We start from the raw sequence: 72,089 nt of genomic DNA on the forward strand, positions 1-72,089 counted from the left end.
ACACTGCACAGCGTCAAATAAGTACTCCATGCCCCATAGCTAATATTCATCCCTCTGAAGATAATTGAACATTTCCTGCTCACAGCAGCACAATGTTCAAAAGTGTGTTAGATGCCATCTCTTTCAACCTCCAGGTCAGTAGTGCTCACATTGACTACACAGTAGAACCACCTGGGAAGCATTTGCAAACTTAATGCCCAGGGGCATTTAAAGAGAACCTCTGGGTTGGGAGCTAGGCATCAGCATTTCTTAAATGTCCCAGAACATTCCAACACGTAGCCAAGTTTGAAAAGCAGTGCTCTAAGCAGATGCAAGAATTGCTTCTGTCAAACTAAGGACTCGAGTTTGAAAATGTGTATTTATGTTGTATATGCACTCATGAAAGCTCAGTAAGTTGAGCTGGAAAAGGAGTTCAGTGAAGTTCAATCTCCTTGCCCTGAGCCAGGAAAAGGCAAGTCCCATTTTACTGCTGAACACGTGAGACCCTGAGCAATTAGGTGGCTGCCTAAGACCCACATGACTGGAAAGTACAGTCCATGGGCTTTCTTTGTCCATAGCCTCACACGACAGGACCACAGGGTTTCAAAGAAGGCCTCCCCATCCTAGGCAGGCCCTCTCTTCTCAAGCAGTTGTTGAACAAGAATGAGAAAACTGGAGTGTTGCTAAATATTTCATAAAGTTGAAAATTATATTAATTTCATGATCATCATTAATTGGCCAACTATGGTTTGGTTGGCTCAAAGTGAAAAATTGATGGACATCCTTACTTTATGGGCACATAAACTTTAGAAATAAGTCAGAGGGAAAAATACCTTTACTTTGAAAAAATTTAAAAGCAACACTTTACAAGACTTCTAATGATGTGAATTAAGTGTTCAGATATTTAGCTAACAGTTGTAGATGACCTTGATTCTTTTTGTTTCTCACAATAGAGCAGTTTTGCAGCTTTGAACTTAAAGAGAGATTTCAAAATCTATGACTCAGGAACTTTCTGGGTATAGAGGGAGACAAAGCTGGCATTTTTCTTTGGTAAATACAGAGAGAAGGAAGTGAAGTTCCACCTTGAAAATCATCTGCTCTTTTACCAATTAATGTGTGTGCTTAGTGGACGTGTATCACTTATTCCGCCTCCTTCTGTGCTTGGGAATCCCTGTGTGTCTTCTGGATCCTACTTTTCCTTATCAACAAAACCACCGAATTGATAAATACACTTGGTAAGAAATAAAGGTGCTTACTAGGCTTCTTAAGTAAGCAAAGGTGGTAACAGAATAGAAATGTTAAGCAGCACTCCACAAACCTAAATTATTTCTTTTTGTAACTTTGCCTGAATTTATGCAGGTGATAGAGTTCCCAAAATTGTATATATATTACAGGTTTTCCTTATCTTTAACTGCATTTTTATCTGCCTCAAACTAGTTGGCCATTTTGTGGAACCCTAGAGTAAATCCAGAGGTCTGTTAATGAGAATTTTGAGACTCTAGTTTATCTTCCTGGTGAACCTCTGCCCTGTGAAAGCTGTCTGAAAGCAAAGGCACATCCATACACAATAATTTGATAATAACTATTCCCTGTTCTTAGGTGCCTCCTTGGGCACTACGCCAAAGAAATGCCAAGGCTCAGAGTATGACAGCAAGACAACCAGCTAATTCAGAGAACATCAGTCAGGCCTCCCTTCCGTCATCACAAAGACCTTTCCCTAACACAAGTGACAACAAGAAAAAACAGTTGTTACTTCATTTTCTAATGGGTGGGATTGAGTTCATTACATACAATTTCATTGATTTTAAAGAGGAAGTCAACCAAATCTGATTTAGGCATGGTGCAAATCACCTACTCAACTGACTGCAAGCTTTACCTGCATTGGTGTTGGCATTGTGTGATCCCAGGATACTGAGTGACCTACGGAAATGAATACCAAAGCAACTACCCATGTCAGTGTAGACCCCAGGTCAGCAGACCATTCCTGTAAAGGGGCAGATAGTAAATATTTTAGGCTTTGCAGGGTCTCTGTGGCAACTTCTCTCCTGTTGTAGCAAAAACAACCCCAGACAATATGTAACCTGTAAAATTGTATTTACACAACCAGGTGTCAAGACTGATTTGGCACCCTGGCCATTGTGTGCCAACCCCTGATTTAGATAAACCCTTGGAAACAGTTTGTAAGAGCCTATCATTCAATATTCTGACTATGAATTTCTGACTATGACTTTTTAACTATTCTAATCAAAGTATGGAAAAGGAGAGACATGAGGGAATTTGTCATAACCCTGATAACTCCAGGTGGGCCCGAGGGAGGTGTCCGGGAGGATGTAGGCTCTCTCATTACTGTTATTACTTATCAGGAGATTGACAACACATCCTGCATTCTCTAATTTAGCTCTGAGAAAAAAACGTGTAAGGCAGGGATTAGGTCCCCCCGCCATATTCTAGGTTTTTACGAATGTAAGGTTAAATAATTCAGGTGCAGAGCCAACTTTCAAATCCAGACTTGTCCCTCTCCATCACTCCTGCTGTCTCTGATGCAGTTAGTAGATGGCCTTAACAAGGGCTTCTTGTTGGGGTGGATGTTAAAGCTTCACATCCACGAGAGACCTGCAGGACCAAGTGCAGAAGCCTGGGGCAGAATTGCAAGTAGAGTGACTTCTTTAACTAATTGATCAGCCAAGCAAATCTTGAGCCCAAGGATGAGGCTTTAAGATTTCCACTTCTGCGTGCCAGCAGTTCTGAGCTGATCTGAACCAAAAGCCCCTGTTCACATTTAGTCCACAAACAAGGGTCATGGGTCAGGTAGGGAGGAGGCAACAATTACAAAGTGAATGTTTTCTTAACCCTTTCCAGAACCTGCAGTACAGTCATTTCAGCTCATGCCTTGAGGGTGTTTTCTGAAAAAAGAAAGTGCCCTTTCAGCACTCTTGGTGTCTGATTTCAAACCCTGCCCTTCCATCAGGTGATTCTAAGCTGACAAATGTTGCCCTGTTTTTACTGGTTTTCACACAGGGTTTAGTCACCCAGGTGCCCTTTGTGCCCTTGGTACCCTAGACAAGGGCCTTACTTGGATTCAGAGTAAGAGGAGGGGTCCAGCACCCAGGGCCCTTCCTAAGTTCCTTTAAGGTGCCAAAGAACAGTTAAGGAGCATTTTAATTGTGTGCATCTAACACTGAGAATGTTCACACAGTTATTCCACTGACAAGCTTTCGGTGCGGTCTTCCTAAGGATGGAGTTTTGTGGCCCCTGATTTGACTTCAGGTATGAGCAGGGAACATTCCTCCAGCATCCCTTTTTATAAAATTTCTAGTCGCTTAGGTGGAATTAAAGAAGGAAAATGTAGTGTGTAACCAAGAGGGGAGAATATGAACAGAGGGAAGCAACTCCTGCCTCAGACACTGAAGCACAACCAGAGCAACCAACACTATTTCAGTGGTATCTCAGCTTACTGAGGACAGCTCTGCAGAATGGGTATTATCTTTACCCCATTTTACATGTGAGAAACACAAAAATTAAGACTAAAAGGAGAGTGACTTGCTCTGAGTAGATTGGAACCAAAGCAGAAGTCCCTCCAGGGGATCACACAAAACCCACTGATTCAGAGCTAAGTGAATGGCCCAGGGACACATAGCAGCTCCCAGTAAAGATATTTATGCCCACCTGCCCTCAGCCGCACGGCACTCCCACAGGGCTGGGTGCCAGTGTCCCCAAAACTAGGGTCCTGCTTAATGCTCCTTCAGGTAGCAGTTGCACACCACCCACACTAGAATATCCCCAATTATCTTGGAAGGATTGCATAACTCTCAGATCTAAATTAGAATTCATTTCTTTTTAAAAAGTTGCATCTTGCCAATATGATGCGACTCCACGATCTGAGAAATTTTGAAATCACTCCTCATATTACATATTAACCAGCTCAATTCCAGAGAGTTTACACAAGAAATAAAGAAACAATGAACTGGTGATAAAGTGACTGTAAGTTATGTTTTAATCAATGAAAGTGTATTTTCAGAACTTTAAGGGCTCCAATAAAATATCTTTTTATAAAATAAATACTTTCTGTAATTTATCTTTTTCTGTAAATCTAGATCCTCTTATATTAAGTTTGCTTGAGGTAGGGCATACCTGAATTCATTAAAGGACATTTTGAACCCCTAAGTACCTTTAAAAAAACCAATAGAGCAATTTTTTGGTAATATTTCTTTCTTGAGGAAGTACAGAACTGAGCCCCAATAAGATTCAACAATCATGAAGCCATTGAGTTGACTTTGTTATTTCAAGAAAGGAATGTTGTAGATAATCTCTGTGTGATTTCAGTTATTAATAACACGAGTCTCCGTTCAGTCCCACATAATGGAAAATAAAGTTCACAGTTGTTCCATCCAACTCCAGGAATAAACATTAAGATTCAAGATAAACCTGCTGCCCTTTTGCACTGGTACACACAAGTCCTGCCACAGAATGAGAAGATTGACAAGAGGCAAGACAGTGAAGTGGGTAAAGACATGCTTGACAAAGCCAACTTTCCAAATTGTCCCCTCTGAAACAAATCACATCTTTAGTAGGCAGAAAGCTCAGTAACTCAGCCCTGGCCAGCATGGCTCAGGCGGTTGGAGCATCATCCCGTAAACCAAAAGGTTGCAGCCCCATACCCAAACAAGGCACATGCCTAAGTTGCAGGTTCAGTCCCTGATCAGGTTGTGTGCAAGAGGCAGCCGATCACTATTTCTCTCTCACATTGATGTTTCTTTCCCTCTCTCCCTCCCTTCTCCTCCTTCTGTCTAAAATCAATGACCATGTCCTCGGGTGAGAATTAAAAAAAGAAGAAAAAGAAGAAAGAAAGGAAGGAAAGAAAGGAAGAAAGAGAAGAAAAGAAGAAAGAGAAGGAAAGAAGGAAAGAAAGAAAGAAAAGAAAAGAAAAGAAAAGAAAAGAAAAGAAAAGAAAAGAAAAGAAAAGAAAAGAAAAGAAAAGAAAAAAGAAAAGAAAAGAAAAGAAAGAGAGAAAAGGAAAGCTCAGTAACTCAGAGAGAAATAGGCCCATGGAATTGAACCATGGGCCAAAAAGTAGCTGTTTATAAAATAAAGTGAAGTAAAGAACTCCACGGCTTTCCCCTCCCAACCCCAAACCAATATCACATTTGGCTGTTGTTTGTGAATCATAAATTGCCCTTTCTTCACCACAGTGATTCATGCACAGCTGTGAAGTTACAATGAGCTGTCCCTCCTTGGAACAGTAGTTCATTCCCCTTCAACCTGGAAAATCAGCATCACCTCTGACAGGCCGGTTTCTCCACCAGGCTCTGTCTCGCCCACCTCACTCCTCCCTGCTCTCCTGCCTGGGAACACAGACTCCTGTGGCCCCCTTCACCACCACCACCTCTTCAAAGACAGGCTCACTGGTGAGCCCCAAGCCCCTACCCATGCTGATACGGCTCTGACAGCCACGGCCAAACCACTTACATTTTTGCCAGAGCATGGCCTGTGACAGGATGTTGCCTTTTTTCTTTGAAGCAGACAGTTTGGCTTCTTTAATGTGAGACCTGAGTGTGCTTGCCTCCAGTGTAGCCACTGCTTGCTCAGAGGCAGTTTCCTCAGCTTTTTAAACGCCCAGGTTCCCGCTGCGCAGGGGCACAACGTCATCACATCCTCCCACCTCAGGCACCCATGCACTTGGTCTTCAGCAGGCTGCCTATCAGCCAGCGTGCGCACCCTCGGAGGCCCAGTGGCTACAGACCACTTCACTCCAAGAGCCAGTCAGCTGGATCTGAACAACAACACAGCACACGAAGCCGTGGTCCTTCAGACGTGGCCACAGACTGTGATGTGATGTAGGGTGAGTGTGAGAGTGTGTCTGAGTGGGAACTGTGTGACCATGTGTGTCAAGTGTTTTATCTCCCCACACAAACGATGAGCCCAAAAGGCCCCGTGGAAAACCAGGTTTTCTGTAGTCCCCGTTCATGCTCTGCACCACCAGGATGTCAGCAGGACTCAGTCCACCATGGGCCCTTCTCAACGGGAAATGCTATTCCCAGGGGTCACTTGTTCTCATTTGCAGGAGGAAACACCTGTAGTCTCTTCAAGCCTCACTAAGCAACCTCCTCATTTTTTTAAATATTGCTTTTCTGTTTATTCCATTTTAAAACACAATAACCCCTCCCCTTGCCCCCAGCCACCACCCAAACGGCAAGGTTTAATCATGCTTAAATATGGGGGGACACTGCTTCTGACGGTCCATCTGCCCACGGAGAAAGACCAACTCACTGAGGAGAGAAAGGACAAGACACCCACGCTCTTTAACTGGAGCTGGTTACTCAGAAGGAACTTGCAGGCACATATGAACAGGGTCTCTCTCCCAGTGCCCACCCACCTGTTAGCATGAAGCTTCTCAAGGGAAAGTAATGGGGTTCATCATCAGATAGTGTTTAGGGTGTTAAGCTATGGGCTTCTTCCCAGTTTGGAAGCTTTCTGCCACTGTGTATGTAAATTCCACATGCTCAGGCCCCAGTGCCCCACCATTTGGGATCAAGACCACATGGCGAGGACCCCCTAGGGAGGGCCTTGCCCCTCTGTCCCACAGCTGCCTCAGAGCCATCTTACACAACCTGGATTGAATAAAGCCATTCTCCACTTTAAAAAGCTTTCACCTACTCCCTTCAGCCACACAGCTGGAGGCACATGGGGCCCCTCACAATCTAGCCCTTGTCTATCTTTCCAACCCCATCCCCCGACACCATCACCCCCATCCCTGCCACTGGTCCCCAATGACTTCTAAGCTCCACTCTGCACACCCCCCATGCAATTCCCCACCTTTGACTTTGCTATCCTCTCTTGTCAGGTACCTTCGTTCCCCGATTCCTCACCTGAAAATCACCTCTTCATTTTTCAAGATCCAGCTCAGATAGCAACTTTTTTGGTGAAAAATGTTCTGGCCCACCAAACCACCTGGCCCAGAAAAGATTAGTCCCTCTTTTCTTAGCTCTTGGGGCCCTCTGTTCATTATTTAACAGCAAATTGTTGCATGACTCTGTACGTTCCTCAAGGAGGTTGCACCTGTCTCCCCAGTGCCCCACACAGGACCTGGAGCATATGTGTCCCTCAATAAATGTTCATTTAATGAAGTAATGGATTTAATAAATTGCTGTTGCTAATGGGTTGGTTTGGGGGCAGGTCTTGAGAAATGTTGACCAAATATATGACTCACTCAAAAACAGAGAAGTCTATCTCCTGGCTGAGTTCTGAGCCCTCACCCTAAAGCCTCTCGACTTGAGGACATGGAGGGCCCTGTGCTGACAGCAGCCCAGCAGGTAGCAGTGTGATCAGGCCTAGGGCCATACTGAGAAGGGTCCCCTGGAAGCAGACACAGCCTTCAGGCCTGGTTCAGTCATAAAGATGTTAGTCCCAATCAAGGCTCTGCCACTCACTTGCTGTGGCCCCTTAACCAAGCCAGGTGACTCTTCTGAGTCTCAGTCTCCTTGTTTATGAAATGAAGAAGCAGTTCTCAGAATGTTTCACTAGTTTCTCAGAAGGATATGTGACTTCATGGGTCCCCTCACATTGCTCTGTATTTTTGGCATCTGTCTTATTCTCCCCAAATTCCATAAAGTTAAGAACTTTTAAAAGTTCATCTTTGTTTCTCTTCACAGGCCTAGCTAGCATACTGATTCCCGTGAAGTAATAATAACTACTTGCTACACGCCAAACTCCCCGTTAAGCCTTAACTGTATTATCTAGTCACACAACTCTGAGGAAACTTCTGTCCTTATAGTTCAGAGAAAAAAACATATGTTTAGGAAATTTGATTTACCCGGTGACACAGTCCAGCTGAGTGTCTGACCCAAGTTCATACGACTAAAGCCAGACCTTTAAGTAACTACACTAATTGATATTCATTAAGTTGAAACAGTGAATGCCAAATGTCAGCCATGTTTATTAGTAGTAGTATAGGATCACTAATATTAAAACCTGGAGCAGATCAATAGGAGTTTATAGCCCCCGGGATAAATCCTTGTTCTCTGGGAAAATGGGAGGAGAACAAACCCAGTGGTGCTCTGACAAATCAAATCTTGTAGAGTGGTGGAGAAAAAAATGTCAGTTGGCAAGTCCACCATCATGGCCATCTATAAAACCTGCCACTTCTGACAACCTCAAAGCTCAGGAAGCAGATTTCAGCTCCGTGCTTCCAACAAAGACCCTGGATTTCAATGACCACATATGGACAGATATTTGGGAAACAAGACTTGATCAAAATGGCAAATACTTGCTGAGAAAACATTTTCTGTGACTCAGAATCAAAAGTCAAACTACATAGCATAGTTCAAAATAGGACAAGGTGTCCATGTTTATGCAATAGCTCAAGAAGCAGAGGAAGAGAAAAAGGATTGTTAATGCCATCCAGATGTCTCCAAGTATAGTTGTGCTCACATTTTTAAAACATTTGACATACCAAAATTAAAGCTCCTAAAATAATTCAGTAAAGAGCACTGATCCATATTCCAAAAAGAACTCTTAGCTTTGCAAAAAGGATTCAATCACAGATTGTCTTTCTTCCTTCACTCAACAAATGTTTACTAAGTACTCATTATGTGTTATCAGCTATATTAGGCCTTATTTTTCCCTTTTCATTTGGGTATTAATTCTTTCTTCATGGCACTTTATCATCATTGGTCCACAAAAAGTCCCTCTCTTACCTATTTATTCATTCATTCTTTTGTTCATTCATCATTTATTCATTCATTCACTTTCCTCCCCACCTCCCATGCATACTCTTTTTCCTGTCTCCACTCACCTCCAGCAGTCCCTAGTTCCAATTAAAGCAACTGTTCTCATCTGGTTGATGTTGATCCCCTTCTTTGTAAAAAAAACACATCTGTAGCCTGTTCTCATAAAATGTGTATTGTTTTGCACACACGGATTTTTAATTGTTGTAAGTGGTATAGTATTAGAGAGCTCATACTGTTTATCTCTTCACTGTGTTGCAAAATCCATCCACATTGTTATTATACATTTCATCTGTCACTTCTAAAGGCTTGAAAGTATTTTTTTTCTTTTTTTATTGTATTTTTTTTACATTACCTTTTAGTCTCCTTACACCCCCTCGCCCCAGCAATCACCTCCCTGTTGTCCATGTCCATGAGTCATTTTCCCTTTTTGCTCAATCCCCTCCCCCTAACCTCCCCACAACTGCTGTCATCCTGCTCTCCATCTATGAGTTTGTCCCCATTTTCCTTGTTAGTTTAGTTTGTTCATTAGATTCCACATATGAGTGAAATCATATGGTATTTGTCTTTCTCTGACTGGTTTATTTCACTTAGCATAAATTTTCTCTAGGTCCATCCATACTCTTGCAAAGGGTAAAATTTTCTTCTCTGTTATGGCCAAGTAGCATTCCATTTTGTAAATGTCCCATAGTTGTTTTATCTATTCATCTACTGATGGACACTTGGGCTGCATAAGCATCCCTATATTCATTACAATCACCAAGATATGGAAGGCTTGAAAGTATTTCATGGAACGCAAGCACTGCATTTTACTTAACCAGATTGTTTCCAACTCTCCCTTCACAAAACAAGCATCTAAACATTCTGCTATGTATCCTTGTACAGAGGCATGTGAAAATTTCTTGGGGTTGTATGCAGAGAGGTATATATTTGAGTTGACTAAATACAACCAGGTTGCTCTCCAGGCTCCCTGCAGCAGTTCATGAGGCTGCCCTCACCACCAGACTTTGCATCATTCAGCTTTCTAATTTTTGCCAACCTAACAGATGTAGTGATAGTTCACTGTGGCTTTATTTTACATTACTAGTAGTAATAAATTTGAGCATCTCTTCATATGCTTACTAACCTTCTAGATTTCCTCTTTTCTAAAATTCCTGTTCATTCCTTTGCCAATCTCTCTACTGGGGTTGCTGTGTTTTTCTTATTGGTTAGCAGGAATTTTTGTATATTCTACGTGTAAAATTCTAGATAGTATCAGTTTTACTCAATGCAAATTTCTTCTCCTAATCTGCCATCTGTTAACTGACTCACGGTATCTTTTTTTAATAGACATACGTACGTTATATATATATGGGCCTGCCTTTGAACCCTATTTTATTTCATTGATCTCATTGTCTGTTCTTGTACTAACACCTTAGAAGTTTCATTATTATTTATCACAGTGCATCTTAAAATCTTAGAATAAATTTATTAGGTCCCTCGAAAATATCCAACTGAAATTTTGATTGATTTTTATTTAATTTATTGATTGCTTTAAGGAGGGTTGATATCATCATAAGAGTAATTTGGCCCATCTAAGCATGGGATAGCTCTCCATCTGTTGAGATGATATTCTATTTCTTTATTATGAGTTTTAAAATTTTCTCCACAGAAGTCTAGTGTATTCCTAGATAAATTAAGTCTTATTTACTTTATAGTTTCTTTTGACATTCTGAATAGTACCTCAATTTTTATTGTATTTTCTAGTTGGTTATTGTTAGCATAGAACATTTCTAATATTTGTGAGTTTATCTAATTTTTGGAAAACTTGTTGAACTCTCTTATTAGTTCTAGTGGTTCATCTGTTGGTTATGATGGTCTTTCTAGGTAGATGATCATCTCTTCAGAAAACAATGGCAGTTTTATTTTTTCCCTTCCAAGCTTACATTTCTATTTCTTTGTTTCCTTACAGTCTTGGCCAGTCACCTGCAATGGTGATAGTGGTTATTTTATCTTGTCCTTGTGTTGAAGATATGATGAAGATAAATACCTAAATTTTTTAAAATATGAAATATGAAATATGTAAGACTGCTCACGAACAGTCAAACAATAGAAGTAAAGAAAAACTAACACCTGGACACATTATTATGCAATTTAATAACAACTAATACAAAAAGGAAACTCTAAAACTTTACTGAGAAAAAAAGTATATTAATAGCTGAGGAACAGAATCATTGATAATACACTTCTCAATAGCAAAAGTAGGTGCAAACAATGAAATATTTTTAAGTATTGAAGTAAAGAGCATTGAACCTATAATTTTAAGTAAAGCCAAACTGTCATTTAAATATTGTAACATAACAAAGGTACTCTCAAGTATACACCGTCTCACAGTAGAATTGCTCTTGGAGGAAGCACTCAATTTAAAAAGGCAATCTGGGAGGATGTTACAAAAATGTGGGAACAAAAGGCGATCGAATACCTGGATAAAGTTTATTATAGGAATTTTCTTAAAGCTGAAAAAAAGAGAAAATATATCCATAAGAACTGATTACAAAATGTATAGAAAATATCAATATTGATTGCACGAGTCCAGGGGACACCATTCATATTTTATTTTGTTTTGTTTTATTTTATTTGTGCAGACATGTAATGTGTGGCCCCCAAAGAAATCAAAAGAAAATTAAAATATAGCAATGTTTTTGTTTTATAAAGGGGGAAAATAGCTGTTGATAAATTTAAGAACTCAATAGGAAAAAATGAATGTAAGAATGAGGTAAGGGGCAGCTGCCACTTTGTTCTTAGAATAAGAACTGAAATAGAATGTTCAATTTTTAAACCAGCTGAAGAAAACTGGATCTTTCTATGGAGAAACAGGAAAGGTATAGTAAAAAATATATAGTGAATGGAAAACAGAAATGAGTAACTGGATAAGTTTTAATAGTACAGTAACTATAATGAATATAAAAAGATTAAATTTACAAATTAAGAGATACTGATTCCTGGATTGAATTTAAATTTTTAAAAACATCCAGCAATATGTGGACTCTTAGATATAGTTAAAGGAAACAAAAAAACCTCAGGTAGTTTTCAAATAAACGACTAATATAGTTCTTGATTTCAAAACTAGATAAGCTCAATACCAGAAAAGAAAAATTTAGGCCCATTTAATTTGTGAACATAGATTCAAAAATCCTAAAGAAAATATTAGTTTGCTGAATTATATCATCAGACATTAAAAATAATATATGATAATAATAATGATATAATAATAATAACAATGACAATACATTACAATAAAGTAAAATTTAACCCAGAAATAAAAGTATGAATTATTCTTAAAAGTTTTATCAATTCACTGCATTAAACTGTAGGAGGGAAGTTATGAAAGTATCTTAAGCAGTGTCTAAACACTTGGTAAAGTCCAACATCTATTTGTAATTTTAAAAAATACCCCTTAGAAAATCAGAGGACTAGAAGAAAACTTTCTAGCTTGGTAAAATTTATATACCAAAAATCTATAGTGATGAAGATAATGATAGAAATTATAGATAAGTTCCCTGTAAGAACAAGTTGTTCTATTGCATTTATGTGATTAATTTCTAAAAATTTTTCACACAATAATTTTCAGAAACATATATTAAACAAAAAAATAAAACATATAGATTATATCACATAGTTGTGCCAAGTTCTGTTCTAGGCTTTAGGGACACAGCAGTAAACAAACCCCCAAACTGTTAGCATTAGATAGCCAAATATTTGATGTTGGGTGGACACAAAATCTATACGACCTTTCAATGAATGATTTATCATAAATGTAGATATGGACAGACTAGAGCATAGAAAAATTGATGGCCTACAGGTTGAACAACCACTACACTATAAAGATTACCTGTGGCTCAGAAATTTAGAGCAATTTGTAAAGTCAAGTATCTAGAGAAAGATTCTTGGCCTGAGAGTCAGGGTAGGAGGAAGGGAAAACCTGGGTCATTTTAAAGGGGTGTCCTGTGTGCACATACACATTTTCCTGGCAGACCGTCCTCAGAGTTCATGAGATTTTCAAGGTTAAGAACCACTGTTTATTTTGGAGAAATATTATGATATCAAATTTTTATATAGATTATATAAGATGTTTACAAATGCTTACAGCTAGAACAATAATGGGCCTCCAATGATGTGGGTAGAATATCAAACTTCATTGCTGCCTACAGGCAGCCTCCCATGTCTCCTTCACACACTATGTCAGCTAAGCCCATTTCTCATCTCTCTGGAAAATGCATATCATTTCATTCTTCTATAGAATTGGCCTCTGGACAAGGCAGCAGGGCATAGTGAAGAGATCACTTAGAGTCAGAGAACCTAGTTTGGAATCTGGCTGCACTGCTACCACTGTGATCTTGGGTAAGTTGTTTAAACTCTCCTAGTTTTAGTTTCCTCCTTTTCCAAATCCAAATCAAAATAATAATAATAATAATAATAACAACAACAATAGTTGCTGCAATAGTCTAGTGCAGAGTCCTCTACATACACTAATTTTCATTGTTTCATTCCAATCAAGAACATAACTAAATTCCCTTTCATGTTTTTGTTCTCAAAATTCATGCACAAGAGTCCCTACCCCTTCAAGCTTTGTCAGTTTATACTTTTCCAAGAGAAGTGCAGGTCTCACTGCCCATGTCAAAAAGTGGTAGGATCCTGACCATGACTCATCATCCCCATGTCCCAGCCACCGTCTGTGATATGGCTAACAGCTGCATGGCAGGTCCTAATCTAGGAATGAGCTTAATGGTTGGGATTTCCAGCTTTATTGTACCTTCCATAGAGGTCATGACTAGGAACAATTAAAAAAGAAGTCACATTTATTCTGATGAAGTAGCAATTGCACAGAGTCAAGCCAGAGTGGCCTGGATGGGCACCAGTGCTCAGAAGCTAGGGCTTTACTATGTGTCCCAGCCTAGCCTCTGTGGCCAGAAGGAGGATGCCCAGCTCCCTTTATGGAAACCTTTGAATGCTGTCTGATACTAGACAGACAAAGTCTAGTCCCACTGACCACCTCGCTTTAACACAGGCAGCTGGAAAGCATCCATGCTCCCATTTGGCTGATGAGAAAACTAAGGACCAGGTATCTTTAATTATCATCTATGGCCTAAAACTGCCATAAATAATCCTGGAAAATAGTTAAAAAAAAAAAACACATAGTGGCCATACTGACTTTTGATGCCCTTGTCACCATGGAGCTTTGGAAAACAGCCTTTGCAAAAGAAAATGTCTCTAGGCTATTTACCCACCATGTGGTCCTTCTATGGTAAAGAGACAAAGGGAGTTTTAAGTTTGTTTTGTTGCTTGGTTTTTTAATTTTTCTCTTTTTGCTTTCCCATTATTTGGCACCACACCCTGAATAATAATCTTAATTTGATAGTTTTACCTTCATGCCACCAATAGCAGCTTCCCCCACAGCTTGCACAGTTGATGGTCACCTTTGACAAGTATATTCCATGATACATCTACAAATGCTCTGTGCTGGGAATTAACTTAGATGTTAGGGATCCCAAGGTGAGGAAGACACAATCCTGGTATGAAAAATCTGATTTTTTTTAATTAATGGAAAGTCTCACAGGAATTTCTAGAGAGCAGTTCCCATTCATATTACACAAGATAATTATTATAAAGAGATATTCCTGAGCCTTATTCTCAAAAAATCTGAATCGGTAGGTCTGAGTAATCAATGACTTGGTTGGTTAGTTTTAGTAAAAAATTTAGAAAAAGAAAAAATTCAGGTGACATCACTTTGAGGTTTATGAAGCACTAACCTAGGCAATCAAAAACTAGTCATCCCTTTTTTCTCAGTATCTCCTTTTCTGTTTATCCTCTTTAAACTTGTATCCATTGGAATGCCCCTAGAAAGCCATGATTAAGAAGAAAAATAATCTCCAGCTTAAGTGTAGCATGGAAGGCCTTTTGTCTAGCTAAGCACATAACCATTTTCTCCCACACACAGGAGGGAGCTTGGCACCATGAAGATCTGCACCCAGAGACAATCCTTTTCTAGTAGTCTCCCCTCTCCACGCGCCAGCCAAGGAATAGTCATCAGGGGACTCTGTGACCTCACACCCACTCTGCATGCCCATGACTCAGAACCTTCGGCCTCACTGCTTCTCTGTGTAGCATTAAAAGACCCCCAAGAGACTAGAGCCACCAAAACAATAGATATCAGGGATGCTGTTGGCCCCTATTCTACTTGAGCTACAGGCTCTAAGGAGTAAAGTGAAGGGAGTTTGTCCAATGATTGAGGTGATTCATGTCAATCATCCTTCCTTCTGAAAATACAACAAAGAGCCTCCTCCTCTTCCTCTCCCTGAAACACGAAGCCCTCCAGTGACTCAGGATTTTCACCAGGTGTAGTTCATGATTTTCCAAGCACTATGGAAATAGGAATTTCAATAAAGTCAAAGTCCATTTCCTTATTAATCAAAGTTTTATTTTACTGCAAAACGGGAAAGCCTCTAGCATGTCAAGACAAGTCTATTTGCATGTGTGCCATGCTCCTGGGCAGCTTGCAGTCACGGGTGGAGCTGCTGGGTGTGCAGCTGTGCTGGTTTTTTGAACTGCCACTTCTCTAATTTAGTGGGACAGCAACTTGAATGAATGAGTGAGGCGATGGAGAAGATGAAAAGGAGATTGAAATATAAGTGGAGGATGAAGAAAGCGGCAAGAAAGGGAGAAAGACCTTTCAGAATTTTAGACATGTTGAAAGGTTCAAAGAAAAAAAAGATCTGCCTCTGAAGACAAAGCAGTTAATTCACTCAAGCAGTAACTCTATGTGACGTATATGTGACCACAGTAACACCAGAGAGAGACTAGTGAGCTAAGGCTGGCCTCAGTGAGTCCAGAGACAAAGTCAATCAGTCAGTCAGAGACAGTCAATCAGTACCTGAGTACCCGTGATCTCCTGGTCCAGGCAATGACTTAGCCACCAAAATATACAATGCCCAGTACACAGTAAAGGCTCTGTAAGCGGTAGACATTACTGTTATCATTAACATTATTAATAATGAATAACACCCATTTTCTGTTGGTCCAAACTTTTTGTAGGTTTTGAAATATAGGCAGGAAATTTAACTAGGTTTTTCCAGGGAAATGTCACATAAGCCCCAAGGAAGAGCAGACTTTTGCCAAATGTTGCACAAGAATCTTACTCTTTTCTTTTCTCAGCCACTGGATTCATTTTCTGCAGAACCTAGGGCCTCTGCTGCCCACAACTCCTCCCTTCCAACCATCTTACAGGCCTGTGAACAGAGCTGTGTCTGAGGCCTCCACCGTTTCCAAGGATCAGAAGCAGGCTGAGCCTTCATTATGTTTCATTTGGAAAACACACAACAGGAAGTCATTGGAACATTTTAAATGAGGAGCACCAACGTCAGAGTCATGCCTCTCTTAAACGTGGCTTTGGCAACAGTGTGGAGCTATATTGGAGTTAGAAGAAAGAGGAGATAGAGAAAGAGTCTAACAATTGCCCCATTAAGAATTAACTAGGGTTGAACCTCAAGTGGTGACCATAGATGGTCAAGCCACCTAGCTATTATTGTGTTCCATTAAGAAGGCATAGTGACTTTTTATTCTCAGAATGTGTCACATGGTAAGTACTCAAGAAACGTTTTTTGGATTAAGGAAAAGTGAATGAGTCTACAGTGAGCCCTTCATGTTAGAGATAGGAGACCAGAATCAGACCGATATAATTACCTGTGAATGGTCTTCTAGCTAGACCAGGGCAGAGAAAGGCTTAGAACCTAGCCCCCTGACTCCCTGTTCCAGTGATTTGCAAGCTTTATCACATATCAGAATTAGTACTCCCAGAATTTCTGACTTGGTAGGTCTGGGATGGGGCTGGAGAATCTGCATGTCTATCTAACACGTTCTGAGGTGATGCAGATACCACTGGTCCAGGGATCACATTTGAGAATGACTGCCTTACCCAGTTCTCCCCCTACCACAGCTGGCCTTCATTTTCAGGGAGCAGAGCCTGGCCTGTCTCTTTTGTCTCCCGTCGCTTGGCTCTGAAATTTGGGGAGAATAAGTACTTCAGCCTACTCCAGCTCATGCGATCTTATGTAGCTGGGTGACTGATCAACAATGCCTGGGTTTGATCCTGCCTCGATCAGCTTTGGACAAGTTACTTATCTAATCTGGGTTCATGTATTATAAATTTTTGTAAGGATTAGATTTGTTATTATACACTAAACACTACAACAGTGCAGAACATAGTAAACATCTAAAAGGGATAGCTTTTACTATTACAATATCACAGATGGGTTCATGCCTGGGCCTCAGGGAAGTCCTGTGGTACTGCCTGGACCAGAGAGGCATGAGAACAGATAACAGAGTGATGACAAATTATATGATATAGTCACCTAGATTCATAAACGAGTACACAGATTGCTAGAGCAGAGAGATCGCTGTGGGCTGGCACTATCTTGATCTCTCCAGGATTCCTCCACGTCCATGTTATCATGGCACTCTCCTGTTATTTCTCAGGAACCAGGTTAATAAATCATACTTTATAAATGACAGTGAGTCACATAATCTAATCTAGGCAGCTATATGTTCCCACCTGTCAAAGGCTGTGATGCCAGCTTGGACTGATTAGATTGACCAAAGCAAATGACAGACCTCAAACTTTTGAACACCTGCTCTGGTCCAGCCCTTCAAAAGCCTTCAGGCAACATCAGCAGCTAACTGTGAATCTCAGTCCCCATGGATGCCTGAGAAGTACATGCTGAAACCAAGAAGTAACTGAGTGTGGGTCCCTGGACACTGGCCACCTAGAGAATTGTGTATCTGGAGATCTTCTACTTTAGCCCTAAATCTTGGATGCACCATCAGACTCCTAGGAGAATTTCCTCATTAGTCACTCCCATCTTTGGGGGACAGCTGGGCAGGGTTGAAGAAAGAAGCACATTCATAAAATTATTCATTTCACAAAAATATCAGTGAGAGCCTGTGAGGTACCTGGTCCCCACTGGACCCTTCCTCCTGGAAGCTGTTCCAGTAGTTCCCAATCCCCCCAGCTCAGGGAATGTCTGGATAGTGAGGCCATGAGTGGCTAAGAGAGAAGGCTGAGCAACCCAGACACAATGGAGAGTCTTTTCAGGGGGGCGGGGGGGCAGGGCTGGGAGGAGGGGGACAGTCCTCAAACACAACCAGGAAATAAGAAAGGAATTGGCCTGGCCAGGTGGTTTGGGACAGGGTTCCCAGCAACCGTTCCTGCCATCTTTCAGGTGCCCATGGCTCCACTGCAGGTGCAGTCAGGGTGTGTGCCAGGGGAGGATGGCTTGGGATGCCCGGTGGCTTCCTGCCTGGACAAACATGCCCTGCAGCCCTGGTGGACTGTCAGCTCCGCTGGGCCCCTTAGGCAGCACACACTAGTCTATTGTTCCTCCTGCACTGGCATTGGCACCGCTGGAGCTCTTGCTCCCCATCCCTGCCCCCAGTGACCCCTGCAGAGCCTCACCCGGTTTGCACATGCTGAGGTTCTAGGGCTCAGTGCTGCCACCCCAGTGGGCACCAGAGTCAGGGTGCTCAACAAGTCTCTTCCCTATTTTGGGGACATTCCTTCAAGCAGGGACCAACACAGCATGTTGTGAAAAGGACATTCTATTGACAAAGATTTTTTTACTCATTTCTGCCATCTGAATCCTTTTTTCAGAAATAAATTATTAAGATCCCCCAAAACATAGAACAGATAGAAGAGGACCTACCCCATTGAAAACAGGGCGGGGCACACAGGCTGTCTTTGGTCTCTGGTCCTCTATCCAGGCAGCCCCATGAGCTTCTCCAGACAATACCCATGGTTAGAAATGCTCCGCCCATGACGTTCCCAGTTCAATGCATCTGAAAGACTACTGTTTTCTAGCCAGACTGTGCCTATCTTCTCTCACTCTGGCCCAGACCTGATGCTCCTGTTACAGGGTCCAGTTTCAGTCTGCTGCCCAGGGTGGTGGCAGGTGGTCATCAAGTGGCAACTTGTACCTGGGACTTGAGAGCAATTCAGAGCCAAGTCTATCCTTCAAAAGAGTTGAACGTCTGCACAAGCAGATTGTCTCAGTGGCAAGGGGCAGAGTCGGGGCTTCTGGTAAATGTGACTTTAGAAATGGCCCCTTGTGTTATATGTAACTTCTTAAAGCTGCCTTGGCACTAGATGATGTTCTAAAAACCAGAGCATGCTGAATTCTGGGGTGATCAGTAGTTACAGAAGACTCACTGAACTTCCCTGAGGCAGTGCCAGGGTCCCCTCCACCCTCCCAGGTGTCTTCCAGATCACCCCCCCATGCCTTTCCAGACAAGTCCACACACGTGCTCCTATTCTGCTGCAGTTCCAGCAGGTGTGGCAGAAAGGTGACCACTAAGTAAGATGGGAAAACTTACTGCTCCCTTATGCTTTGCTAAAAGCTACTGTGCTTTTTAATTACACCTGAGGTTCAGTTGACTTTCCCTGAAAATCAAGACAAATACAAACCACAAATGTGGATCCCACCACAATGCCCACTGCTCAGGCTCCGCCCTACCCCACACACTGTCCTCCCCACACTTGCCTGTCTACCCACTTCCCGGGATCCTTCAAAGCCTTGCCCAAGACCCACATCTTCAATGAAGCTACTTCTCCTACTACTCCTTTTAGAGTGTTGATGATTCCATCCTCATCTTTTGATAATTAATCATATTCTGCTTGAATTTTCAATGAACATTTCAGTGTTTTTGTTTATTTCTGTAACTCGATTGTTTGTTCCCTATGGGCAGGACCAAACCTTCCTAGAATTCCCCCATGGTGTCCAGTGCCACGTTTTATTCTGTGATTTGCAAATGGCCAGTGTTCGATTAGCATCAGTTGACTTACGCCACTGGCCAGTACTCCACCTGTCTGTCAAATAAACAGGCACTCTTTGAAGGTCGCTGTTATCGATCTATTTCATCCAGAGATACAAAACTAGGGCTGAAAAAGAGGAACACACATTTTAGTCTCATAATTTTTTAGTTCATTTAATATTTTTCCTAAGCAAACATTCATAAGTTTAGTCTATATAAACACACATCTTCTGTCTCTCAATACCTACCTTCCCCTCACAATACACCTTCCAAAATGCAAATCTGTCATTTTCTTTCACTGTTTTAAACCCCTCAGAGGCTTCCAATTGCCCTTAGGCCCTGGTCCAAATTCTTCATCTAACTCCCTTGGTGCTGGGGGATCCGGATTTGCTGCCTCTCTAACTTCACCTTGTCCCCTTCACTCTAGGGTCCCACACATTCAATTTGCAGTTCTTAGAACTTCTATACCAGGCTATCTCTCAACTCCAGGTCTCACGTAAGCTCTTTCTCTGTCTAGAATGTTCTTCCCTCGCTTTTCTTCCCTCCCCTGCATCCCTTCACCTGGCTCATTCCAGTTCAACTGTTAGTTTTCAGATTAAACCACTCTCCCAGAGAGGACTTACCTGATCCCCAGAAGTAAGAACAGGGAAACTCCACAGCATCCTTTCTGTGTCTCCTCTTCACTAGCGGCATTCTCACCTGTTTGTGTTCTCTCTGAGATCCTGAGGTTGGAGACAGTGTCCCGCTTGTTCACTGATGCATCCCCAGTGCCAAGAATAGTGCTAGTTGAATAGAACTGAAATGTCCCCACATTTCAACCAATGTTCAGGACATCTTTCACACATGCAGTGCTTCAGGCCATGAAGACATCACCCTTCAAGTGAATGCTTTGAGACTACTGTTGTGAGATAAAATTTACAATTAAAGAACACAATAGCATATCCAGATGCTGTATTATAAAGATGAGCACCTGAAACTTATATATTATTATTAACAAATGTCACCCCAATAAATTTAATTTAAAAAAGTAAAGACATACTGTGCAGAAGAGTTCCGTGGCCTCTAATTCAGCCCAATTCAGCTCAACAAGTCAAATCACTTCCCATACCACAACCTTATTCTGTGCCCCTGCCCTGTCCACCAGCCTCACTTGTGGTCTGTGGCTTGTGGGGCAGAAGAGGAAGGAAGGGGGAGTTATGACCACTGACATAACCACCACCAATCAGTACTATTACCCAGTATGTTGTGGCCACTTGAAGAAAACCTATCCTTCCTACTGGAAGAAAAGGTTCCAACATTGCTGATGGTCTGTGGATCTGAGACAGCTTCCGTTGATCAACAAGTGACCAGAGATGGTTTTAGTGGGTACAGACTAGCCAACCGTTCATGGAGTGTGGTTTCAGAGGGCACCCCTGCCCTCCATCCACACTTACATACCTCCTGACCAAAATGTTCCCATTAGACCTTGCTCCTTTTGCTAAAAGCAGTGGTTCTCAAACTGAAGTGTGCATCAGAGTCTCCTGGAAGACAATAAAACACAGATTGCTGGGCCCCACCCCCCGAGATTTTCATTCAGGAGGTCTGATTCAAGCCCCCAAAATTTGCATTCCTGAGTTCCCAGGCAATGCTGATGCTGCTGGCCCCAGGGACCACACACTGAGAGCCTCTCACTTAAACTAGAAATGGGTTTCAGCCCTCCTCATGCCTGAGAGTCACCTATGGAGCTGTGGAGCTTTTGAACAATGCAGAGTTTGAGTGCGTGCTGGGCTTCCGCATTCATCAGTGTACCACCCATGATGCTGATGCACAGGGAAGGTGGAGAACCACGTGTAGGTGTTTATGCCTGTTTACAGGCAATGGTCCTTCTAAAGAGCTGACACTCTGAAGTGAAATCAGTGATTTACATGCTAGTATTAAGGAGTTCCCAAGCTTTTCTGAGAGATTCTGGTGTAGGGGAAAGGAATAGGTACTGAAGGCTCTAGACAGAGGGACATATATGGAGGAGGCACAACAAAGGGAGGGAAACTGAGGCAGTCAAAAACCATCTTTACTTACCTTACCAAGAGCGGGGTGAAAGCCTTTTGCAGGAGGAGCCCTTGCTGCTACAATTGCAGCCACTTCCTCGGGCTCTCATTCCCTTTGGTTCTACTTCTAAGTCTCACTGACCGTGGCCAAGACCGTCAAAATGGACATGAAACCACAGCTGGTCAGGTTGTCTGCCTGAGACCTAGATCCCTAACCTCACATGCACCTCACTGTCCACAGAGACACTGGGGAGAGAGCACTTCCACATGGATTTGGTCCTCAGCACTCCCCTTGTGCATAGGACATGAGTGGGACTTCCACTCACTTTACAGGGAGAAATGACATATCTCTTTAGCTGAGCATATTCAGTCACGCATTTATCACACTGCCTTTTAACCCCAGTTGAAGTGAGTGGTGGGCAGAGAGAACAACATTTTTCTAGTTTCTTCTCCCAATGCCAACTTTTATATAGTTCTCACTGCCTCTTGAGAATAGCTTAGCTTAGCTCTTTCATAACTTGAAACCAGCCCAGTCTTCTAAGGAATTGTTCTTGTTGTCCTTGGCACAGCAGGCTCTAAGAATAAACTCTACATTTAATAGAGAGTCTCCACTTTCAAACTGTAGCAACTGCAGCCCGAAGCAGAGCCTGCTAAACTGGGAGCGAGGCCTCCAGCCATCAGCTGAGGAAGAGACTGGAGGATACCAGGTCCTCTTGCTCCCCAGTTGCAGATGAGAGCTGGGTGGGAGTGGGGCATGAGGACGTTTGTAAAACATGCTTCCCTTAATCCTGTGGTATCCTGAGGATGGCCGAACACAGGCCTTCTTCCTGACCCACAGAAAGAATGGAAGGCCTTGCACTGTGGAAATAGCTGAGAGGGGGAAGGGAAGAGATGGTACAGATGCCCTCAGCTGCTGGGGAGACCAGACAGAGGTATTTGCAGGAAAAGAGCCCTGAGAAGCAGGAGGCCTGGGCTCCCTGTAACTGGCTAAGCAACCTCAGAAAAGTAGCACCTCCTCTCTGGGCCTCAATTTCCTCATGTATAAACTGAAGAGGCTGGACCAGATAATTCTTGTGTTTTATCTATGATTCCACGGTTATGTGAATTGAACTGTTATTGAGTCACTTACTTTAAAATACACGTAATAAGCAGTTGTTACAACTGTGTTAAACTTAAAAGGTTATTTCATCTGTAGTACTGGATTTAATTTACAAGTTGCAAGAACTTTAGAACCCTCCAAAGAAATATTTCTCTCTCTCTCTCTCTCATTCATGTTAAATGATGAAGGTTTTCTGAACAAGGTGCTGTACAAGCAGATTAAATTTATGAATTTTCACATAACTTTAACATCACTTAAAGGGGAAATTATATGTGATCCTTAAAGCCCTTAATCCAAAATACTCATATATTATATCTAAGTGAGGAAAATGTCAAGAACAAAGGAAGCCTTCTTCCAGGAGGTAGAGTTGAATCTGCCCTCTCCTTGAGTGTGAACTCAGGAACTAACTCCTATCACACAGAGCATACAAAGGGGGGAAATGACTATAGTAGAGAATTCTGGCAGACACCTTAACCAAGAGACCAAGGTTAACATGGCCAGTGGGAAACCATGTACTGTCACACATTCCTGACATAACACTGTGAGAAATGCACTCTACCTCTGTGGCATTCTTTCCCCAAAATCCATAGCCCCAGTGTAGTAACAATAAACAGCCATCAAACCCAAATTCAGGGACATTCTACAAAATACCTAACCTGCACTCTTCCAAGCTGTCCAAGTTATCAAAGCAAGGAAAGAATGTGATCTCGTCACAGACAGGAGGAAGCTGAGGTGTGACAGCTGCATGCAACAGGGTGTCTTGTATAGGATCTTGGAACAGAAGAAAGATGCTAATGGAAAAAAAAACTGGTGAAATCCAAGTGAAGTCTATAATCTGGTTAATAGTATTATACCAATGTCAATTTCTTAGCTTTGATAAAGGTGCTGTAGCTATATAAGATCTTAACATAAGGAGAAGCTGGGTGAAGGGTACCCAGGAATTCTGTGTACTTTATTTTTGCAACACTTTCATAAATCTAAAATTACTTCAAAATAATAAGCTAAAAGATGAAGGACTGTACAGAGGGTGGACAAAGTCATTAATGCTGGAAATGTGTCAACTAGTAGTGAATATGGCACTACTCTTTGAATGTATTTTTTTCAAATGTAAGTTTTAAAATGTGTACATCATTAAACCTGAATTAAATGTCAAAAAACCATGGCATCACTATCTTTGTCTTCATAGTCACTAAATTACATTATAACCTCTATGAGAGATTTTCTGCCTTGTTCATAACTGTATCCCTATCACCTAACTCAGTATGAGTATGTGTTGAATGAATGAATGCATGAATGAATGATGCTATTCTGGGCTTTACATACAGATAATTAGATAAACTCAGTCCCTGATTCTTGGATTTTATAATCTAATAAGATATATTTAAATATTTTGTATATCAAATTTATATTTTAATATATATCATTTACATATAAATCTGAGAAATCTGAGATCAATATATAAAATCTAAGAATATGTATATAAAATATACATACATAAAACCAGAGAGAGCACAATAATAATATTAAGTGAATCTGGGGAAAAATGAATTTATGTTGGTAGGAATTTTTGCCTATTTTTATTCACTGCCATATTCTCAGTGCCTATAATAGGTTTGGCATTAGCTGACACCCAACAAATATTTGTTCAATGGATAAATGAATCAGCCTCATGAACAAGCCAAGGGGATGCCTTCCAGTTCCTTTCAGGTGAGCGTGTGGGAAGAGTGGGGCTGCTGCAGAGAAGCTCTCAGCCTCCCAGCCTGAAGGCAAGTTGGCACGTACTGTGTTTGTGCTAAATGTTCCCCTGAGATGCCTTAGAGATCCTCCCACTCTGCCTCCCATGGCCTTCCAGAATCCGCACCGTGCACAAAGGTCTGACTGTGTTTTTATCCAACGGCAAAAAAAGAAACACCACGTCGGAAATGTCTCCACACACTCATTTCCACACTGAAATTTGTGTTGACTTGGTGAAGAAATTCAACGGAACTGAACACCCCTCTGCAGAGTAGAACTTGACCTGAGAGCCCCCAAGCAAAAATTTTAGAATGAATCCCTTTACTCTTCTGAATTACCAAATAAACATCTCTCCAGAGAAGGGCTTCTCTTGTGGGGTCCCCAAGCAGTATTGCTGTCCATGAGCTTTTAATTGGAGCATGACTCTGGACACAGCATGGATAATTTCCCTGCTTCAGAGACCCTCAAAGTCTAGCCTCGAGTTACAAAGATGAAACACAACTGTGTACATAGAAATCTGTCTGGGAAGCCAAAGGTAATTAACTCTGCTCTTTTTATGCTTTAGAATCACAACCTCAAAATTTTCTATTGTTCTCTTCCAGGCACTCCTATTATTATGGACTAAAACTGAAGTGAAGCATCTTCTCTTTGCCACGGCCCTATCGTTAAAGGGGGAAAGGGAAATGATTGTAGTGGACTAAGGTCTCCTTTACCTGCTTTGTTACCATTGTTATTCATGGGAAAAATGGAGAGACCTCAGTGGAGAATCGAACTCTAGGACAGGCCCAACAGCTGCAGAGGAGGCGATTTGAGAAGCACCCTATAGTCCATCCAATCAAAACTAACTTTCTTTCTTTCCCACCACAGGTAATTAAAGTTGTCAGCATTAATTTTTAGCAAGTCACTTCTAACTCTTTGTGGATGGGTGCCATAATCCTGTTTCTGGCTTTTTTTGTTTTAATTATTTTATTGTTGTTCAATTACAGTTGTCTGCCTTTTCTCCCCACCACTCCCCCACCCCCACCCCATCCACACCCACCTCCCTCCCTTGCTTCCACTGCTTCTTTAATTCATTCTGTTCCCATGCCCCTGCACAGTGCTGGGCAAGTTGTAGGTGCCTAATAAATATTTGTAGTCTGGTTTATTTATTTTTATTTCTTTTCTTGTATCGATTCTATATAGGAGGGAGAGAAACATCAATGGAGAGAGAGACATCAATTGGTGGCCTCTTACACACTCCCCAAATTGGGACCAAACCCACAATTTAGGCATGTGCCCCTACTGGAAATTGAACCTACGACCATTTGGTTTGCAGGAAGATGCCCAACAAACTGAGCCACACCATCCAGGGCTATAATCTGATTTATTGTGGCACCTCCACTGCAGTCAGGGTCAGCTACTGGGGACTGTGATGGACACTGAGATGTCACAATAGTGAGAATCCAGAGTTTGAAGAGATTATCCAGCTGAACTATAAAACAAAGATGACCCTCTTGATAGTTTTCTGCAAGCGTCAGGCAAGCTTTCCTAATGTTTGGGATCTATAATAGAGTCAAGGCACTTCCTCAAGAGGTGGACTCGGCTGAAAGTGAAGAATGGCCCAGTTTCCCCTGTGCCAAGGAGTTCCTCTGTTCAGCGAGCAGGGGGGATTACTTAAAATGATGGATGTAGGGATGTTTTACAAATACACATGCTCTCATTCATTTTAACCACTTGGTGTTTAAGAGCACAGACCTGGAGTCAGATTGTCTACATTTGAATGCCTACTGTGCTAGTAACTAGCTGTGTGACTTTGAACAATTTACTTAACCATTCTGTGTCTCAGTTTTCCATCTGTAAAATGGACATAATACTACCTATCACAATCCTCTTATGGGGATTAAATATACATAAAGCACTTAGAAGAGTTCCTGGCATATAGAAAATGCTATATGTAGGTTAGATATTATTTTTGCTATTGTTATTTATTTATTATTATTAAAGCATTCTTCAGATATAAGGTATCTTTACCACTCTCCACAATGAATGATATTTCACTTTCTCCCAACAAAGTCATGAGTTTTATTATTATCCTCACTTTAGGTAAGAGAAAAATGAAGATCAGAAGACTTAAGTGTTTGTTAACACTCCTTTGCTCACTTTGCTACACCATTCTTACCTTTTGGTGATGGTGCAGATAGTGATCTTCAGGGGACAGTTGGGTCCCGCCATGCACCATGCTTGGCGTGGTGCAAGGGCAGGTGGCTCAGCAGGGGCCTACTAGGCCAAATAGGTGGTTTTCTTAGATAGTATCCTGCATATCATTCTGCTCTGTTGACTGACCACCACATCATTAATTCCATGTCTTACCTCTGCTCACTCCTCAAATACAATCCCTAGCTGCAAAACGAACCTTTATTTTTCTTATTCTAATTAGCTTGGTGATCATTTTGTCTCAGTATAGCTTGCCTTGCCTACCCTAAGTGTTTTTTTCCTGGGGGGAAACAATCTGCCATCTGCTGCCAGGCTCAGATATAGCCTATTGAGTTGGACCAGAAACGAGCAGGAGGTCAGGGCTTTGGGAACTGGGCCCCTGGGCTGGGGAGCATAAAGTTGGTGCCTGCCCTCCCAGGCTATTAGCTACTCAAGAGCTAGTATGTTTTCTGATGGCATCTGCTTTGTACAGGCTTTCCACGACCACTGTAAACCTGGAGCAAGGCCCTGGGGACGTTACAAGGTTGAGTCAGACACAGGCAATGCACCACAAGACTCACAGCCCAGGGATGGGTGAAAATCCCACACAAAGAAAACTCTTAATACTGGAGCCAGCTTACCTCATTTCAAATGCTGCTCTTCCTCTTACTAACTTCATATCTTTAGGCAAGCTGCTTAACTTTGCTGTGCCTCAGTTTTTCATCTATAAAACTTGGATAATGATTATACCTATCTAGTCAGGATTCAGTGAATTAATACATATAGAACGCATGGAACAATATCTGTACATGGTAAGCTTTTGATAAGTTATTATTACTATATATAATACATATAGTATATATAATATATATAGTATACCATATATAAGTATATAATATGCATATATAGCTTATACCTAGCATATTATTATATATACTATTATTAGTAGTATATATTAGTATATATAGTATACTAATATTAGTAATATTAATATATATTACTATATATACTATTATATAATAACTATATATTATTATTAAAATGTCCATTGCAACACCAAGGAAAGAGTGATTATTTCTGACGAGGTTGGTCCAAGAAAGATATAGTTATAAAACAATGTAACAGTCACTATTTGTTGAAAGCTCAAAATATGCCAGTCCCTTTATGAGCACTATTTAACAGCAATCTTCAAACTTTTTCATCTCACAGCACGCATAAACTAATTACTAAAATTCTGCAGCATACAAAAAATATATATTTTTTGCTAATCTGACAAAAAAGTATAATTTTGATTCATTCACACCAGATGCTATTGTTGTGTTGGCTGTTGTCATTTTTTTTATTTGACAATCTAAGTTAAAAAAAGGTCAGTGCCCCTGCCTACATAGTAATGTATTGCACACTTTAAAAATTCTTGAGGCACAATAGTTGAAAATCACTGATCTAATGTAATCCTCACAAAGCCCCATGAATGGATGATTTTGCCACATTTTAGATGAGAAAACAAATCTTCAGAGAAGATAAGTAACTTGCACAGTAGTCCATGGTGGGGCCAGAATTTGCACCCAGATCAGACCGCCTGCAGAATACCAATCCCTAACCACCGTGCCTTATTCTTTGGGACACATGGCTTTTGATACAGATCAGAAAGGCAGGAAAAGTGAAGTGTGTGGAAAGTAGCATGGGGAGGGGCACAAAGGCCTCTACAGCCAGGAAAGCAGTGCTGAGGTCAAGAAGCTCTGTCAGAGAAAGAGAATGAATGCTAAAGCCCCCTCCACTGAGATGAGTGCCAGGCTCATATAACACTTAGCCTTACCCATCCTAGGCCTCCAAGCTCACATTGTAGACCAGATGGGTATCCTGGATGACATCGTTGTGCAACGTCTCTGGAGCTTGGACCACACCTGACTGATGGAGTGATAGGAGGCAAGAAATCATCCCCCTTCTTCTCATCTCTCTCTTACATTCCCCCACTTCCTTTGGTATCTTTGTTGCTGAGATACAAACTATGATGGCATACTCAGAGTCCCATGTGCCTGACTCACTGTTGATGGGAAAAGATTCTGAGGGCAGAGGCTGCTGAGCCTCTCAGGGAAGGTTCCCAGCAGGACTGAATGGTTGAGCAGGCTTGCTGCTGGGAAAACCAGGAGCTCCTAGTGACTGGCCAGGCCAGGCCTGCATCTTCTAGAAGCTGTCCTCAACATCCTCACCTGCACCAGCTGAGAGAGGATTTCAGAAAGTGCACAGCTGGGCCCCAGCCAAAACAGAGTAGCTCTGCTTTTGTTCATTTCTGCCTGAGGCTGGGAGGTGCAAAGGCAGCCTGGACAACCTGGAGACTCTTCCTTACCAGAAATGATAAAACAGAAGCTAATGGTATCATCTTCAGGACAACCTAAGTAGGCATCATGCATGCATTCATTTATCAAAAAGCCATTACTGAGAACATACTACATGCCACGGGCACATGTAGGTAACTAGAGATAAATAGAATCCCTACATTCTAGAGAGGGGGGCCTTCCAGTAAACAAATATGGAAGACAATGGGATTCATGCTCAATAGAGGACACATAGGTGCTATGGAAGAACGGAAGAGGGGCACCCAATAGCCAAGGGAGGTGGATAGGGTGAGGTGCAGTGACATCTGAGTTGAGCTGTGAAAAGTAAGTGGGAATTAGAGTTGACCAAGAGAAGAGGCAGGATAACGCCAATGCAGAAGGAGGAGCATTTATGTAAATGTTTGTCAGCTGGAGTTATAGGAAATAAAGACATTCAACAGGCAATATTTTCTCTAAGAGTTATGGAAGATGTGGGAGAGAGAAAAGTTTTAAAAGCACCCTGTTAGCAGGTGAAGGGAGCTGAAAAAGGAGCTGACAATACATTCATGAGACTCACACGGCTCTCCCACCTCCCACGTCAGAGTTCTCTTCCTGATGGGGGACTCATTTTGGATTCTGGTGACTTCCTGTCTTCTGGATGGCTTTACAGAAGACACGTTGCTTGTAAGGGTGGGGAAAAAGCAGTTTTATACAACAATCTTATATACATTAATCCATTTGATCAACCCCATTTTACAAATGAAGAAGCTGAGTTATACAGGGATAGCTGATGCACAGCGTCACACGCCTGCAGAAATGGAGACCTACAGGAGGTCAGGGGCATGACTAGGGGAAACAATGGGAGTCAGACATGGACCTTCCAACACTCAATCTGAAGTTTTGCATTGTGTATCAGGAGACAGCCCTGATCTCTGTCTACTACTAACCTGCAATGGGATCTTGAATTAGTCACTTAATTTGTCTAGGCCTCCATCTTCTTATTTGTAAATGAATAGGTGAGTCTTTCTGAAACCCTTTCTTACTCTCAGTTTGTAGTGTCTTAGAAGGAAACTTGCACCATTACTATCCCTCACCCCTAAGAGTTCCTTGATCAGAAATCAAGAATTGCCACTTGGAAGCCAACCCATGAGCCTTCTAACCCAAAAATGAGGCTTTAATGGGCAATATTATAGATGGCTTTCCTACATTTCCAAAACCCCATAAGGTTTAGAAATTCTCCTAAATAAATAAACTTGCCTTAATAATTTATTGACCTAGAATCCATGCAAGAAAAAAATGACGTGTAATGAAGAGAAAGGACAAAAAAAAATGCCCTATGGTCAATCAAGTATGTGCCCTTGGTCACGGCCTCTTTGCCTCACAGAGACTCAGTTTATTCATCTGCAGACTGAGGTAGCTGGAATAGGTGATCATTAAAGTCCATTAAATGTCTTCAATAAACCTTACCTCAGCAATGCAACTGGACCCAGAGACATGGAGGACTGTGGGACAAACGGGGCAGGCAGTGCAACCGCTAGCAGACCCCGTAGCCCCACATTCGCGCATACATGAACTGGGAGGAACGGCAGGGGAGCAAAACAGACCATGCAATCAGGGCTCCAGCGCAGGGAAATAAAGCCTCAAACCTCTGATTGAAAATACCCGTGGGGGTTGAGGCAGCAGCAGGAGAAACTCCCAGCCTCACAGGAGAGTTCATTGGACAGACCCACAGGGACCTAGAGCGTGCATAAGCCCACCCACTCAGGAATCAGCACCAGAGGGGCCCAGTTTGATTGTGGGTAGCAGAGGGAGTGACTGAAATCCGCCAGAGAGTGGAGCAAGCGTCATTGTTCCCTCTCAGCCCCTCCTCCACATACAGCATCACAGTCCAGCTACCAGCATTACCCTGCCCCAGTGAACACCTAAGGCTCCGCCCCTTTACATAACAGGTACACCCAGACCAAAAAAAAAAAAAAAAAATGGCCCAAATGAAAGAACAGATCAAAGCTCCAGAAATAATTCAACTAAGCAGCAAACAAGTAGCCAACCTATCAGATGCACAGTTCAAAACACTGGTAATCAAGAAGCTCACAGAATTGGTTGAATTTGGTCGCAAATTAGATGAAAAAATGAAGGCTATGCTAAGAGAGACAAAGGAAAATGTACAGGGAACCAATAGTGATGAGAAGGAAACTGGGACTCAAATCAACGGTGTGGACCAGAAGGAAGAAAGAAACATCCAACCAGAACAGAATGAAGAAACAAGAACTCAGAAAAATGAGGAGAGGCTTAGGAACCTCCAGGACATCTTGAAACGTTCCAACATCCGAATTATAGGGGTGCCAAAAGGAGAAGAGGAAGAACAAAAAATTGAAAACGTATTCGAACAAATAATGAAGGTGAACTTCCCTAATCTGGCAAAGGAAATAGACTTCCAGGAAGTCCAAGAAGCTCAGAGAGTCCCAGAGAAGCTGGACCCAAGGAGGAACACAACAAGCACATCATAATTACATTACCCAAGATTAAACGAGAGAGAATCTTAGAAGCAGCAAGAGAAAAGGACACAGTTACCTACAAAGGGGTTCCCATAAGACTGTCAGCTGATTTCTCAAAAGAGACCTTACAGGCAAGAAGGGGCTGGCAAGAAGTATTCAAAGTCATGAAAGGCAAGGGCCTACATCCAAGATTACTGTATCCAGCAAAGCTATCATTTAGAATGGAAGGGCAGATAAAGTGCTTCTCAGATAAGGTCAAGTTAAAGGAGTTCATCATCACCCAGGCCTTGTTATATGAAATGTTAAAGGGACTGTATCTAAGAAAAAGAAGATCAAAAATAAGAACAGTAAAAAGATAACAACCTATTAACAACTGAACCTTAAATACAAAACAAAAGCAAACTAAGCAAACAACTAGAACAGGAACAGAATCTCAGAAATGGAGATCACATGGAGAGTTACCAGTGGGAGAGTGGGAGGGAGAGAGAAGGGGAAAGGTACAGAGAATAAGTAGCATAAATGGTAGGTGGAAAATAGACATGGGGAGGATAAGAATAGTATTGGAAATGAAGAAGCCAAAGAACTTACATGTATGACCCATGGACATGAACTAAAGCGGGGGAATGTGGATGGGAGGAGGTGTGCAGGGCAGAGGGGAATAAAGGGGTGGAAATGAGACAACTGTAATAGTATAATCAATAAAATATATTTTTAAAAAGCAAATAAAAAATAAAATAAAGTGTAAGCTCCATGAGGGCCAGGACTTGTTTACTCCTGTATTCCCTAGCACTCATATCACTGATTGGCACAGAATAGACATAAAATAAGTTTCATTGAGTAAATGAATGAGTGAATTGTGTGTACATAGCAGGAATGGCAAGAACCTCAGAAACCCATCAAACATAGTCCTAGGAGTTGAAGTGAAATACAGTGGGATGATATCCTGAAGCAGACAGAAATGCAACAAGCCAGAGAAGGGATTAAATCAGTCAGCTGAACTTAATCTTTAGATTCAAGAAATGCATTGGGCCAGCTATGAGACGTGAGGTCCACGAGTCAGAGACTATAATGGACTGGAAAGCCAAGAAAGGGCAAAAGAGAAATGAGAAGTTTCAAGAAAATTGTTCTAGTCGTGACAGCATAAGCACATTTATGGTGCATCAGTGGACTGGTCTCGTTTAAAGGCACAGAGTTGGAAAGGACAAATTCCATTTCACTTCAACCCATCTTGGAAGGATCTAATTTTAGAATATAGGCAACATATACTCTAATGTTTACCATTCACTGCATTTGGTTTAATTTGCTCTAAATTTATTTCTAACTTAGGAGGTGTCCCAGAATTCAAGTATTCCAGTCTCATGCCATGGTCTCATGACATACCGTCTGCCGCATTAACATCAACTTGGCTTTCCCAGTGATGCTGGTAAGGAAGATGATGATGATAATTAGACCCATCTCGGTTTTCAGAAAGGGTTTGAGGATTTTATAAGGTAACAACAACAATAAATAACACTCATGTTGTCCTTGCCATGTGCAAACCACTGTTCTAAGGACTTTACAGGTATTTACTCATTTAACCCTCCCAAAAATCTTATGAGGTAGCTGCCATTGCTATCCCCACTTCATAGGGGATAAAGCTGAACCCCAGGGAGGTTAAATCCAAGATCACTCAACTAGAAAATGGCAACATATACAATAAAACAAAAAATAAGTCCTTTAAGAACCAAGTCATTAAAGGAGGAAAGGATGGCCCATGCAGACTGATATGATCAGAAAACTTGGGAAGAGACTACTGCGAAAACTCACCACAAAACTTAATTATGAGCTTCCTAGCAGCCCAGAGGAAAAAGATATTGTGATGGGTTTTTGCCCTTTGTAATCATGGGCAAATCATAAAAAATTTAAGAAAAGTCTCATAAGCTTTCTTATGGAAAGCTTGTGAGACTAAACCAAAAACATCGAAGAGGCGGGGAGTAGTCAGTGTGAGCAACGATGCTACTCTAGAGGGCAGAGTCAAACAGAGAGAAGAGTCGAGGCAGAGGTAAGAGGGGAAAGTAGACCAAAGTGCCAAAAATGTCAACAGGGGTGGGCAAAATAGAGACCAGAAAGACGAGGCAGGAGGTTCAAAACACAGAGAAGGCAAGAGTCTAAGTAAGGACTAGAAACACGGTAGGGCTGGCACCAGAGAAAACCTGGGAAATGCAGGATACTGATCATAAAGTCCTTCAGTACCTTGCTACTCAAAACGTGGTCCTCGGACCAGATACATCTGCTTCATCTTGGAACTTGCCAGAAATAGAGAATTTAGGTCCTCCCAGTTGTACTGAATCTGAATCTGCATTTTCAAACCAGATCCTCGGGTAACTTGAATGTACCTGCAGGTTTGAGTAGTACTGCCTTAACAGAGCCTTCGGTGAATTTTCACACAGCGTTAGACTCCAGGCACACGTCAGGCACATCACATTCACGATCCCTTTGGATCCTCATCATAGTCATACAATAAAAATATCCTTGCCCTGGCCAAGTGGCCCAGGTGGTGGAGCATTGTCCCACACACCAAAAGATTGTGGGTTTGATCCCTGGTCAGGGCACGTACCTAGGTTTCGGGTTCTATCCCTGGTGTGGACAGTTACAAGATACAACCAATCAATCTCTCCCTCCCTCTCTCTCTCTCTCTCTCTCTTTCTCTCTCTCTCTCTCTGTTTGTCTCTCTCTCTCCCCCTCTCTTTCTCTGTCAGTATATCCTCTGGTGAGGATTTAAAAAAATTTCTTTGAAGATATCCTTTTGTAGGATATCTGTTTTGAAGATATCCTGTTTGTAGTCACATTGCAGATGAGAAAATAGAGGCCCATGGTCGCAGTCACACAACAGGGCTGGGACTTTGTTCCCAAACCAATTTGCTTCAAATTTAATGCACATTGATAATTCAGTGCAAATCCATCCTAAGGGCCTGAGAAAGGAGTGGCCTGGCCTGGACATTAACAGAGAACTGCTGCTGGCACGCATCAAATGTGCGTAGTGAATAATGGAGGAGGCTCCTGCCGTAGGGATGGAAAGAAAGGGGGCAGCTGTGAGCAGGTATAGTTGATGTCTTGTAGGAAGACATAACCAGGGCCTTCTGAAAGCATGGCAAATCGGCCCTGAATCTATTTCAGAAACAAGTCCTTCTGATTCTATTACAGGGGACAAGTGGAGGTAGCTCCCACCATGACATGCTGCCTACTCTGAGCACCCTGGCCCCGACCCTCCCCCAGCTCAGCTAGCTGTGATGTGCTATCTTTCTGTTCCATTTGTTCAGCAAAATGTCAGTGTGGGGGCAAACGAGAGTGAACTCATCTTTCATGTGACAATTAGTCAGGTACCACTTGTAACAACTCTTGTGTGTGATTTATGTGTGTATTGTGTGTTAACTCTTCCTTTTTTTGTGGCTGGTCTCTCCACCCAGTTTTTCTGAAGTTCCACGTGGGCCAGGAGTATCTTGTATTTAATTGGACTCCCCAGAGCACAAGGCAGACACACAGTATGTATTTAACGGGCTTTGGTGACAGATAGCCTCTTCCAGAGTGTGAAGGCAGCCCAGCTTTTCCCAGGCCCCTCAAGACCCGTCCAGGTAGAGCAGTCAGGGTGGAGGTGACCAGTCCTGATTGTTAAGTGGGGCTACCCCATGGGCTGGACAGACTGTCCCAGTTAACCTCCCCATCCAGGGGCTCAGGGAATCCCTGCTGTGCCTCACCCTCCACTTTCATCTTCATAAGAAACGGCAACATCACCACACGTGGGTGTGTGGTGTGAAGATACAAGGTGGAGTTCTCGCCAGGGCAGCCGTTTTGCTATGTTGTTTTCCTGCCCCTTCCTGGGGAGATAAGATGTAGACAGGCTTGTGGTTCTCTCCTACCAACCCTCAAAAGGCAACAAGCAACCAAGTTCCCATTTCTCAGGTGCCTCCTCAGAATTGCACCCCATGTCAATATCTATAATGAGATATGGGTCACTTAAAAGAAGCAGTAAAGAAAAAACACTACTTCCCAGAATGCAGGGAAGATCAATGCCTCTGAGCTTCCCTTTCTTCTCAGAAGATCTCCAGGCAAAACTGATTTGCATGGGCTCTATTCAGAACGACACAGAGGGAGGCTCAAGCCTGAGGTTGCAGAAGATGCTGCCACTTTCCATCTCCCCTAGGGAGTGGGGGGAGATGAGCACTAAAAGAGAACTAACTGTGGGGGTCATCGGGGGGCCTAGGGAGAGAGGAGCAGACTGCTCTGGAAAGACAAAAGGATACAAAGTCGTATATCCTTTGAAAGGAAGAAATAGCTAAAAAGTATAAATGGCTATGCACACAAACCCGCTTCTTCCCTGGCTCTGAATCAGGTTCCAGTTTCAAGCTGGCCTCAACATGGACAAACTCCTCCAGAACTCAGCTTGAATTGGAGGTGGTGACCCCCTGCCTCACCCTCAGTGCAGAGTGCACAATTAGCCCCACTCAGCAAAATCCTGTGACTGGTCTGCTGATTAGCAGTGTGTTCTGCCAGCCCCAGAGGAGGGAAACCTAATTCTGAACACTCCTTACCCCTCTAAGCCTTCTCCTTCTCCTTCATTCCTCTTCAGACTCCCTCATTTTATTAGCTGGGGTAATACCAGTCACCTTGGTGCTAATGTTTACTGAGAAGTCAAAGAGAGTAAGTATGAAAGATAGATAGCACTGTGCAGAGGGCTTGAAAAGGCAGAGGATTTAAAAATAGGGATTTTTCTTTTTATTTAAAAGGAATCAGGCCCTCCTGGCTTTAGGTTAGGTCCCAGAGGTCAGGCTGAGTTGGGGGGAAGGGAAAGGGAGGGGAGAAGGAGCGAGAGATTGAGATTCTTTATGCTTCTCCTGATGTGAAAAATGGTGAGACAAGGAGACAGGTGTGGCTTGTGGCCTCATGTGACCTAGGGATGGTCTCGTGACCTGGGGATAGGTCGCCAAATGGCCAGCCCAACAGCCTCCCAAGATACATCCAATCTAGCCTTCAGAATGAAAGTGTGCCTGGCCACAGAGTTGGAAGGGATTGATGTGCAGTCCTGAGGTGGGGGCAGAGGATACAGGCCCAGAAGTCAGAAATACAATGAAACATGGCAGCTCCGTTGTTATTAAGTTTCAGGGTATTTTCCATTCCGGGCAACCTAGGAAGTCTAGCTATTAAGGCACCAGGACTCAGAGAGTGTGAGAAGGGGGAGGTTTGTGTATTACTGGTGGTATAAAAATGAGGTTGTACAGACTTAGTCTATAGAGACTCTGTTGGTTCCTTTCTAAGCCCCAAAATAGAAAGAACTGAGTCAGTCTCTCTCTCTCCCCCCCTTTCTCTCCCTTTCTCTCCCTTTCTCTCTCTCTCTCTCTCTCTCTCTCTCTCTCTCTCTCTCTCTCTCTCTGACCTGGTTATAGTATTGCATTTACTCCTAGATAATGTGTGCCTCACTTGAGGCCCCCAGATCTTAGGGGACTCTGGCTTCCTGAGTTCAGGTCAGAAGAACAGATTCGAAAAGCCATCAGTCATGCCAATGGAATGGAATAATTTGGGGTACTTCAGGGAGATCCCAGCACACCCTGGCTCTAGTTCAAGATCCCAGCACACCCTGAACCTCCCAAGAGGCACAGAAGATGTCCGTCAGGGCAGGATACTGTGACCATTAAGAGCACAGGTTTTGGGGTCAGAGCTCCTGGATTTGTATTCTGGCTCCACCATGTACTTTGTGAACTTGACAAAGTCACTTGGCTTTTCTGCACCTTGCTTTCTCACATGTAGAAAGGGATAATAATGTTCCTTGATAGGATTAAATGATATATTGTATATGCCTAACACAGTGTCTGAGCAGATCAAGCGCTCGACAACTAGTCTTTAATATCTTTATTCCTATTATCATTGTTTTTCCCCAGATCAGTAACCTCACTGGGCCTGCAGTGAATTCTGTTGTGTAGATTTTCAAGGAAACTAGTCCCCCCAGCCTTTCCCAAATCCCAGGAAGCTCTTGAGGACTTTAGCATGTACACGACTTGCCATATGTTAGTTTGACCTGAGGTTCAGGTCCCCGTGCAGTCGGAGGGTGGGCCTACATTTTGGACAGAGTTTGGTGATTCCAACAACTCTGTCTCATGTCAGCTTTTTTTACAGACTGAGAGATTAAGAACTTGCCCTTGTCAAAGTTTTATCAAGTCTGATTGAAGGACTAAACGTAATATTAACCAGCAGTTCTGACCAGGTTTCTGCCAGTCACTGCCTCGCATGGCTGCCTTGGCTTCTCTTCCTCTTCCTCTTCCTGCTCTCTCTTTGCTGATCTGGACCAAGGTTGGTATTCTCGTCACACGGTCATCACCCAGGTGAGCTCAGCTCAGCGTGAAACAAACAGCTCATCTGAGGGCCTCACACCGTCTGCAGAGGGAGGGGACAGCCCTCCTCAATCTCCTGTCCTCTCGTAAGTGGCTCTTTCGGTTCCATCTTTCAACAGCCAGGCAGAAAGGGTTTTCATCTAAACCCTTTGAGCCTTCCAACAGAGAGCACTAGCTACCCCTAGTTCTTTGGGTGCTGGGTGGTCGACACCAACTCCCTCATAGCGTTGTCTGGGGGTCAACCACTCAGCTTTAAAAGATGTCTGGAATAATTTGTTTTCAAAAGGCTTGTATGTTTATTATTTTTTGAACTTCAGTTTTAGATCCGTTTGGGTGTTCTCCAGAAAAGAGCCACGCTGATTTGGCATTCAACCATTCTTGCTCCCACGCTCCTCCCTGCTCCCAAGCATCTTGAATCCCTGCTGAGCAGCTGCCAGTTTGTGCTTCTGAGGCTTGTTCATGTTCTTGGGCCACAGGGCATATTTTATAAACACACGGTCAGTTTACACTGCCTGGGAACTTAGGGGCTTTCCTCTCTACGGGAAACAGCTGTGAGGAGCTTGACCAACCTTCGCTTTGTGGAGAGTGAGATGTCGCCTCTGATCATGCACGTGGGGCAGGTGCACTGGCTGGGTTCCTATCGTTACGCCCGAGGATTCTCCCAGAAATGCTAAGAAGGGAAGCTCATTATGCTCTCCTCCCTCACTTCCAGTTCAATTGCTCATAAATGACTTTGCATACTACAAACCTCGTATCTGTACATCTTCACACCGTCTGCCAGTAGCACCTTCCAGCATCTGACGGCTGTGGGCCTTTGAGGTTACAGAATCATGGAATCATAAAGCTGGAAGGTACTTCAAGAGAGTCATTTACTCAACAAACTACATGAACACTTACTTTTTGCAAAGTACTCTGCCAGAATCCATGGGTGAAGGAAGGTGACAAGACCAAGTTTCTGCCTTTGTAGAAGCAACAGGCTCCCAGCTGTGTTATCACCCCCAAGAAGCCTTCCATGACCTTCTCAGGCAGGCTTAGGCTGTCTTTCTCTGTGGTCCTATATCCCTCTGCTGACCACCATCATGGAACCTACATGTTGCTGTGAAATGAGCTTTGTGTCTTTCTTCCTCACTATGCTAGGTGACAGTGAGATTCTGCAGCTCATATTATAAGGTTTTCACAAAGGGGAAGTAAAATAAGAGCAGAAATGCTTTATTAATTAGCCACCAATAATGGTAGATATTTGGATAAACACCCAGACAAGATGAGGTTGGTGGCTGCTGGAAGGGGAGAGTACTGGAGAAGCCAGAGGGGTATTGCCAATCTTGAGACCCCCTGAAACCAGTCAAAATGGGATCATCTTAGCTACTGCTCTATTGGCCTTTTTGCAAACCTTTGCTCTGTCTGGAGAAGATTGAATTCACTTGCTAAAATGGCCGTAACAAAGACTGGGTGGTTTAACAACAGATACTATCTTACAATTGCGGGGGCTGGAAGTCTAACATCAAGATCAGTAGGATTGGCTCCTTCTGAGGACCCCTCTCATTGGCGTGCAGATGACTGCCTTCTCCCTGTGCCTTCACGTGCTCTTTTCTTTTATCTCCTCTTCTCAGAAGTCCACCAGTCACATTGGATTAAGGCCCTCTTATGACCTCATTTTTCCTTAATTACCTTTTTTAAGACTCTATCTCCAAATGCAGTCATACTCTGAGGTACTGGGGTTAGGTTTTCAACATACAAATTGAAGTGGGGGGAGGGCAAACAGACACAATTCTGCCCATAATAGAGGTCATCAACATGGGTGCTCACAGAAGCACCAGAGGGTTCCAAGCCACAGCCAATCAACCCAGGTTCCAAGAACTAGGCCTGTGATATCTCCCTACTTGGCTGACTTAGAAGTCTGGAGATTTAAAGCTTCATTCAGCACCGGTTACCAACCCAGCCCCATTTCTTGTATGTGCCCCTTCATCCCTTCCCCTCCCTACAGCACTGGTATGACCTGAGGTTTCTGCAGTTGAGCCAAGAGCAAGAGAAGGTATCAATGTGGAAAAAAAAAAATCATGCCTCCCTTGGGACTAGGATGCTAAATAACATCAATGAAGGCAATTTCCAAGGGAACTACTGGCTTGCTTCCCAAGCCCATAAGCAGAACATAGAAAGAAGATCCAAATACCCTGGCGAGATGGAGGAGAGCCAAGCCACCGACAAGCACCAGCAGTGGATTGCTGACTGCCAGCCAGAGCCATGTGCTGCTAGACAGGAACCAAGATGGAGCAGGGAGTGCAGCCTGCCAGCAGGACAGCCTTCCCTTCAGCATGGCCCCTGCTGTTAGCTTGTGCAGGGACATGAGTCCTCACCAGCCTCAATCCCCAGGATTGTTCTTCATCAATGGGTGCCAGTTGGCTAAATTTCACATTGGAAAAGAGTACAGGATGTGAGCTTCCAAATCAACCGACTCACTGTAACAGACTTGGCTTAGCTTGGCTGCACAATGCCAAGACAGCAGGGGGATGTTGCTGACTCAGCGAGGGGAGCCCAAGGACAGGCAGGTGAGGGAGTGGCTGGGAGTGGAGCACACCCACCACAGACAACTGGAGTAGCCTAGAAGTGCACAGAGCTCAGCCAGTAAGCTGCCATCCAGTTCTCTAGAGGAAGGCAAGTTCACAGGCAGGGGTCTCTGCTGCCCCCATGCCAGCTCTCAAGGTGTAAAGACCCAGAGGACTTGCAGAAACCAGATATTGACTTCTCCAAGGAGATGTTAAAGCTTCATCCCAAATCATCCAAGCAGTCCAAATGAGCTGCTCCTTAATTTCATTCTAAAACTGCATATGTAGCAGCATAAGCCGAGCTAAGAAACCTAGCTCTGGCATTGTCACTGAGGAGATATTAGCCAACAGCCTTCCCTGGACCAGGTAGCATTCTGGGCTTTACCTGGAGAAAGCCACATTTTTCACACAAATACCAGAGGATAAGAATTGGGAGGAAGGAGGCAATGGACATAGTAGGGAATGGACCCTACCTTTATAGGGGGAGATAATACAGAAGATGAAAGCATCTTACAAGAGCTGAGCCTCAAAAATCACAGGTACTGCATATAGAACTCCTTAGCCCAACTCATTCTCCCCTTTGATGGGTAAGAACATAAAAGAGCATTCACACAACCTGAGTCTGTCTGCTGGAAGTTGGGAGGGATTCCACTGGCAAACTGATGACCCCATTCATTCACTCATTTAGCACATATTTGTTGAGTATCTGATTTCTAGTAGGCACTATGCTGCGAGGTGAACAAGATAAACTCATAGGCCCTAGCCTCACAAAGCCTACATTCTAGGAAGAAAAGAGAAAATAATTAAATTATACATTTCAATGTATTTATAATTGTGGTAAATGCTTCCATGGGTTTTGAGAGCATACAACAGGACCTAGTCTGAGAGGCCTGGGAAGGCTACCTGAAAAGTGACCCCCAGGTTGGCCTCTGAAGGAAGAGTGGGAATTACATAGATAAAAGAATGGGATGGAGAGAAGAGAGCATGCCAGGTAAAAGAAGCAACAAATGCAAAAGCCTTGAGGTTGGAAAGAGCATGACAGAACCAAGAATCTGAAAGATCCCTAGTAGCTGGAATCCAGAGAATGATGAGAGATGAGTCTGAAGAGCATCTTTCCTTAGGAGGCCATATTATGTGGGGCCATGTAGACTTTCTAAAGGGTTTTGAGCTCTATTTACAAGCAGTAGGGAGTCATAGGAAGGCTCAGAAAAGGAAGACGTGACATAACTAGGTATGTCAACCTGAGCACTCAGCCCCCCCCTTACCTAATGTTCCCTAGGTGCAGGTGGGGAGACTTGACCTTGTTTCTGGGTCCATCATGATCTGAAAACTATAAACTGGACAACTCAAGGATTATTTTGTCTCTAGGGAGCAGAGCTGTCCAAGAGATTTGCAAAGATGAACTTCAGGTTTGCACTTGTGTGAGCAGAAGGGCAGGACGACCCCATGGGCTCCAGCTGAGCCACACATTAAATAGTGTCTGAAGAGCAAAGGGTCCAGACTGCCTAGGCTGCAGGAGAGAGGAAGTGAGGCTGGCCTCACCAGCAATGCTCCACTCTGAGGCCTACAAAAGGTGAGGAGCTGGGGCAGGTTGCAGTGATTTTTCTTGGCACCTGTGAGATCAAGCTCATGGGTTTACAGAGCACAAAACTATGAAGGAGGGTCAGCCTTCTCCATCTCCGAAACTGTGATTCACTGCAAATTTCGTCACAAACAGGAAGGTTGTCCCTTCTCCATTCACCAAAAGGGCATCTCTAATTACCCACCACCACCAACCCCATCTACCCTAAACTGCTCCTAGCCAGACAGTCTCTTCTCTGACCCCAAAGAGGAAAAAGGCAGAGAGGGTCCTCCTGGTCTGAGACCTTCAAAAAGAGCTCCAGCAAATCCTTCCCCTACCTCTGAGCCAACCACCCTTCCTGCAGCCTAATTTCAATCTCAGTGTTAATGTCCAAGGCACAGAGATTTGTCTCAGAAGTCATCAGTAAGGATACAGTGGTTATGGACAAGACCACACCACACAGCCCCAATTTCACCTGGTTTCTTCCCTACCCGCCCATGAGCAATGGCTCTGGCCTTGGCCTCTCACACCTCCCACCTCCCCCTGTTCCAAAGCCTGGACTCGCATCGTGCAGTCTCAACTCTCACACATGCAGGACTGACTACAATCTTAATGTTCTGTCCACAGGCTGCGCAGGACTTCATCCAGCATGAAACAGATGGGGGAGAAGTGGCCCTGCAGCCGCCTGAGAAAGGGAAAACACCAGTCCCATCTGAGCCTCAGACCTGCAGGAGATGAACCTCCATGCTGCTCACCCCATGCCCCTACCCAGAGAGTCCTGGGGACACACATTACACACACATCTGTCTCCCTAAATGCCCACATGGTCACCGCAAACTCTGGAATGGAGAGATATCACCCTTTGTCTTATCCTCATCTCTTCCCTGTCCGAGGCTGGGGTCGGGTGCATGGCAAGATAGTAAAACTGAGTCCAGAAGAACCTGTTACCACTCAGAAACACTCTCACTTAGAACCTTTCTGCCTTTGGCTGCAGCAGATGGGCCAGGCCAGGGCAGACACCCCTCAGGGTGTTGCAGGGGCTGCTCAGTGGGTACAGGAATGATGCACTCGCACAAGACACACTCGGGAACTCCGGGTTCCATGTTGGGACTCCATTGTAGCCAGCCCCCAAGGGGAGCACTGTGTGAGGGAGGAAGGGAGGGCAAATCTAGTAGGTAGATGCAATGGCAGCTTTAGTCGTAGGGAGACCACACCCCTCCATCCCTTTCTTCCTAACCAAGACACCCTAAGTGAGGACATTCGTGCATTTTCTTTGTGTGCTTAATCTGAGCACCCTTCCAAACCCTGAGCACTAGTCACAGTGGATTTCCACTTCTTTTCCAACTGAGGCTCCTGCAGTCTTTGACCCTTGACCTGGCTACTCTTCAGTATATACCTGTGGAAGAAAGTCCCCTTTGGGCACTCCTCAAACCTGTCTTCAGGCCCCCAGACCCTCACCCTAAGTGCAGCAAGAAGAGGCACCGCAGTGACAGAGCTCCCCCTGCTGACAGCTCACTGTGGTGGCAAGCCCAAGAAGGCTTTGCAGGGTGGGTGAGCCTCTGTCCTAGTCACCCATCTGTGAAATGAGGTTCCATGAATACCTTCCAGCTCCCCTCAATCTACTACTCCCAAATAAAGATGGCTTTATCAGGAAGATCTTCTGAAGAAAATCCCTTTATATTAGTGCCAGGGCTCCCCAGAAAACACAGAACTTCTGTCTGAAGTTCTGACACCCAGGCCAGGCCAGACTGATGGGAGGTGTTCCAGGGTTCTTGCTGCACGAAGCTCAAAGAATCATGTGTGCCAGGCAACTCAAATAAATGCCCACGCTGACTTCCCCCCCAGAGAGCTGGCCTACCTCGCCACAAAGGAATTCTTAGACACTTTGCCCACCTCTCACACCACAGGCAAACGAGGATAAGCCTACAGCTTCCGAGGGACCTGTCCATGTCCCTCATACGAGATGAGTAATAATATAATATACTTGGTTTTCAAAGTGCATGACATTGGCCATCCCATTTAATCCTCAACTACAACCCCCCATTAGGCAGATGAGGAAATTGAGGCATAGAGGGATAAGGTAACCTGACAGAGCTGTGAGCTAAAACCCCAAGGAGGAAGGACCCTGGGATCCAGGAGGCCTCTAAGGCCTGAGCTTCTGCCAGAAAAAAAGGAACCTTCTCTTCTTCCACTATGCAATGCATCCTCTGAGGATCTGAGAGAGCAGTCAGCTGGGGGAATGCTGGAGGTCTTCATGGGTTCCAGTTCACAGCATCTCCCATCACAGCCCAGGTTTGTACAACCTAGTACCCTCACCACTCGGCACTGGATTCATCTTCAGGCAATTTTTGCTATAAGACAACAAATGCTAATTTGTTCACATTTCTGAGTTCATTAATCAGCCCAGTAGCAGCAGCAGTATAGATGAAAGCTAATTGTCCTCAGAGTTATTCATCATCATTAAAGCTGTAAGACTGTGTGCTTACTAATGAACCTGGCTCGCAGATAAAAGATTCACCACTTATGTAGGTATTTGTTTATTAATTCAATAGTATTTACTTAGTATCTTCCAAAGGAAGACACTGCATTAGGTGCTTGAAAAGCTGAATAAAAAAAGGTCTTTAGTAGAGCCAGAAATCAGAAGGCCTCACACAAAGACAAACTATGCTGAGTGCCATGTGGGGAAACAAACTGCCATGACTGCCAGCACAGAGAGAGGACGGTCATGTCTCTCTGGGCAATCCCAGAGGGCTTCATGAAGGAGGTGAAATTTGAGCTGGACCTTGAAAAACTGGTAGAAGTACAACAGACAGAGATGTTGGGATATGCACTCCAGGGAAAACATGTACAGTGATGGAGGTTGGGAGAATGAAGGGTCATTTTTGGAAGCAGTAAGGATTCCTGACAGAAAGTAGCAGCATTTGTGTGCAGGGAGTAGTGGCATCACTGTGTGCCCGTGGCATCTATGTGCTATATTCATTCAGATTCTATGCTGATCGCAGGACAGACCGGTGAACAAAACACACAAAGTCCCTCACTGCGTGGAGCTCACAGTCCCTCCAAGAACAAGACTGAAGAGGAAAACTGGAGAACCCCCAATTCTACCCTTCTAAGTAGTTTGGGGATTTTCAGGTTGGCACATCAATTAGTGACAGTTTTTAATACTGAAATGTCGTGATCACAGCCTTTTGGAAGATTAATCTGGCCCCAGACTATAAGACAAATTTAAGAAGAAAGGGTAAAAATTGAAAGTCTAGTCAGGAAGCTGTTGTAGTATCCTAGATAAGAGATGATGACCAAAACCCAGGAAAGTAAAGGTATGAGTGGAAGAGGTTCTACCTAGGTAAACCACACTCGGTTTGGGAACTAGCTGGGTGCAGAAGGCAGGACAAGAAAAGTGTCAGACTGATCTGGGCTCTGGAGCCTGTGTGACTTACAGAAAGTTTGGGGCCATTTTCCAAAACCAGGGAGTCAAGAGGAACACACTGGGATGGGAAAGAAGGTAAGTTAAGGCAGGGTTTGCCCAGTGTCTTGCCCACCAGAGAAGGAAGGGGTATTCTGTTCAAATGAAAATAGCCAAGAAACCATGAAGAGAGGGCCAGTGGGAAGGGAAGGGAAGTGAAAAAATGACAGAGGGCTAAATAGTGAGCACTTATATCTCCTCAAGACCCTAGCACCCATTGATCTCTTTGAAAGGACACTTTCCCTTCTAAAAACCACAGCAGACCTCAGGAGACCACGCAACAGAGAGTTCAGTGGAAACGTGTGTGACAAATGTGGTGGGGATGTAGGGGGTGATTTGGATTTCTAGTGGTCGTGAGTGGACAAGGGGTATTCTTCTCCAATATCTCTTGTAGCTCTAATACTTTGGTGTCTGCCCTGACAGTGATTTTCCTTCCACACCCCAGGGACCCCAACTCTTGGTCTGGAGACCCTGACTGGTCAGTTTTCCCATGACCCCCTGAGCCCAGGCTGGCCCGATTCCAGATGATGACCATGACTGCCATCAGCAGTCACCCTCTTGGCCAGCGCCCAGGGCCTTTTATCTACCCCTGTGCCCCACGTCATGCTACATCAGAGCCCGCAGGCCCAGGCAGGTCGGGCACGGCAGTTCCCAGGCTGGGATGGGAGTGACAGCTCCTCCAAGTTTACTCAAAGTGTGTGTCCCTAACAGAGAGGTCCTCTGGGACCTCACAGAGACTCTGCGTGGCACAATCAGCCCATTTCTCAGGCTTGCAGCAGTCAAATACAAACACTTTTTACTTGCAATCCCACCACCAAAGTCTCAAAAGCAGAATGAAAATCGATTTCTCACAAATGGGTTGATTTTCTTAGAGACCTGGAATTCCCTCACTGGCAGCTTCTTCATAAGTGGATAAGAAAAGTCACTGCCACCTCCATTTTTCTATTGGAACATGTCTTTTCTCTTATAATGATGTTAAACAAACCCCAGCACAGTGGAGGTACTAAATTGAAAAATAATTATAAATGATGACTTCTCTACACAGATTCTTCTCTTTCTGGAGACAGGCAGCCGCATTACAGACTCTCTGAGCTGTGAAACTGAGCACGATCCTCCAAGAGAGGAGGGAAGAGAGGTGGTCCAGAGCGGGCAGGAAGAATCGATGCCACGCCCCCGCACTGCTAGTCACCCAGATACTGGGCCTCTGCTCACAGCTCGCAAAGTTCTCCTATCTCACCCAGGCAAGATATGGCTAACTCCACATAAAAGGACAGGAGAATAAAAAGGGATTTTTCCTAATAAATAATCTTCTGCAGCTAATCCACCCTTTGTAACTGTCAGGCTTCACAGAGCTGGCAACGAGCCCATCAGATAACAATGCAGCTGTGACCTGAGAAATGTGAGAAGAGGAGCAGATTAATGAAGATGAAAAACATGTTTGGTAACTGTGTCTGAGGGGAGGTCCTCAGAGGGATACCCTGGAAGCTCAGGGACCCCAAACCAATGTCACCCACAAGCTGTGGGGGTCAGGTGCGGGCCCTGAATGCAGGTAGCTGGTTTCTCTTACTTTTTGCACAGACATTTGCTCCCTGACGCTTCCTGAGTTGGCTCAGTAGAAAGTGGCAACAAAATGACAGAGTTGTCACATCACAAAAGACACGTGCTCTTGGTGTTCCCCCACCCCCAGCATTAGTCTGGGGACACACAGCTCTGCCAGGACGCAGGTAGCTGGCTCATCTCCTGCTCCTGACAATTCCCCCCTCAAGCAGCCCCATCTGAACATGAAGCTGCAAGGAGAGGATATGACTCATGACCGTATTTCCCTAACCAAGACTTAGGATGAGTGACCTGACAAGGGCGTGAGTGAGATGGAGATACCAGGATAGAAAATTTCTGAAGTCGGGCTGTCCTGAAAACTCTGGCTTCTGTACAAGTGATAGAGCATAGAATGGAAATACTGAACTTCTGGACTAAATGTTAGGACAAGGAGTATGACATCCATGAAAGAACAAAAAGAAGATGAAGGAATTAAGTTTCTTGTTTGTTTCTCTACACCTTTCTCCAGTTTCCCTCCCTCCATCGTCATCTATGATTACATCCTAAAGAAAGATCTCCCACATGGCCGGGTGGCTCCGGTGGTTGGAGTGTCATCCTGTACACCAAAAGGCTGCTGGTTCAATTCCCAGCTGGGACACATGCCTCGGGTCATAGGTTCGAGTCCCCAGTTGACAAGTGTTCAATGTTTCTCACATCTCTCTCTCTCTCTCTCTCTCTCTCTTCTCCTCTCCTTTGCTCTCCTCTCTAAAAATCAATGAACATATCCACAGGTGAGGGGTGAGAATTAAAAAAAAAAAGATCTCCCCAAACCAACCCCCAGGATTTCTTCAAACTCTACCATTGATTCCTGCTGCTTTTCTTTGCATCCCCATCCTTTGAGCCTTTCAGACCCTGCTGACCTACCTACAGAGCTCTCAGAGCCCCCAACTAGAGATCTTCCTTCTCTCCCCAGAAGGAACTGGAAGCTCCCAGCTTGGGCTCCACAATAATCACAGCAGTGGAGAGACCAGGGAACAATAGTCAGGCATAAACAGTGCTGTTCATTATGTAGCTAAATTTTGGCCAGAGGCCCAGAACTCTGGGACACAATGCCCACCATAAAATTGGGTTTTTTTCCTCCTATCTGTTATCCAGCCATTCTTTCCTCTGCAGAGTTACTCCTAACACCTACCTGGCCATCAACAGTCCAAAGCAATTCAGGAGAAGTGTGAGTACAGGCATTCACTTAGCTCCCTGAGGAACCACCCTGAGACACACCAGAATGAGAAACACCAGCCTGAGACACACCAGCATGAGAAACACCAGCCTGAGACACACCACCCTGAGAAACACCAGCTTGAGACACACCACCCTGAGACACACCAGCCTGAGACACACCACCCTGAGACACACCAGCCTGAGACACACCAGCGTGAGACACACAAGCCTGAGACACACCAGCACAAGAGACAGGAAGAGCTCCAGGGCAGCCAGGCTCTGATAACCAGGAAGACAGTGTGAGGGTTTCAATAGCTCAAGGTCCAACAACAGGCCACTAAATAATAAAGCAAAATTATAATCACTATATTAGACCACTCACTATGTTCCAAGCATTCTTCCAAACTTTTTCCATTAGCAACTTTGTCCCATTGTCACAACACCCTACATTTTTTTATTGCGGTAAAGTCACGTAACAAAATTTATCGTAAGTTATATTAGTTTTAGGTGTGCAGTATACTGATTCCACAGTTTTATACCTTATAATGTGCTCACTCCGTGAAATCTAGTAATCATCTGTCACTGTGGAAACTTACCACAACATTCGTGACCATATTCCCCTTCACTTTTTCATTCACCCCTCAATCCCCTCAGGCCCCTCCCCTGGGAAACCACTCCTCTGGTCTCTGTTCCTACTAGTCTGTTTTTGTTTTGTTTAGTTTGTTCATTTATTTTGTTATTTTAGACTCCACATATAAGTGAAACCATGTGATATTTGTTTTCCTCTGTTTGACTTATTTCACTTAGCAGAATACCCTAGGTCCATGTTGCCACAAATGGCAAAATTTCATTTTTTGTTGTTGCATGATATCCCATTGTGTGTGTCTGTGCATGTATCACATCTTCTTTACCCATTTATCCATCAGTGGACACCTAGGTTACTTCTAGATCTTGGCCATTGTAAATAATGCTGCAATGAACATAGGGGTGTGTATATCTTTTCAAATTAGTGTTTTCATTTTCTTCAGATAAATGCCCAAAAGCAGAACTGCTGGCTTGTACGGGAGATGTACTTATAGTTTTTGAGGAATCTCCATACTACTTTCCACAGTGGCTGCACTAATTTGCAGTCCTACCAACAGTGCACAAGTGTTTCCTTCTCTCTGCCTCCTTCCCAACACATGCTGACTTCTTGATAATAGCCATTCTGAGGGGTGTGAGATGGTATCTCATTGTGGTTTTGATTTGCATCTCCCTGATGATCAGTGATGTTGAGCATCTTTTCATTTGTCCATTGGCCATCTGTATGTCCTCTGCCCATTGTTGATTGGATTATTATATTTTTTTGGTTATTGAGTTGTGTCGGTTCCTTAAGTATTTTGAATACCAATCCCTTATCAGATATATCCTTTGTGAATATATTCTCCCAATCAATAAGCTTTTTGTTTTGTCAAAGGTTTCTTTCACTGTGCAGAAGCTTTTTAGTTTGATGAGGCCCATTTGTTTATTTTTGCTGTTATTTGCCTTGTTACAGCCAACAGGTCCAAAAAGATATTACTCAGACTGATGTTAAATAGTTTACTTCCTATGTTTTCTTCTAGGAGTTTTATGGTTTCATGCCTTACATGTAAGTCTATAATCCATTTTGAGTTTCTTTTTGTATGTGGTATAAGAGAGGGGTCTAGTTTGTGTGTGTGTGCGCGCGTATGTACTTGTCCAATTTTCTCAACACCATGTATTGAAAAGACATTGTATATTCTTGCCTCCTTTCTCATAGATTAGTTGGCCATATATGCATGGGTGTATTTCTGGGTTCTCTATGTGTTGGTTTTTATGTTGGTAGCAGGCTTTTTTAATTCCTATAGTCTTATAGTATAGTTTGAAATCAGGGCGTGTGATACCTCCAACTTTGTTTTTCTTTTTCAAGATGGTTTTGGCTATGCAGAGTCTTTTATGGTTCCACATGAATTTTAGGATCATTTGTTCTAGTTCTGGGAAGAATGTCATTGGCATTTTGATAGGATTTGCATTGAATCTATAGATTGCTCTGGGTAGTAAGATCATTTTAACAATTAAAAATCACCATTTTAAACATAAATGTACAGTTTTGTAACTTCCAGCGCATTCATAATATTGTGCAACCATCACCTTATTTAATTCCACAACATTTTTATCAGCCCATGCCTTTAAGCAGTTGCGAGAACCTGCTTTGAGGTTGTGCCCCCTGGTGACAAAGTTTAACACAATGCTCACCAGAGGGGAAATGCTTAGAGACCAGACAGTGTTTCAGAGCAGGTACTGGCAGGTGAACTTGGATCTAGAGGCAATAATGGATAACTGGCACAGTACTCTAATTTCGCACATGAGGAAAGCATGGGAGGTTAAGTAACTTGCTCCAGGTCACAAGGGGAAGTCAGGCTGTCGGACACCAGAATGGGGCAGACACTTCTGTCTGGAAGATAAGGTCTAGGAAGAAAGATGCTTTTTATCTTCTCAACGAGAAACAGTACAGATGAGGTCCCCCTGAATTTTCTAACCAAATCCGAAGATATTAGGGGAAAGGGCCCATTTATGGAGCTTTGAACCAGATAGTTTTAGGAAACTAAAAGGAAGCACTGAAGATTACCAAATCTGTGAGGCTCCTCATCTAAAGTGACATGGGCCCGCCTAATAAGGCCAAGAATTTCTGTAGCAAATAAAAAGCATTTGCTGAGCAAAGCACCATACAAAGAAGCGACTCTCCAACATTACTTCCTCTTCAGCTGCTTCCACTTTATTTCTCTTATCTTCCCAGATCATGTTCTCCATTCAAGTTCTGATACACAGCCTGCTGCCATAAAACATTCCGTAGTCCTCACTGGCTCTACGCTATTGTTGTTTTGTTTTCCGTCTACAGTGCATTCTCCCCTCTTCTTAATTTATTTAAATCCTATCCCTTCTGATTAGCACAGTCTCAGTGAGCTCTTTCCCTGAACACAGAAAACACTTAACAGCTATGGCGATGGTGACACCCAGGCAACCCTTGCCGTGTGCCCGCCGGGCACTAAGCACTTCTCAGTGCACAAGCTCATCTGATCCTCACAAAAGGACTCAGATGAGGAAACTGAGACCTAACGAGGTTAAAAAACTTGCTGTCAGTCATACAAGCACTAGTAGCAGGACCAAAATTAAAACCCAGTCTTGGAGAACCAAGATGGAGGCGTAGGTAGACACACTCTGCCTCCTTGCACAACCAGAACTGACAGAAAATTGAATGGCAAGGAAGTCCGACACCAAGTAGGTAAAAAAGAAACATTCATCCAGACTGGTAGGAGGGGTGGAGATGGGCAGCTGGGGCAGAGAGGACTCACGTTGCTGCAGCCAGACCCAGAGACTGGCGGAGTGTGGGACGAACCAGACAGGCAGTCCGACCACTAGCAGACCCCACGGCCCCACATTCATGCACAGATAAACCGAGAGGGCCGGACTCAGACTGGCAGAGAACAAGGGCAGGCAGTGCAGTGGGTAGCAGACCCTGAGGCCCAACATTACGCATAGATAAACCTGGACAAACAGTGGGGGGAGCGAAGGAGACCACGCAACCCAAGGCTGCAGTGCGGCGGGGGGGGGGGGGGGGGGGGGGGTGGAGGGGGAGCGGGAATAAAGCCTCAAACCTCTGATTGAGAACACCGGTGGGTGTTGAGGCGGCAGCAGGAGAAACTCCCAGCCTCACAGGAGAGGTCGTTGGAGAGACCCACAGGGGCCTAGAGCGTGCATAAGCCCACCCACTCAGGAATCAGCACCAGAGGGGCCCAGTTTGATTGTGGGTAGTGGAGGGAGTGACTGAAATCCGCCAGAGAGTAGAGCAAGCGTCATTGTTACCTCTCGGCCCCTCCCCCACATACAGCATCACAGTCCAGCTACCAGCATTACCCCACCCCAGTGAACACCTAAGGCTCCGCCCCTTTACGTAACAGGTACACCAAGACAAAAAAAAAAAAAAAATGGCCCAAATGAAAGAACAGATCAAAGCTCCAGAAATAATTCAACTAAGCAGCGAACAAGTAGCCAACCTATCAGATGCACAGTTCAAAACACTGGTAATTAGGACGCTCACAGAATTGGTTGAATTTGGTCACAAATTAGATGAAAAAATGAAGGCTATGCTAAGAGAAACAAAGGAAAATGTACAGGGAACCAATAGTGATGCGAAGGAAACTGGGACTCAAATCAACGGTATGGACCAGAAGGAAGAAAGAAACATCCAACCAGAACAGAATGAAGAAACAAGAATTCAGAAAAATGAGGAGAGGCTTAGGAACCTCCAGGACATCTTGAAACGTTCCAACATCCGAATTATAGGGGTGCCAGAAGGAGAAGAGGAAGAACAAAAAATTGAAAACTTATTCAAACAAATAATTAAGGAGAACTTCCCTAATCTAGCAAAGGAAATAGACTTCCAGGAAGTCCAGGAAGCTCAGAGAGTCCCAAAGAAGCTGGACCCAAGGAGGAACACACCAAGGCACATCATAATTACATTACCCAAGATTAAACGGGAGAGAATCTTAAAAGCAGCAAGAGAAAAGGACACAGTTACATACAAAGGAGTTCCCATAAGACTGTCAGCTGATTTCTCCAAAGAGACCTTACAGGCAAGAAGGGGCTAGAAATAAGTATTTGAAGTCACGAAAGGCAAGGACCTACATCCAAGATTTCTCTATCCAGCAAAGCTATCATTTAGAATGGAAGGGCAGATAAAGTGCTTCCCAGATAAGGTCAAGTTAAAGGAGTTCATCATCACCAAGCCCTTCTTATATGAAATGTTAAAGGGACTTACCTAAGAAAAAGAAGATAAAAAATGGAACAGTAAAAATGACAGCAAACTCACAGTTATTAACAACCACACCTAAAACAAAAACAAAAGCAAACTAAGCAAACAACTAGAACAGGAACAGAACCACAGAAATGGAGATCACATGGAAGATTATCAATAGGGGAGTGGGAGGGGGAGAGGTGGGGAAAGGTACAGAGAATAAGTAGCATAAATGATAGGTGGAAAATAGACAGGGGGAGGGTAAGAATAGTGTAGGAAATGTAGAAGCCAAAGAACTTACAAGTATGACCCATGGACATGAACTATAGGGGGGAATGTGGGAGGGAGGGGGTGGGCAGGATGGAGTTGAGTGAAGGGGGGGAATGGGACAACTGTAATAGCATAATCAATAAATATATTTTAAAAAAACCCAGTCTTTGTGATTCCAGAACTTAACCTCTTACCCATAGTATTAAGAGGCCTCTCAACAGACTGGCTGTCACAATGTAGCCCTTCATCACCTGGAGCCTATATTGTCTCCTACTTATTGCACACATATAGGCCTTTCCTTCCTACCACATTACAAGCACTTCAAGAACAGGTGCCATGTTATAAAAGCAGCACAAGGCCCCACATAGATTCATTTCCTTCTTCTCCCTGTGCCCCCATAGTGTCTATGTTGGGGATGAAATGGTTTCATATCCAGCAACAGAAATTATCTCAAGGGAGAACTGATGCGTGTCCCTTGACTCAGTATAAAGGAGAACTATCATTTCAATAACGTACTGAGAGATGAACTGCGGGTGGGAACATGCTGGGCAAGCGCTACACATTACCTTGTGGCTGGCCCAGACCCCCAGGCTCAGGATTAATGTCAGCCTAGTAGGAATAACAATAACTCCCATTTCTGAGCCCCTGGTATGTGTCAGGCCCTGTACTAAGCACTGAATTTACACATCTCATGAGTCCACATGCCAAACCTACAAGGTAGGTATAGCTTTATGAATGTGGAAATCAAGACTCAGAAAAGGAAGTTTCCTAAAATTCCTAGTTACTAAGTAATAGCATTAGAATTTGAACTCAGGCCTTTCTGATTTCAAAATGAAAGAGGAGGGAAAGATTGCAAAACCTATTTAGGGAACAGCTAAGTTTAAATAGTAAATGTCTTCGTATTATCAAATATTCACCACTTATAAACAGTTGTTACTTGGTTCATATAAGACATGGCCACTGCTGTCAAGAGGCTTACAAGTTAGGCAAGAGGACAGGTGAAAGGGAAGAAGCAGGAGGCAGGACACCACCACCACCCCGTGCCCCACCCCGCCGGGGCTGGACAACAACAACCACACGGGCTGCTCTGTGAGGGAGGTGGTGGCAGCCTAGCAAAAGCACAGGAAGTGTAGGAAAAGGATCTGATTAAGTGACTGCTAAATTCTTCCAACACTGATGTTCTTGTGATTCTGGAGGTTGCCCGACAGTCAACGGGAGATGTAAAAAGTCAACTCTAGCAAAGTTCAGAGCTGAGGACACATACCTAGTGCCATCTGCACTGAAGTAGTAGATGCTGTCACTAGAGTGGCTGGGGTTCCCAATGCAGGACACAGAGAGGGGTCGGAGCAGAAGCCCGAGAACCGGAAACCAAGAAACATTGAGAGTGGAGCTAACGGGACTCTGTCAGAGGTAAGGATAATGTAATAAGTCAGAGGGCAGCAGCAAATCTGGGAGCACTTAGGAATACTTATTCTTCATGCCTTTGACATTCTAGTCATTCAACAAATATTCATTGAGTCTCACTGTGTGCCAGGCTCTGTTCCTGGGGCTAGAGAGAGAAGGGTGAACACACAGGTAAAGCTCTCAGGTTGCTAACACTCTTGGGGAATGCTTATGAGCAAGACATTTCATTGTGAGGTGACATAAAAGAATGTAGATCATGATCCCTATGCCCAAATCACTCAAAGCTGTGCTATGGATACTAAAAACACACATGACAAGCTAAACTGCAATCCAGCATTTAAGTAAGATGCAAAGAAATGAACAGACAGGAGAAAATAAAGTTTTGTCCTGCCAGGTGGGAGACAGAGAAATAGTTTTGAAGGCAGGGAAGAGTGCTGGCCAAATTTAATTATATATTGCCTTATGCTGTTTGAAAACTAAACTTTCATATTCTTCAGAAACTGAATCTTACAATATTACTGCTAATTCTCAAGTAATAGATCTGTCCCTCCTAGGAGTATTTCTAGAAGCTCTGTCATCTCAGCTGGGCTGAGTCAGGTAGACTTGCCGGTAGGTGAAGCAGGAAGGAGGGGTGCCCAGAATGCATTCATAAACCAGCATTTCTTAGTTGCACTGGGTCAGGGATATAAAATGGTCATAAAATGTACATCCAAGATAGAAGGGATCCTAAAGACAATCCAGTCTGATTTCTTTATTTTACAAATGAATAAATTTAGGCATGGGATATAAAATGTTTTTGCCATGGTTAATTGGTAGCATCACTAGACTCAAATTCAAGTTTCCTAGCAATCCCTCTTCCTCCAGATGGAAAAACAACCATCCTTCCCTGACGGGGGAGGGAGGCAAGGATTTGAAGTGTTCCCAGCCCACGTTCTGGACCGTATCTGTATTGACCCCTTCACTCGTTGCTCTCCCTGCCTCACTCTTACTCCATCAGCTTTTCTAATTCTGGCTGCAGAATTAGAAATCGCACCCAGCACGTCTCTAAAGTTCAGGCCTCGCCTGGTCCTGGGAGTCTCCAGTGAGATGCAACTGAGACAGGCTGGTGGTACAGGCTTCCCTGGGGCTGCCCAGTTCTGACCAGAACTCAGAAGTGTGGTGGTGGCACATGCCCTGGAGAATCCAAAACCCATCTCAGTTTCTCAAGTTAAACAGAGATGAAGGCACCAGGCCACAGACAATGGCAAAAGACCTCTTTGGTCATTCTCTTGGCTGGAATGCACCAGCACCAGCACCACCCGGGGCTGGGACAGACACCCAGCCACCTAGCTCCAGTCTCTACTGGGACAAGGGAAGCTCCAAGCCCCACTCTGTTCTCAAGGGCTGAGACCTGGGATGAGGAAAATATTCTCAGGTAGTATTGGAAAACACAAGGTCTCCTGGGGGTGGGTACGGACTGCAGGAGGCCCACCACCACCACAGGTGGGAAGGGGAAGAAAAGCTCTGGTTTCCTGGAGGCTGCACTCTGCCCTGGGGAAAGCAGTTCCCCAGAAATGGCACTTGAGGACCTGGCTCAGGGCCCTGAAAGCATACACCTCAGGGTTTGATTTCCCCCTCATAAATGGTGGCAGGCAAGGAAAAGAATTTTTTGGCTCAGTAACACAATACTTCTGGGTCCGGCCCCACCAGGCTTGGCCCTGGGAAGAGCAAACAAGCTGCCCTGTCCCAACAGGTTTGTGGACACTGGCCGATGCCAGCTGTCACTCACTGCTCCAAGGTGTGGATGTGGGGAAGCTGAGGGAAGCCAGTCCCCAGGGAGCGGGATGCTGGGGAAAATCTCTAGTCCAGCCTCAATCCCCACAGCAAGGCCAGGGCCCAACATTTAATGCCATCAGATGTGACTCGGCACACCACCTGCACCGAATGCCATCTCAGCTCCCACATTCCTCACTCACCCAGGCCCCAGAACCCAGCCGTAAGTCCAGGATTTCCTCCCCATAAACTCCATAAAGCTGTAGATGGAGGCCCCAGGTGGTGGGCCTCCCCAACTGGTGTATCCCTATGTGTTCTATATGTCACAAGCCAGGAGCAAGCACCTGTGACCCAAATGGTCACCCACAGAAGTAAAATACTAATAACGACCAGAATTCATGCAGCATTCTGCCATTTAGGAACTTCTTTTTAAAGATATTTCCATCGTCCTAACAACTTTCTAAATTTCCCCACTTTACAGGTACGATAGCAAAAGACTTAAAGAGGCATTCACTGGAGTGGCCAAGTCAGGTCTTCACCCCAAGCTACCTAACTGTACATCTCACGTGGATCCTGGCTACAAACACATCAGCCTCAACACGGGAATGGTGATGAGCAGAAAGGGTTGTAACTCTGGCTCTGTGCTATCCCTGGCTTCCCAAACCTGGTGGCTGAATGAATGAGAGGCTCTCACCTGGCAACCTGAGGGAGGCAAGCAGACGTGGGTACAGACGTCCCTGACCCCCGCACCCCCAGGCAGCCAGCCCAGGCCACTGAGCACAGTTGAAACCCCGCCCACCCGCTGCGGGCGCCCTCGCCCTCCCTCCGCCCTCCCTCCGCCCGCGTTCCGCCCGCGTTCCGCCCGCGCTCCGCCCGCGCTCCGCCCGCCCAGCCGCACGCTCCAGGCCTGCGCCCTCTGCGCTGTTTGCTTTGCTGAGAGTTTCCGTTGGCTCGCGTGTGGGTGTTTGTTGTATTTCTCCTGCAGATGGCAAACAGAGTGCCCTCCCCGTCACCTCCCCACCCCGAGGGCTGTGTGGGAAGCAGCCGCCCCAGGGCAGAACAAAAGCCTAGCAGGTGAACAGCCCTGTCGCCGGCGTCTTTTATCCAATCCAAGCCCAGACAATATCTTTACAAAATTCCTTTCAACTCCCCCATCATCTGGGGCTCGTGCTGCCTGGCTCCCTCCCATCCGACTGGAGCCCCCAACATTCCCCAACCCTCACAGAAACATCTGCTCCTCTCATGGGGCAAAGGACACACGGTTCCAAAGAGCAATTTGGTCTGTTGGGGGTGTGGGGCTGTTTTTTTGTTTTGGGCTTTCATCCATTACAGCCTCCTCAGAACTCAGAGACCCCATGTTCACAGAAACTTCCAGCAGAAAGAGAGGAGTGTATTGAGCTGTGGAAGGTAGAAGATAATTCCCGTTTTCCATGTGCAGACCTCCCCTCGGTAGCAGGGCCCACAATGACCCTCCACTTTTTACTGCCACCAAAAGGGCCGTAGATGCGGCGATGAGGCTGGGTCCTCCTCTAGGAACTAGCGTAGAAGAGTGATGGAAAAGAAAGGAGTTTCTCTGTTGTTAAAGCAAATGTTTCTCATTCCCAAATCTCAACGCTCCCATCAGGCCCCAAGAGCTGTGCTCCACTTGAGGTCTGGTGTCTGTCCCTCTGGAAATACGCTGGGCCAACCGCAGAGAACTGGCTACCATTGGAGTTCGGAGGCCGGCAAGCGACCCACCCCCATTGCACCTTACCACTGACCAGTGATCAAAACCAGGCTAGACAACCCAGTTTTCATCCTGTGCTCTCTTACCTGCTTCTACCACTCTGCCCAGTTTCTCAGATTGATGACTTGCTACCCAGCCCTCCTGGGTTTTCTTTTCAGCCCTGGTTATGTCTTGGATGATCTCCATCAACAGCTTTTATAAGCCAAAAGCCATCTCATTCCAGCCTCATGCTCAGCTCAGATTTGCAAGGACCCAAATTAACCCATGCTCTCCCCAGGGGGGAAACTGATGGTTATCACTTCTGACCCCTGCTGGACAATACTGTATGCCTACTTGGAAGCAGGGCCTTGGATAAGTCCAAGCTGACGGAGTCATCAAGCACCTAGAAGCAGCTAAAGATCCTTCTCAGGAGAAAAGGCAAAGGAGCATGCCAGGCACGCACAGAGCCATCATCAGGCAGGACACACAAAGCCTCCGGGGCCACCCCCTGGCAGTTCTGCCGATGCTGACACAGCGTCCCAGAATGGGACTCCCTAGTCCCTGGCTTAAACTGTTAACACCAATTTGTGCAGGCCAAATTCTAGCACAAAAGAACTTAGTCCTGGTATGGAGAAGCTACTTTTCCCAGTTCCTGGAGACTCAATGTAACCCAGTGCACATTGCCAGCCTGTACCCTACGCTTTCCAACATGAACCCCTTGGCTCACGCAGCCCTCCACCCCCTTGCCCACTCTAGCCTCTAGACCTTCAAGGCCTGACTCCTTCCTAATTCAAATCAAGCACTCTCTTAGGGCATTTTTTCCAGGGCTTACCAAATTCCACTAGCTATTTTAGTTATCTGCGTACACATCTTATCTGTAAATTCCTGAACAACAGAGCTCACTTACTCATCTCTCTTCTCACTGACTTCCCGCTGCTCCCCACCGCCAGCATCTAGCACTGTACCTTCCATAGAGCAGACATTAAACATTTTCTGGATCAATAAATCCAGGATAATCCCCCCAGGTCCTTCTGATTGGCCAGTAGGGATCCTGGCAAATGGTTGAAGGAAAAAAGAACACCCGAACCCAATTTCTTTGGCAACCATATATAGTGCTCAAAGTTTCAAAAGAGAGAATGCTAAAAAGTGTCTTGGGTGATATGGTCAGAGACTCCCTCGGTGTAAGAACCTTCCCCCTCCTTACAGCACAGTGTCCTGAATTTCCAGTTATACTTTCCTGTGGCACCTCTGTCTCTACACTTCTATTCATCCATCAGAAACCTCTGGTTAACATATTAAACACTTTGTTAAAACCCCAATTTCTTGGGCTTGAGAAAAACCAGCCTGGCGTGCCGGGTGCTGCCTGGCCAGCGCATGGCACGGCTGTCCCCTCTCCTGCACACCCACCCCAGCTGGCAGCTAAGCCTCTGTGGTCAGGACCCCAGGGAGGCCTCCTGGTGATTTGCATATAATCACACACAATGCCAGGCGCAACAAAGCCACTCCACTCAGCAGAGCCTTCTCAGCTGAGTTTAAGGTTTAATCTCCTTAATATAAAAGTTTCTGCTTTGCTTTGGACGGATTCTGGGACTCTTGCTAATGATGCTAAACAAATAATTGCCCTTTATTCCCCTCTGGGTTCTTTGCCCCTCGCATTATAGCCTCACAGGCTGGGGCTGTTGTGGTTTACGGGCCAGGCCTGCACCTGCACTGTTTGTGTGAGATCACCCGGCACCCACAGAGCTCCTTAAAGGGAGACAAGCACGGCAGCTGGGGAGAAGGCACCAGCCCAGGGTCTGCTTGAACCCCGGCTGGACACCAATGCTAGGCTTCGCATACTCCCACACCCTCCTATCTTCCTTCCTCCCCCCTCTGCCCACTGTCCCACTTCACTCACACCCACACCCTCCTGACAAAATCCAGCTCTTCCTTTGCTGGGCTCCCCAGTTGATCCTCTTCCTCCTCTAGAAAGTGTTCAGCCCCATTGTGCATCCCCTCCCAGACCCACTCAGCCCCTCCACTTATGCACTGAGTAGGTCAGTTCTCTGTTTACTTCAGCACTTTACCCCTCAGACTCATAGGGTTTGCCCAAGAAGAGAGCCTTTAGGACACTGTTTCAAAGGTCAGCAAGAATGAACCATGATCCCCTGTCTCTTACAGCGATACAGAATGCGAAAGTTGATCATCACACGGGGGGCTTGGATGGCAGGGCCCTGGCTGTCTCAGTTATCTACTGGTACGTAACTAACTGCCCCGAAACCTAGAAGTATAAAATGGCAATTATTTTATTATATCTCACAATGTAATCACTCAGAGATTTATCCAGGGCAATTCTTCTCTATGTGGCATCAATGGGCATTACTCTGTGGTAGTTGGCTGGCAAATGGGCTGATCCAGGTGGAGATCTAAGATCAAGTCTTAGTCCTTGGTGGTAAGTACAGCTGGGAGGCTTGGCTCGGCTGGGACTGTTGACCGAAGGGCGTATACATGGTCTCCTCAGCTTCCCAGTCTCAGGATGAGATTCCTTATATAACAGACCAAGGCTGCCAGTTAGAATATTCCAAAAGAATTGGACAGATGCTACAAAGCTTCATAAGACCTAGGCTCAGAAATCCCAGAACCGCATTTCTGCCATATGCTTTTGGTCAAGCAGGTTCAAGAGGAATGAATTTGCAGACATTCTTTATCTACCACACCAGCTGAAAAGGTCTTGTAGGGAGCCATCAGTACAGGAGCAATGTCCTGGGCCCAAAGTCTGAATACCCTAGGCTCGCAAATCGAACATCACAGTTACCAGCCTACATGCCCCAGGTGCCGGCATCACTCTCCTTCCGGCGCCCAGACTCAAACAGACATTCCACCCCTGCCCTAGTGCAGTGTTCCCTGCTGGTCCACTAGTTGGCCTGCAGGCAAGATCTTTGATTTTTCTTGTCTGCTGCCAGAGCTAGAGCTGCCCTTTGCACATTTTTGTGCACAGATAGTTTAGATGGGAGATAAGAAAGTTGAGTCCATTTTTGCAGAGGCAAAGATGCTGCCTTAAGATAGGGGAATTAATGTTCCCTTTAACTCCCATCCCAGCCCTTGCAAATTGCTCCAGCAACAGTTCTCTGCTGAGGGAAATGGTTGTCAGTGTGCCATGCTGTAAGGCTCTCTGGGAGTCAGAGGTGTGCCTTGGGGTAGAGGAGTGCAAGGAAAATTTGGGGTGGGGTATAGGTTTATATCTGCCACACCACTAAGGTATTGAGTAACATCCACACCAAGCAACACTGGTCAGACAGGCTGCGGCAGACGCACCCGGCCCGAACCAGCTGCATTTTTCCTGGCTCCAGGCTGGGAGTGGCAGGCATCTGGCGGGGCCATTTTTGCTCCAGGAGCAAGGATGCAGGGTCACATAAGGTAGGGCAACACACAGGTCTTTTTTATTTTTGTCATTAATATGTTTCAAATTTTATTATGAAATATTTAAGCCATACAAAAAAATAATGATGAATGCAGAAATAAACATCCATGTACTTCCCCTAAGTTAAGAAATAAAATGTTAACAAAACTGTGGCAAGTTCCCTGTGCCACATGTCTGTACAGGGCTCCAGAGACATGGAGAGAAAGGGGAGTCTGCTCATTTCACCCTGGGAAGAGGAGAAGCATTGATGGGAAAGAGCAAAGTTATCCTCAGCATCAACAATTGCTGCTCCATCCAAAAAGGGATCACTTATTGGGGCCCCAGTTAAGGGGGATTTTATAAGAGTCTGGGAACAGACTATATCAAATGTAGACCATTCCTTCCTTTAACTCCCAGCTCAGAGACTTCCCAGATCCCACAGCCTGAATTAATCACTAGTGCCTTAGGGATTCCTGAGAGATTGGCTTTTAAGTTTCTATGTCCATCTGTCTCCCACACTTCACTGGGAACTTCACGATGGTGCATTATTCATTTTTGATCTCTCACAAAGTTCTTGTGCAGAGTCAGGACCCTTTGTTCCTGACTTGAATGTATGATTAATTCTTGGGGTAACCCCTGTGGTCAATAGGCAAAAAAACAGGAAACTTAACAAAAGGGAAAGAAACAGTAGGTTGAAAAATAAGTGACCAGAGCACAATTAGCACCCAAAACTTGGTTTCTAATATCTTTCTCTCATTAAAGGAACCAGGACTTGTTGGAGAAATGGTTCATTCTAAGACTGTGGCAGGAAATATGCAAGTTGAGTATAATCATCTTCTAGTGTCAGAAAGTAAGAAAATGCTAAAAAAAAAAAAAAAGTTTTTAGACCCACAATGATGGGTATGTGAAAGGACCCAGAAGCCAACTGAAAGAGCTCCCAGTGGTCAATGCTGGATCATTTTGAGGGGGGGGGGGGGGGAAGAAACAAAGAAAGAAAGAAAGGAGAAGAAAAAGGAAGGAAGAAAGGAAAGAAGGAAGAAAAAACAAAGTATGAAATCAATATTTATGAGTTCATACTATATAAATAAATAACTCAATAAATAAATTAGGGAAAAGAGACAAATTTCTCACACAGAAGAATTCCATACACCTTATTAAGATATTGCACCCTCAGGGAGGTGAAGCGTAACTCTCCCTTTCTTCAATGTGAGCTGCACATAGTGACTTTCTTCCAAGGAGTACAGTACGAAAAGGAGAAAAATAAAAGAATAATGTCACAGAGGAGAAAGCCTAACAAACACTACCCCGGCCAGGTTAGCAAGGTCAGCGTCAACAGCGATACTTCACGGTGATGTACCGTTGATGTGAAGTGAGGAGAACAGCTTTCTCTGTGGTCTTCTTCCCGAAAACCCGTAACGCTAGTCTAAACATTAGAAAAACATCAGACTAGTCCCAATGGAGGGACATCCTACCATTACCTCACCAGGACCACTCAACACTGTCAAGTTCATCAAAAACAAAGGACATGTGAAAAAATGTCACAACCAAGAGGAGTCTAAGGAGACATGATGAGTATCTGTAATATGGGATCCTGGCACAGAAAAGGACATTAGGTAAAAACTAAGAAAATCTGAGCAAGGTATGTACTTTAGATAATAATAATGTATTGACTAATTAATTATAACAAATGTTCCATATTAATATAAGATGTTAATTATAGGGGAAACTAGGCATAAGGTATACGGGAACTCTGTACTATCTATACAATTTTTTGTAGATCTAAAACTATTCTTTGAAAAAGTTTATCAAAAATAAAACTCAGCAGATTCAGGGAAAAACTTAAATAGAATTGTAAAAACAGAGAGGAAAAAATAAAAGACTGAGAGGACCTTAGAATCATGGAAGTTAAGAAGTCCCCAAGCTGTCAGAACTGGTTAAAATCAGAACCAAAAGAGCTAAACAAGCCAGCAGGCACTGCCAGGTGCCTTGGAGAGGGCAGTGCTGGGAGATGGTGAATGTGGAGGGCAGAGAGCTAGGGGAGACAGTACAAGGTCCTGGAAGCAACGGATGTACACAGACTCTGAGCAAATGTGGTCTTTAGGGACAGACAAAAGATGGCATGAAGCACTAAGCTCAGAGAGGAGCCTCAAACTAGAAACACACTGACCAACACCGGCGAGTCTTTAAAACAGAGCTGAGGGGGGAAGCAAAACACAAGACGAGATCGCACAACAACCTTCACATACAATCACACACATGTTTTTATATGTGATCACAACCTTTACATACAATCACACACAACAACCTTCACAGACATGTTTTTAAAGTGCATGTGCATAAACAATACTCATTTTGCAACAACACTCACAGACACGTGTTAAATGTATTAGAATGATTGTCTATGGGGATATGGAAATTAGAAAAATTGGAAAAAAAGTAAGTGGATACAATCAGAGAAGTTTCCTGCCCAGAACAGCAATGACAATGTGCCATGAACTGAGTATGATTACATTAAATCTCTACATGTGTCGGGGGCGGGGGGCAGTGAAGACAGAGAGAGGGAAGGGGAGGGGTAGGGAAGGGAAAGCAGGGAAATAGGAGAGCCATGCTTCCAAGAAGTAATGGAATCACATTGTCTTCAAAACTAGAGGACAGGAGGGAAAGAAAGAGTGGAAAGGGAGAGGCTGGTGATGCCAGAGAATGAAGGCAAGAGAGTAGAGCATCAAAAGCTAAGTGGGGGATTTCTTTGTGGGAGGGAATGAGGAGGGGAGCAGGCAGATCGAAGTAAATTGTCAACCAAGGAAGAATGCTTTCGAAAGCCACCACCTTCCCTGTCAGTTAGACATTCTGATATAAGCACTAAGGAACAGAAAAAAAATAAATGAATATTGGTGCTGGGGAAAAGAGAAGAGACTGGGATCTCAAAGGAAAACCTAAGGTTCCAATCATGGCACTGTGAAAAAAATCACTGATGGAAGTTTGGGCACTGCATTTGCCATCACCCCGTTGTGTGTGTCACCTTCACAATCCTTCAGCCTCTCTGAGCCTCAGTTTCCTCGGCTCTAAAACAAGGGATTGGAACCAATGTCTATGCTTCTTTCTTTGATTCCACCAGTTAATGCAACGTGTGAGTCAAAGCAGGAAGGAAGACTAGTAGCATTAACTCACAGTGGCCAACATCACACCATGACCTTCGTCATTTACTCTCCCACTCCCATTGCTTATTATGCAACAAAGTCCAGGGAACATCCTCTCTCTGTGTCCTTGCAACATGTAGTCATTCACACACCTTAGCACCTTCTACGTCTTTCACTGTGCCTTCCTTTGTCACATATGCGGCCTCTGAGGGCAGCATCCATTCATGTGCTGTGTGTTGTTTATATCCCCACAGGACCAGGCTACACAAAGGAGCTCATTCAATACTTTGCCACATTCTAGCCCCAAAATATCCCCAATAGCTACAGATTTTAAGGTCAGACATCCCAGTAAAAACCAATTAGGATTGGATTTTTTAATTCAAACTTTGATCTGTGGAGCAATCCGAACTTTTCTCTTTTTCAGTTACTTATTTCTAGAAATCTGATCCAGTGACCTGACCTTATGGGAATTTTCTATCTTTGCATGTGTGTGTGTTGATCCAAGACAAGGCTCTTCCCTTCTCCAGGGCCTCAGTTTCCTCATCTGCAAAATAAGGAAGTTGAAGGACATAACCCCTAGGGTCTTTTCAAATGGAATACTCTCTACCCACTGGAGTAATCTGATTCTTTTTAGGACCCCAGGACTCTATTACCAGCCAAGTACAACCTCACAGTCCCATTCACTAGGTAGAAATAATGGTTGTGACTGATTTCACAGCAGGGAAAGGAATGGGGAGAGTTACTAGCCACGATTGCAATAAGCACAAGATGAAGAGAGTTCAAAAAGCTACAGAATTTCCCTTAAGATCTCTAAGTCCGACTACCCTAGCCCACACTCTGCCACCTGGGAAATTTATGTAATTGATGCAGAAAGGATATGTTTGGGAGCCAGAAATACCTGGGTTCTACCCTGGATCTCACTTACAATCAACAGTGTGATATTAAGCAAGGAACTCAACTCACTGAGCCTCTGTTTCTTTCCGAATAAGAGGGGGTTATCTGCAATGCCTATCACAGAAAAAGCATTGTATCAAAAAGGATGGTGCATGTCAAAGTTCCTTACAAAACTTTGCTACATAAAACACCATGACTATGACTTTACCTGTGAGATTGTTAGAAATGTAGAAGCTCAGGCCCCACCTTAGATCACCTTTAGTATTGAATCAGAATCTCCCTTTTAAGAACTCAAACAATTAATAGCAAGAAAGGAACCCAATTTAAAAATAGGCAAAGGATTTGAGTAGACAGTACTCAAAAGAAGACATACAAATTGCCAACAGATATATGAAAAGATGTTCAATACCACTAATCATCACAGAAATGCAAATCAAAACCACAGTGAGATACCATCTCATACCTATTAGAATGTGTATTATCAAAAAGACAAAAGATAACAACTGTTGGCAAGGATATGAAGGAAAAAAAACACTTAAGCACTGTTGGTGGGAATGTAAACTCCTACAGGCATTATGGAAAACAGTATGAAAGTTTCTCAAAAAATTAAAAATGGAACTATCATATGATCCAGCAATCTTACTTCTGGGTATGGATCAGAAGGAAATGGAATCGGGGGGTGGGGGCTGGGTCAAGGGGGACAAAGGTGGGAAAACGGGGAATATCTGGAAGAGTGCCAACAATGAAAAACACGTCCTGCACTCCATGTTCACTGCCGCATCATTCACAACAGGCAGGTTATAGAAACAACCCAAATGTCCACCCACAGGTGAATGGGTGATAAAGGTATTCATATGTATGATGGACTATTAGCCATGAGGAAGAAGGAAATCCTGCCATTTGTGACAATATTAATGAAATTAAGCTAATTGAAATAAACCAGACAGATAAGGTGAACACTGTATGATGTCACTTATGTGTGGATTCTTAAAAAAAACGGAAGTTGAACTCACAGAAGCTGAGAGTAGATGGTGTTTACCAGGGCCTGGGGAGCTGGGAAAAATAGGGAGATGTTTGTCAAAGGGTAAAGTTCCAGTTATGTAGCATGACTAAGTCTAGAGATTGAAGACCGGAAATATGCTAAGAAAGCACGTTTCAGTCACTCTCATCACAAAAGCAATGGCAACTATGTGCGGATATATGTTAATTAGCTTGGCTATAGTAAGCATTTCACTGTGTATGTATATCAAATCTTCATGCTGTGCACCTTAAATATATACAATTTTTATCTTTAAAAATACATAAATAAAAGAGAAAATATAAAATTTAAATTAAAAAAATAAAAGATCCCCAGGTGATTGGTAGGGACAGCGCAGTTTTAGGAGAATTATTATAAAACATTTAACAGAAGTTTATCTTAATTTCCAACAAGATAATTAAGGTAATGATACTAATTTACACCACACACACACACATTCTCTCTTGCCACTACTATTCCTTTTCACCAGCAGAAGCCCCACCACCTGCATCGCCAACCACTACCACTGTTTCTTGCAAGCTCACAGTGCCACCATCTGGAAAGACAGGGCAAGACGACTGAACCACTCAGAACAAAACAGAGATGATGTGCAGAGCAGGGGGGCACCACTCAGAACAAAACAGAGATGATGTGCAGAGCAGGGGGGCACTCCCAAGCCTAGAGGAGCCTGCAGAGAAGTGACTGCTGGAAGCTGATACCCTGTGCTGTCCCATATGGTAATCACTAGCCACATCGGGCTACTGAGCACTTGGTATGTGGATATCCGAACAGAGATGAGTTATTAAGTATAAAATGTATTTCAAAGACTTGGTATAAAATAAAATGTTGAGTACATATTATTTGTTTTTATACTGATTACATGTTGAAGTAATATTTTAGATACATTGGGTTAACTAAAACATTATTGCAATTAATTCCATTTTTTAAATAATGTAGCTAATAGAAAATTTTGAATTACCTATCTGATTCACACTGTATTTCTATTGGACGGCAGTGATGCAAAGGATGTATTTTCAGAGTAGAGGTTCCCAGGGATCTTAATTTCTTCCCCCTGAGAAGTGTCTCTGCAGGGAGCCTTTACTTCGGCACCCCAACGACTCTTCCAGCTTCAGCGCCACAAACAGCTGCCAGCAATCCTGCAGGGCTTGTGCCACATTCTTGCAGGTCTCACCTACAGGGGACCGTTCTGCACGGCGTGGGCCCAGCTCCCACTCAGAAAGGCCAGTGGGGAGCGAGGTCCAGCACACAGGACCCACGCCCAGGGATAGGTTCTCCCGTGGGGAACCAGGCCTGCATTGTACCTAGGCTGCTATGAGGCTTCCCTTGCTAAAACTCCCCCACCCTGAATTGAGGCAGCAAACGTTTACTGCATATCTTTAAAGTAACTTCCTAAAATCTATGCTAAACCTTCCAAGGAGGAGTGTAACCAGTTTAACCGCTTTTCCCTTTACATTTACAAATATCCTTCCTTTTTTATGTAATTAGCAACATCCTCTCCTTTGTTTTCTGTAACCAACCAAAGCAAACCTGTACATAGTAAATAAGGATCATCTTCAATGTAATGTGCCCAGAAAAGCAATAAAAACCTGTCAAGGCAAGGGTCGAGGTGCTTTCCTCTTGAGAGAGTATCGTTGTAGTCCCTTTTCCTCCACAGGACTCAGTAGTCCGTGTGAATTTGTCTCGTCTCAGCCACAACACATGGATCCCACAGGCCAGCATCCGCATTACTCACCGACCCCCAAAAAAGAGCTTGGTACATAGTAAGTGCACAATAAGTAAATGTAGAATGAATGAATGAATGAAATGCCCTCAAGTAGAGGGGACACCTTGTCCTGAATGGGTGGATCTCTTTTTAGGAGCAACTAAGTCACAAGTCATTCACAGGAGGAAAATTTGGAGAATTACATAGAACAAATAAAATCAGATACACTGTTTGTTATTTTCAAAACTGAGGCCTGAGTACAGTCATAAAAGTTCTCTTAAGGCTCTTCCAAACCAAGACTATTCAAACTGGAGTCAGAGGTCTCATTAACAAGTTCTTAGTCGCCCTTGCAAATCCAGTGGCCTTGAAAGCCCCAGAGCCTCAGATCCTCGCCTTGCCACACCTCACCATTAGCACTTATTTCTGTTAGCACTTTATGGCTTTCCAAGTATTGTAGTATCTCACCTCATATTTGACTGGTTTTCACAGCTGCTGTGAAGAAAGCCAAGTAGTATTATTTATTATCACATTTTTACAAGTGATAAGTCAACTGATTAACCAGTTTCCAAAAATAATTAACAACAAGGCCAAGAACACACCCTTTTCTCTCCACTTGCTCTGTGCTTTATCCATTGCGGCACAAAGTGGTCCAAGGGCTCTGTGGCCGTTTTACAGTTTCCAGGATTTCATGTGAGCATATTCTTTAAGAGCATTTGACTGGTTGCATGTATTTGTAAAACTTTTCATCATTGTGGTCTCAGTCCTCTTATCTGTAAATTGAGAAGATAGAAGTAAATGATCTCTAAGGTCCTTTCTGATGCTAAAGTCATATGGAAACTTGGCTGAATGTGTAGCAAAGCCAGGAGCCTTGTTTCATTCCCCTTGCACCTCTCTCGCAGGATTTTGCACATGCAGAGTGCTTAAATGAGGCCCATTGGCTTTGCCCTGCAAAAAGAGAAAGCTGGAATGCCCCTTGCCACCACAGAGTCCAGTTCTGCGCGCACACACACACACACACACACACACCAGCTGCTCTTGGAAAATTGTATGGAGGAGGGGGTGGCATATTTAAGTTGCGTGAGCCAAAGCCACCCGGAGGATCCATGTCTCAGATTTCATCTTCATGAAATATTCATTAAGTGTTTCCTGGAGCTCCTGTGAGTGGCAGAAGCTGGCCTTCCTGGGCATTTCTCTCTACGTACAGATCCCAGGCCCAGAGCTCTCTGTGTCTCTCCTGTGCTGATTTCGTCCTGTCCTGGTTTGGTTGCTCTGTCACTGTGTCTTTGCCTTCTGCTCCTCTCTCTCCATCTGGACCCCAGAGGTACCCAGAGATCTTCCTCTGTGCCTGTCCTCCCCCCACCTTCATGTCTGCCTTTCTTCCTTCCACTGTTGTCTCTGTGCAGAAGGTGAGGATTTTCCCCTTTGGGACACTGGCCTGTGTAACTCTCTTCTGCTTTGCCCTCCAGCACTCCACGTGCCTGAGCAGGGAGAAACCTCAGAACTGTGGGGATGAGACGTCCTGTACAGAAAAGGAGGCGGACCAACCAGGGTGTCCAGAAGGTAGGGACTGGGCTGAATTTGCTCTGGAGGAGTTGGGGGTAAAGTAGAGGAGTGCAGAGACACCTGGGCTGGTCAGAAGGCCCCTCGTCAGGGAGGAGAGCAGTCAAGGATCCACTTAGGGCTCATGGGGAAATTACCTGGAGACCCACAGCTCCTGGGAGCTTAGTGTTAGCCTTAATTACTGTGCACTGTCACTCCACAGGTGGACTCTGTCTTGGCCCATTACCTGCTTCCTGTCCCCCTGGAACATTCCTATCCAGAGTGAGTCCCCACAATACCTCCTTCTGCCACCGCTGCCCTCAAGGATTCTTCAACCCCTGGCCTGGCCAGGATGCCTGTTTTCCCTGTGGCTCGGAGGCCACCCAGCCGGAAGAAGGCAAGGACACATGCATCTGCCCAGGGCCTGGCCGCGTGTTCCAGGTATGTCCTCTCTGGCAGAGGGACCCAAGGACAGGCTGCATTTCCAAAACTACTTTTGTCTCTGTCAAGCTCAGCTCAGGTTTAACCTGACCGGGATTGGTTCAGGTTTCCAAGTCATTTGAGGATAGGCTTGCCATTTAAAATAGGGTGTGCCCAGTTAAACTTGAATTTCAGATAAATTATGGATAAGCTTATAGTATAAGTATCTCTCAAATATTGAATAGGACAGACATATTAAGAAATTATTTATCTGACTGGCTGGGGTGGGGTGGGGTGGAGGGAAGGGAACAAACTGCAGACAATTGTAACTGAATAAAAATAAATAAATAAGTTTAAAGAAAGAAATTATTTATCTGAAATTCAATTTAACTGGCTACCCTGTATTTTTATTTGCTAAATCTGGCAACAATACTCAGAGGAAAGGGCAGACTCTTGCCGTTCTCCTCTAGAACCACTCCCAAAACACATGTTGGCCCAACCCCTTCCAACTTGAACTTTTCCTGCAAGCCAACAATACAACTGTGAATTTTTCCTTTCCTGTAATTCCCAAGTCTTTCTGACTGCAATGGCCCCTAGCCAGAATGTGCCAGGGACCTTCCCCCGGGGCCCGACTGCTGCCCAGTCCTGTAGATCCCTCACTCCCTTCCCCTCCCCTCCCCTTCCTTTATCTTCTGGCCCATCTCAGGCAGGGTCACAGCCAAGGGTTGTGTGTGTTTCACTGCAACCAACCTGAAACTGCATTTCCTCCCTCCCCAACCCCCAGCCCAGTGATGGGCAGTGTCCCTGCCTTCCGGGCCACCAAGATGCTGGAGAGCCAAGGGGCTGTGTCAGGCAAGAACACAAGAGCTGCAAGGACGGAGCCACGTGGAACCAGGAGGGGCTATGTTTGACCAAGGATCAGTGGAATGACCACTGTGCCCACGAGGTATATTTCACCCCTTGCCCTCTGTGCCCTCTGCCACCTGTTTGCATGCTCAACCTCCTAGCCACTGGGCTCGGTCCACTAACCCCTCTCCAGAAACATGGAGATCTATGTGCTACACTCTCAAGCTGGGGAGAACTGGGGACACCTCCCTAAGGGAGGTGTCCCCAAGAAGCTAGAGTCTTTGTGCAGGTGTGTGCCACACCGGGAGATGCCCGTGGCTATGACCCAGGCCTGGGGCTTTGTCTGTGCTGGGGACAATACTCAAGTGGAACGTGTGGCCCCCTGTGTTCAGAGGAGCAGAAGCATGTCCTACAGCTCAGCTGCTCTGAGGGCATCCCACAGATTTCCATCACTGAAGACACCAAGAGCCAGGTACAGTGTGCCCTCGGGTTTGAACCCATGCTGAGTTGGGCCACTGCTGAGCACGGACCCAGCACCGTCAGCCTCTGCTTCCTAAGGGGGAGCACGTGTGACTACTTGTGTACAGGGTCCAGGTGCTGCTCACTGACCACATCACTGGCACACTCTCTGGTAACAGAGAAACGGCCCCTTTGTCGATTTAATTGCATCCTATAGAACTCCTTATAGAAGTCATTGTGTTCGTTAAAGAGGGAACAGTCATGGACACCTCCCCACATGAGCAAGAGATGCTCCCAGTGTCATGACTGCAGGTCGCACCTGCCCCGTGGGGCTCTTAGACTTAGTCCCCCCGCCACCTCCCTCCAAAAGGATACTCAGATGGGGCTCAAGGAAGCCCTGTGCCCTCCTCACCTCCCCAACCTCCTTGTTCCCAGGAATTTTACCTTCTGGACAAGCCTTCCTCCCCACGTGCAGTGGGCCATCCCTGCCACTTGGACCAAAGGCAGAAGCCTGTCCCTCTGTATCTGATCAGGATGGATGGTAAGAGAGCTGGACTGAGGGAGGCCTCAGGGAGGCCACAGCTTGAAACCACACATAGGTAAGGCTTGTCCATGTCCCGCATAAGTGTTGCTCCTGCAAGCAGAAGCTGGGGGCAATGGCATGGCCTCCCCCAGAAGGGCTCCCTAG

At 44.4% G+C, this 72,089-nt stretch overlaps 1 protein-coding gene and 1 long non-coding RNA gene across 2 annotated transcripts in view; both read right to left on the bottom strand.

The window, feature by feature from the left end:
- Window positions 1-5,640, bottom strand: part of POU2AF1 (POU class 2 homeobox associating factor 1) — a 24,453-nt gene extending 18,813 nt beyond the window's left edge. The window contains 2 exon segments of the mRNA XM_024570906.4: window positions 5,446-5,569; window positions 5,572-5,640. Coding sequence (XP_024426674.1) covers window positions 5,446-5,569; window positions 5,572-5,625 — 178 coding nt within the window. The 5' untranslated portion in view covers window positions 5,626-5,640.
- Window positions 5,641-18,115: 12,475 nt separating this feature from the next.
- Window positions 18,116-52,950, bottom strand: LOC123480811 (uncharacterized). The gene is made up of 4 exons (XR_008427023.1): window positions 52,880-52,950; window positions 20,979-21,061; window positions 20,165-20,439; window positions 18,116-19,668 (listed from the first exon to the last, which is right to left on the bottom strand). It is a non-coding gene; the product is annotated as an uncharacterized lncRNA (long non-coding RNA).
- Between the last annotated feature and the right edge of the window lie 19,139 nt (window positions 52,951-72,089).

The sequence above is a fragment of the Desmodus rotundus genome, chromosome 5 (genome assembly GCF_022682495.2).
Source record: "Desmodus rotundus isolate HL8 chromosome 5, HLdesRot8A.1, whole genome shotgun sequence".
Lineage (NCBI taxonomy): Eukaryota > Metazoa > Chordata > Mammalia > Chiroptera > Phyllostomidae > Desmodus > Desmodus rotundus.